Here is a 72,089-nt window from a genome sequence, read left to right on the forward strand (position 1 = left end):
TTTTTTTTAAAAAAAAAAATTGAATCAGATTTAATTGTTGTTTTGAATTTTCGAATAATAATTAATAGTGGTTTTGAATTTTCCAATCATCTATATCAACTAATTTTCAAATCTTGTTTTGAAATTTAAAATATCATATTATATTAATTATCCTCACCGAGATTTATTATTTTTATTATACTTTCTATTAATCTTAATCAATATTCACGTGTTTTAAATTTTCTTCATCCTTTGTATTCTTTCTTCTTATGTTCAATGATTAAGAGTTTTGTTCACTAGTAAGTGGGATGAAAATAACTACTATCATGACTTCCGATTTATTGAAGTTTCTATTACTCCGAACATATCTTTTTCAATTTTCATTTTTTTTACTGATTCTATTTTTTGTTCTCAACCGATGAAAAGTCTAATTTGGAGGCTTGACTTAATCGATCAAATCCATTGATAGAGGAAAGGTTTGACTTAATTGACCATCGACCAAGAGTTTAAGTTGAATCCATTTAAGTTGGGCCAGCCTTTTTCTGGGGTTCCATACTTTGGGGCTTTATATTCATAATGATGTCATGCTTGCTTTTGGTACTCCAGAAAAACAAATCTTAATCGAACCTTCCAAAGTGATTCCAATCGAGTCATTATAAAAAAGTAGCCCAAGCATATGGACAGTGTTGGTATTAACCAATTTGCCTTAGGGGTCTTAAATCCACCTTAATAGATTTGATCAAAGAAGGATGTACCAATCGAATATTGTTTATTCTCTTCTATTTATGAGATCTCCATAATTGACATCAACATCACATCATAATTGGTTAATAATTTCAATTGATGATTTTTAATTGGGATTTTCGTACTCCAATCTAAATCAGTTTCTCCTAATTCAATTATTTAGATAAAGTTTTTACCAGTCCAACTTTCACTTTTTAAACTGATATTTTGGGTATAGAACAAGAAAAAGCATTGTTACATAATTTTGGGTAAGTTCAAAAGCAATTTAGATGGTTTGGTTAATTGATTTTCAATTTTAGTGTATTTATTTTTAAGTTTAGTGTATGTGTTAGGTGTAGTATGGAGACAAAAACTTCCAAAAGACCTTTTATGACTACAAAACCAATTACAATGTAACCAATTTTTTCCTTTGTATGTGTTTTTATCATACATCTTTATCTTCTCCTAAAATATCTTTTCTATTTTAAATCATCAAATCATATTATTTTTTTTTCAAATATTAAAACTAAACCACTTTTTTTCAAATATCATTTTATTTATTTGTTTTAATTTTTTAAATCTTTTTTCAACTTATTTTATGTTTTTTATTTTTATTTTTTAATTAGTTTGAAAATTTTATACAATCAAATATCATTTTTTTTAATTAGTTTGAAAAATTTAGAGTGGAAAAAGACAAACCAATCACATATAATTAGTAGGATGAAAGAAATTATGACTATGATGATAGATTAAAAAACAGTGATTCTATTGACAACAACACCATTATTAGGAGTTGAGGTCGACGACGGAGCTTGTGTTGGAGGAGTTGACATAGAAGAAGATGGAATTGGAGTGATCACTAGTGGCTCCAAAGGAGCAATAAATGAAGCTAGTGGAGAAGGAACCAAAGTTGAAGCTGATGATGAAGTATTGGTCGAAGGAGAGGGAGCCACACCCAACGGAGCAAGGGAGGAAAACATAATTCAAGTCAAATGTGTTGCCACTATTGGTGGAGGAGTTGATTTCGAAGAGGAAAATAGTGACAACTTGGTTGGAGAAGAGGTCGGCGAGGTACTCAGAGCATGACCAATCGATAGACACTAGATGTTTGTTTTAACTACAATGTAAATACGAATGTTTCTTAATAAGTCAATTGCAATCTCATTTATATAGTTGAAAGTAGTTTAAATTTTTATAAATTTGTTTATTTTTATTTTTTATTCGTTTTTCCATTTTTATAAATAAAATATTGATTGCTATTTTTACAAATGAAAAGTTAAAATCTATCGTTCTTCTCGTTAGCACTTTTGAAAACAAGCATTCTGAAAAAATTTGGATTGTTTGACAACCACCCAAACAAATTTCCAAACACTTTCAAAGTATATGTTAAATAGTTTTTATCAAAAGAGTTTAAATAATAATTTTTTTAAAGAAAAAACACTTTTCATTCTAACCCTGCCCTAAATATTTACACTAAAATTTAGAACTAGATATTTAATATATAATTAATGAGATTTTTTAAACTTTTCTTCAAATAAACACAAAGAAATATATTTTCTCTAATTTAAGAGTAAAGACCTCTTTTAGCTCTCTAACTTTCTCATATATAAGTTAAAACTCATTAAAAAAAAAAAATAGAAAAGTAACAACACATAATATTCAAATTTACAGGATATAAAGTTAATGTATCTTGAAAAATTCAATGGAAAGAAACTATTTGAAATACATTCTAATTTAGGTATCTTACCATTTTTTCAAAATTATTGTAGAGGACAAAATTGTGTGATCTACCACAATTATAAATCTGTTTATTTCTTAAGAGTTATATTTTGATAATTCATCTCTCAAATAGTTTTTTAAAAAATATTTTTTTAATTAATTCAATTTTTTTAACTACTTTTTATTTATTATGATTTTTTTAAAACTAATTTTAGTCATCAAACTTATATAATAAGCTCTACTAAACACACTCAAATAATTTAGGTTTTTCTCAAAGATTTCTTATTGAAAATTCGATTTTATATATTAAAAAAAACATTTTTTTAAAGTTACTTCAGAAAAACCATGAGTAATTCTCTTTATGAATTACAATCTACTAAAGATTAGAGATTTGAAATTCTAAAATAAGTGAAATTAAAACTATAAATGAATGGATGACATCCAAATTTAACTTCACAATTAGAAGCTCTTAAGGACAAACTCAATGAAACAAGTGAGAAATTGACTTTTGGCAATCTTGTAGGGTCAAAAATCTAATAATCTTGGGATTTTTTTTTTTTTTTTTTAAATGGCAAATGGTTTGTGAGAAATTTATCATATTGGTGGCAAAGACAAGTGAATCAATGGTGGACCCATGATATATTGTTGATGAAGAAGATATTGAGATATCCCTCTACAATTTCAACCACTTTTTACACATGTATGATAGCTTTTTCCAACTTTTTTCTTTCCATTATAATTTTCATTTACCATTTTAGTCAAAGGTTTGAGATATAAGAAATAAATAATAATAAAAACAATGAAATTTGCTTGCCCTACCAATGTTTTATTTTATATATATTACATGATCTCATAAGATTTTGAAATTTTATATGAAACTCCTCTCCCACCTTGGCTTTTTGAAACTTTTGTAGGCTACATCTATACTTTTGGCTTATGAACTTGACTTTAAACAAGCATTTATGGCTTTTAAAGTATCTTCAATAAGATTGTCTCCAATTGTTAAGAATCCCTTTTTGTTCAAATAGTTCAAAAAAGTAGGTTAATAATTCATCATGTCTATTAGTTAAGGAGTGATGTGTGAAATTTATTGTGTTCTAGAAGAATGATGATTGAAATCAATTTAAAGTAATGTTTAAAATGAGACATGCATAACGTATATAACTTTTGTGTCAATTACGATCGTCTTTAAAAATTGTATATATTTTTAAAATCATTTTTTTCCTCACCGATTTGTTCATTGTTGTATCTAGGGAGACAAAATTCTATTAGCTATTTGTATTATAAGAACACAATAACATTGTAAGTTTAGGGTTCAATTTTTTAAGATGGAAGAAGGTTAAATATAAAACAGTAAGTTTAGTTGTAACTCAAAAATATAAAGAGTGAAGATATGGTAGATTCGCTCGATCGAGTAATTCTTTTCAAAGTTGTCACATGGTGCTTGATTTTTATTATAAATTATCTTTATCTTTTACTTAGCAATTGAGTTATGTACATGATGCTCATTCTAGAACTATGAAAGAAATATAAACAAATTTATTTAAAGAAGTTTGGACACATATGGAGGTCTAAAAACACTTAGAGGTTGTTTGAGGCACTGAGATGATATAGGATATGGGGAGTTCTGATGTCTAGGGAGTTATGATCGAGTATGTTCAAGCATTGAGATGATATACTATACACGGAAGGAAAATGACGGTGAGATACAAAATACGTTCCGAAAATGGACCTATAAATAATTAAAACCGGTGAGATAGGATAATGGGCCTCTAAAATGATATAGGATGTGGGGATATACCATCTCATATTGGGTCACCAAATAGCTATAACTAAGGTTTTGTTTGATAAGATAATTAAGATATTTTGTTGGTCAACAAAGTATAAAAAATATTTTTCTTTTCTTTTTGAGATAAAAAAAATGTGAAATTGAGATTCAAATACTAAATTTTAAGAAAAATATATAAATCTTAACAATTTGAGTTATATTTAGATTACAAAATCTTTTGAATAAAAACAAAACAAAAAACAAACAAATGCACATCAGGTTTTTGAATATATAAGCAAATATATATTTTGTAAAGGTATTCTATTAAGTCTAGAAATGCTCGTAGATATCAAGTTCTACACATGTTTGAGTATGAGAAAGACACTTCACTGAGACACGTTTCAAGTTAACATCAATTTTTAAAATGCAATTTTCAGGATCTTTCAGTTTTGATCAAACAAGAAGAAATTCTTTGAAGAAATGTTCTCTCAATAGTTATGGTGAAAAATAGAAATATACAAGGGAGAAGAAGATGTGTTTTATGTCCTAAAACTGGTAAATAGTAAATGTTATCAATTGACCATTATCAATAAAGAGTTATCGATTTTAATTCAATAAATGTTATTGATTGTGTTGTATTCTATTTTGTCTTAATAACCCTAAATACAATAAACTAACATCCAAGGTTGCCTTATGAGTCTTGAACTGTATGTGGAGACATATACGGATCAATGTTCAATAAACAACATAAAGGGTCTATAGTATAGAGATAATGTTGGGTATCTTATCTTGGTGACACTATGGATACGCCCCACTTTGTGTTAGATACAAACGCAATGGTCCAACACGTTCGTGTAGATGATACGCAAGTAGGGATATCCTAGAGTTTGCATAAGATCGAAATGCGAAATAATAACCACTAGATGTAACACCGTTAACTAGTTTGGTTCATATTTCAATTGGATAACCTAGGCAACTTAGTCTTAATCCTTAGTGTATTATGAACTCCTGTTCACAATGGATTGTCATTTGATTTGTGTGGGTGAGAGTGGTCAGTTTGCCGACTCAATAAGCCTATCATTTTGGGGACAAGACCTAGTGAGAAGCTAGGAACATAATAATACAAGATGAAATTCACTCCTTCTCAACTTCAAGGTAAGTAGATGAATGTTCCCTTAAGTAGATACAGAGGTCACCCAAGGGTAAAATAGTAATTTGACTCAGTTGTTGTTATGAACACTTGTGAAGGACTAATCTGCTATTATTTGTCTATATCCATGGACACGAAAATATATGTATAGTGATAAAAGTGCAGTTGTGGGTCTTTAATGAAGTGTACCACTGTTAATGAATATTGATTAATTTGCTTAATGAGTTTAACCAATTAATCTCATATCTTTGGAGCTTTTGATCTAAAAGTCTACCAGGTCCCCTTGTTAGCTCACTAAAGGATATTAAAGAGGAATGATTTGAATTGTTCAAATCAATTTAAGAAAATTGTATATTAATGTGATTAAAATGTAATTGATTATGGATGTGATCTATAATTTAAATTAAGTTGGAGAGAAATATTTGAATGAGATTCAAATATTTAATTCAAGTGAATTAGATTCATAAAGAATTAATTAACTAAATTAATATAGAGGTGATGGACATAAACATGCGATATTTAATTATGTTAATTATATATATGCGTGAAATTGAATTTAATGTATAGATGGCTATTTAACTAATGTGCTAATTAATTAAATAAACATTATTTATTTAATTAAGCACAAGGGTAAATAGGGAAAGACTTAGAGAAGAGGTTAACCCTTCTCCATATAAATTTACCTTATGGCCCTTTTAGGGCAAAAATTGATTTTGGTGAGATTTACCCTAGCCACCAAAACATAAATCCTCTATTTACTCTCTAACAGAAATCTCTCTACCTCTTCCTCTTCCAATTAGTTGGATGCCATCTATCCTTCTATGGAAATCCTTGAAAACCACAAGGTTATTCTCGTAGTCGTGTTCAAGTTTGATTTAAAAGAAGTTTGTGCCAAGATCGAGAGGATTTTTCGTAGAGAGCTTGAGAATCTTCAAAGGTAAGAATGGTTCTCTCTTAGTTTTCTTTCTCCAAAGCATATTATTTCATATGTTTATCCTTCATATGTTCTATTCTAGAACATTGTTTTTGTTTTTTCAAAATAAAAATTTTCGAGATACAAGGTATTCATACGCTTCCGCTCAGGATTCGGTTCCTACAATGGGTATCAGAGCCAATTTCTTGCATCTTTATTTTTCCTTTTTTTAAAACAAAAATTAGTTTAGAGGTGAGCTTTTTAAATCTGCATTTTGAATGGAGGTTTGCAAAATTGGATGTTTATAATTTTTGACACTGAGATTACCTTTTAATGTGATTAAAATATAAGGGTCCATTGTATTTTGGGCATTTTTTCCTTCGAGTTTGTAAGTCTATGTCGATCAAAAGGGCAACTGTTGCTAAAGAGATCGGGAAAAATGGAGGCGATAAATGCAAATTCAGAACAGAAAAAGGGGCATTCTGCCTTACAAGGCCGCAACGCTGCAATCGTAGTGTTGCAATGCTACAAGACAAGGCACAACGTGAGGGAGTCATAATGTCGCAATGCTGCCTTTCAACTTTGTGACGCTATGAGGGCATGACGGAACCTGCTTACGGGACACATGCGTTGTAATAACTGCGAAAGGAGTTACTTTTTTTTTTTTTACCTAATTTCCTATGTTAATTAATTTCAAGATTAATTAATTAAATTGATATAAAATTTATATTGGTTTAATTAATTAATTTACATCAAGGTGCTAAATTTTGTATGTTTAATTAATGATTGAATTCATATTACGTATTGTATGTCATATAGATTAAAAAATTTCCACCTTTCATGCATCATAATTAAATATAAAGGGTTATATTTTATGGATACATGATTAAATTAGCATGCTCATGCATCATAATATAAGTGTTATGTTCTAAGGATGTATGATCACATTAAACATGCCCATGCATCATGCTACGTTATAATTGTTATAATGAATGGTGGAATGATGTATGTGAATGCTTGATTTTCATGTATGATTAATATAAATGTTATATTTATCAAATGAAAATTGAATTTGCATTGAAATGAATTTCATTAAAAGATTAAATTTATAAAATAATTACCAATAAGGGACCTTTGTCAAAGGACGTTCTGTCTAGCGGGGATATTTAAGTTGACGAAAACGTAACCCCACCACCTGAGAACTAACCTAGAAGGTGAATTGGGCAAAAACATGCAATAAAGGATTGATTTTATCAAAGAATTTAATAAATGAAATCAAATATTGTTAAATCATTCAATATAAATGTTATATTGTTCAAATTAAAATGACTTAGATAAATTCATTAACTGGTTTTTAACTAAGCATAATGAAACCATAAAAGTTTTAAAATACTTTAGTGGGAGAAAATTGGTATATGAGATATATCAAATTTTAGCTCTCACGTCCCTAAGAATTTACACCGTAAGATCCTTACTTGGCTTCGTGTCGCCTTGGGCACAGCTTCCCTCCGAAACATGTTTGCATAAATCAATAGCAAGATGAATGAGGAAAGTGTTCATAGTAAGTGGGAGAAGGATACGTGTCAATGTATCCTATGGTCTCCTCCATTAGATTGCACCGTGAGATTCCTATGGTCCGCTTGTGTGTCGTCCTGAAGCGACCATCCCTTCGGAGGGCCTAATCAAAGAAGTCGGAACAATGAAAACTCTAGCAATGGATAGGGTTTCTTAGGTTAATCTTCAATAGTTGTCTTTCCTTTCGGTAGCCTGTTGAAGCATACCTTTGGGATGCGAAAATAGGAGGGTCACAATTACAGGATGAATTAAGCTAGTTAATGAATTTTTGATCGAAACAACGGTAGCTAAAAACTATAGGAATAAGAGTTATTCTAGTATCAGGGGAGGAGTAGCTGATGACCCTTCGGTGGTTGTTGTTCTAAACCTTTGAAGTATCGTTGCAAAAATGAAATCATTAGTTAATTAGGGTTCTACGATTACATGTGTCTTTGCTAAATTGATTGGATAATTATGTAATGGGTTAAGATAAATCTAACTAATACAATCAATTGTTTGTTATTCATTTCAGCATGTCTTCCACGATCATTTTCTTACTTAAAAATGAAAAATTAACTGGTGAAAATTATGCAACGTGGAAATCTAACCTGAATACGATTCTGGCAATTGATGATCTATGATTCATCTTGAAAGAGGAATGTCCTCTAGTCCCCGCTCCTAATGCATCCCAAGCATTGAAGGATGCTTATGATCATTGGACGAAGACCAATGACAAGGCCTGAGTCTACATCTTGGTAAGTTTGTCTAACGTTCTTACTTAGAAGCATGAGGTCATGATGTTTGTTGATGCGTTATTTTATATGGTGAAATTAATGAAATGAATTGCGGTGATCGGAATGTGTTGAGCAACAAGTTTTCTCAGCAGAATCCAAGTATAAATCCCATTTAGTTTCCTGGTAAGTCCAGGGTCGAACTCAGGGAATAGGAAAAACGGTATGCGGTGATAATTTTTAAGATGACTTTGCGATAACAAATAAATCAAAGAGTTGTTTTGGGTTGTTGTTTGTGGTATAAAAAGTATGCGTCGAATTTGAGAAAAGATTGATTATATGGTAGATACACTGAGTATGTGGAGGAACGGGTTGAGAAGGTTTTTAGCTAGCGTTTCCTGGGAATGCGTTCAAACTATGCGATCATGCTATACTCATGCCACAGCAAATCATTTTCCAATGCAAATGCGGTGCTCCTAGTTCTAGGATGCATGCGATGAATGTGATAATGTCCAAAGAGCTTATTCCTAAGTCTCTACTTTTTGCCTATGCGATGATGTAAGATGCTGTCACACCCCACCCCCAGACCACTTTCTTAGCCTGGGAGAGGGATGCGACTGTAGCAGTTATCAACCCTTGAGCTAACACTTACGGCCTAATGATTCTTGTGGAATAACTCTGATACCATACTATAACTTATACACAGCATAATGATTAAGTCAAGGAGATAAACTATAACGGATTAAGTAGGCCCATCTTTTATTACAACAATGATATAACGTTTATACAACTTAAGGACTTAACAAAAAAGTTTACAACGACAACCATCAAAACCCTCCAGAAGTGTAATTGAGGAACGTGGCATACCTTGACCTTAGCAGCATCCTGGAACTCCTCATCTTCCGCTACCTAGGGGGGATTAAGAAAATATTTTGAAGAGTGTGAGCTACTAAGCCTAGTGAGTGGTTCTTTTAAGACAGAAATCACTTTGAAAATCATCATTTTTAGGAAATCAATCACATAATAATAATCACAATGTACCCATGCATGATCATGGATTTATTCATGCAATGATTAACCTTTATTCCAAAATGCTATACGTGGCATGCATATCATATCATCAATCAATACAATCACCTATGGAAACCTTCCTATGACCCCAATTCCGCCAATGTGCACATCGACCATTTTATTTATCCCACTAGTCATGCTTAGGTACTTGACCATATTTCCTGCCGGTCATCACCGACATTATTCCCGCCGACCGAAACGACCATATTTTCCCACCGACGAAGTCGACCATATTTTCCCGCCAAGCACATTTGTTAAGCATGCTAACTATATCCCGGCATAATCTCAGTTTCCACAGTCACACACAATAATATCATGGCAATCATCTATCACCAAAAGCATGTATTGTATCTACAGATGCATATATTCCAATATCAGAGTATTAAGCTAAGTGAATACTCATAATATGCATTTACTATCAACATTTGTATAAACACACAATATTCTTTATTTATCAAAGCAACATAACACACTCACGATATATCAAAACATATAACGCTATAACACTTACACTATGTGTTAATTATCAAAGCTATAACACTCAGGATATATCGAAACTATAACGCCACTCACCTATGTGTTAATTATCAAAGCTATAACACTCACAAACATATGTTAACTATCAAAAACTATAACACTCACAGTAAGCTTTCCCTTTAGAAGGAAATTTGGGCAACACCTTCTTCGAGCTTCTCTCTTTTTAACTCACAGAACTACCTCACTTCTCCATTACGACTATTACTACTGGATTTTTTGAGAATGAGTTTAATCTTCAGCCAAAGCCAACCTATTTATAGTCGTTTTTCAACTCTTCTCTATGTGACAACACATTCTACAAGTGGCCTCTTTTAAATTACTAGGGTTAACTGAGCTTTTGAGTTGTCTAATTTTAAGTTTTGCCAACCCAAAATTACTCCTATGGCATGTAATCTTGGCTGTGCATTTTAATCCCTAAGTTTCTGCATGAAATCTCCTTTTGCCACCTAAATTGCTTAATTTTTGACTTAATTATCAAAATATCAAAATCGCATTACATTCCTTAAAACACAGCATTCTATCTAAATCTCGCTCTCTCGCTCTCGCCTCTCCAATTTTCTCGCTCATTTGGCTCTCGGCACGTGTCGCTCTCTCCATGTTTCTCGCTCACAATCTCGCTCTCTCCACTCTCGCTCTCTCTAACTTTCTCGCTCAAACTCTCGCTTTCTCACCTCTCGTTCTCTCCAACTTCCTCGCTCAAACTCTCGCTCTTCTCCAATCTCGCTCAAATCAATCTCGCTCTCTCCCATTCTTTCGCTGCCTTCACTCTCACTGGTGTCGCTCTCTCCACCTCTATTCTTTCCAATCTCGTTAGCTACGTTGAATATGGTTTATTCTCGTGCAACTTCCACACCGAATTTTCCCAAATAATTTTCTATATCTTCCTCAGTTCTTCAATCCTTTCTTCACTATTCAGGATTTTAAGTCTTCAAGGTTTTTCTTTTTTTTATCCTTTTAGGGTCCTCTCTACTCGTACTCCAGGATTCAAATATGGTTATCATAACTATTAATACCAACCCTATTATAGTTTACATTCACTCTACTAATTGTTGATCCACAAAAGGGCTGAACGATCTATTATAGTTATTATGACAATTGTAAAATTATTAGATTATTTACATAACATAGGATTTAACTTTCTCCTAATTAACCCCTTAATCACTTACTTAAGTAGGAAAATGGAGATCCGGGTTTCACAGATGCACACAAAGACAAGGTGACCGCATACAAACATAACCTATCTCTAGGATGCATGCGATACGTTAATAGCAAACAGTGTTTATTCCTAAGCTCACATCTCTTGATTATGCATTCTAATCTGACTCTCCTGAGCCTAGATTCTAACCTGACTTTTCTAAGCCTAGATTCTGTCCTTAGACTATCCTGCTAAGTATCTCTAATGGGCGAAGGATGCATACATAATACAAGACAATCGCATAGAATGAAGATCCCCAGTTATGTTAGCTAAGTGCTTCTCAATCCATTCGACAGATTTAGCTACTCATGCATAATAAACAGAGAGTGGACAGATATAAAGAAGTAAATTCCATTTCTATAGATAAGTTGAAGTACAAAATGACAATGGAAGATAAGGACAGAGAGCATGGTAGCAATCCCTTGCTTCCCAAGGCTTTTACATTGTTAACTCTATTCTGCAAAAGATATTCCTGCTTCCGCAGGAGTTGACCCTCTCTCTGATCTCAACGCTCCCGGCACTCTTCCAAGTTCACCAGAATGATCTCTCGGCACAATCTCACTTCTCTCTCTTCTGCCTTAAATAAAAGGAAAAATAAGAACAATGCTACTTCTAACTATGGAGAAAATTATCTAACTGTCGAACTAGACGACGAACCTCTTCTCTGAAGGTTGCCTTTGGTATTTATAGAGCTTCAGGTGAAAGGCTTCTTCTTTCTTATGATTGTACTGATGGGATGGCATTAATTCTCTGTCTGATGCACCGAATATTTGTCACCAAAAAGTTGAGTGTACTTGCTACAGTATTTCGTTAGCGGCTTGTCAACTTAATTCGGAATCGACTGTCATCAAATTTCTGTCCCATCGAGATTTATTATGCTTTTCACCCAGATGTGCCCACCAAGTTGCGGCGGCTCTATGCAGCAATCCTTTTTTAGCAGATATTTGCTAGCACAAATCACCGCAAAGCCTTGCAGTAACGCTGCGCTCGACCGTTGCTTTCTTGTGATCGTATTTTACGCCTTGCGTCAACGCATATTCTACATAAAAATACGAAAGTTAACTATTTTCATGTGATGAACACATGTGACCGAAATGTTATGAACTTAAAGCTTTTTGGATGCAATCTTATATATTTTATCAACGCAAACCTGCATTGTTTAATAACTTAGTATTGTAATAACGTGCATTTCTGTTCGTTATCATTTGTGCGTTAAATCATGGAGTCCCTCAAGAGATGTTTGGACAACTGTCTATTCAGATCCGACACGAGACTCTCAGATACGTTTATAATAAGCGCATGAAGGAAATCAGTGAGAGAACATGTTCTCGACCTAATGGTCTAGTTCAATGTCGTCGAAATGAACAGTACGGTCATCGATGAGCAGAGTCAGGTGTCCTTTATTTCAAAATCTCTTCCGAAGAGTTTCCTTCAATTCCGCATGTTATGAACAAAATACAATACACCATAACTACCATTCTTAATGAGTTACAAACTTATCAATCCCTTATGAAAGGTAAGGGATCGGTATACGAAGAGGCAAATGTTGCCCATTCCAAAAAGTTCCATTAGGGTTCATCCTTGAACCAAGTCTATTCCTTAATCCTCTAGTTCTAAGAAGATCTAAAAAAACAAAGGAGGGAAGGGGTGTTGGGATTGGTGTCCTAAGTCTCTTTTATTCTCATAGTTTGTAAACATTGTATAAACAAACTGTTATTGATAAAATAATTGTTATTTTATGAGCATACACTCAATCCAATAAACTAAGATCCTAGGTTTATGTAATTTAAATAAATATGTAGAGACATACATGTGGACCTTATTTAAATAATAACATAAACGGTCTGTAGTAGATGGATAAGATTGGGTACCTTATTCTAGTGACACTACGGATACAGCCCGCTTTGTAGATGTTACAAGTGTTGTAAAGTGCTACAAATAATCTGATCCTGATCATTCATGTAGAGACATATGAGCAGGGGTACCCTATACAAAGAGTTTGTATAAAATCGGACCACGAAATAATTAGTCTTATTATATAACACCATTAATAGTAGAGACTTACATTTCACCAGGCTGACCATAGGCGACATGCTCTATGAACTTCTACCTATGAAGGCGGTCCTTTGATTTGTATGGGTGAGAATGGCCAGATTTCCAATTCAATATGCCTACCATTTTGGGGATTCTTCTGATTGAGGAGTTGGGAACACAGCTCAACAAGACGAAATTCACTCCTTCCCCGATGCCGGGGTAAGTAGATAAATTGCTCCCTTAAGGGCTGATTCTGGGGCTTGAACAATGTGGTCACATCCTCTATAGCCCGAGAGAGACTTGGTCATAGTTAGACTATGACTTATTGTTCATTAGAGGGACTAGTGGTAGTTAAGAAGTTAGATGTAACTACAAAGGCAAAACGGTGATTTTGGCCCAATTGTACTTTTAAGCAATTTGTGAAGGGTCATCACACTATTGATTGGTTATATTCAATGGACACAAAAATATATCTGTAGTGCGAAGAGTACAACAGTCAGTCTTTAGTAGAGTGATCGAAAGTCAATGGATGTTGGGTAATTTAATTTAAGAGTTTAATTAATTATCCAAGTACCATTGGAGCTTCAATCTAGAAGTTCATAAGGTCCCCTCTGTAGCTCAATAGAATTTATTGAGAATTGAATTTTGGATTAATTTAAATTGTTCATTTTAATTGAGGGAATTAATTATATGTGATATAATTACTATAATGTATTTGATACATTATAATATAAAGTATTTTGAGAGGAATTAAATATTTGAATATGATTCAAATATTAGTTATATGGATGATATTCATATAATTGAATTTAGTATAAATATGATTTATATTAAATGTCATGTAATGTAGAGAGAAAATACAAACTATAGGTTATATTGTACTTGATACAATATAAAAGCTCTAGGTTATAAGTTATATTTGATATAACATATAGTTATATAAATTATTTAATTTAATTTTTGAATTAAATTAAATAGGAGAGTTATCAAAATAACTCACTCCCTACTTTTCCTCTCCTTCACGTGATGGGGTTGAGGGGTTATGTGAGAGTTGGTCTCACATTCGGTTTCTCTCTTCCAAGAAAATTACAAAGAAGAAAAATCTCTCCTTCTTCTTCCCCTCAATCCCTTTCCCTCTACCGAAAATCTCTCATTCTTCTTCCCCTTAATCCCTTTCCCTCTACCGAAAAGTAGCAGAGCCCACACCTCCTGCGAATTCTCATTCCTTAAAGGGAATACAAGAGGTTACTTTTTTGTGGTGGTGTCTTTGTTTGGAGAACAAAGTGTTCGTGATCCAGATCGAGGGAATTACATGAAGAATGTGTTCTTCAAGGGTAAGCTGGAATTTATTCCTAATTCTTCTCCCTCCCATAACATGTTGTAAATTTCTTGTGTTAATACATAATTTTTGTTTCTGTTCTGTAATTCAAAATTTTGTGAAAACAAAAATTGGGATCGGTCCCCACGTTTCCGCACAAAGACCTTCATCGGATCCATAATGCAAACCATTCAATCGGTTCCCTTCAATTAAATGCTTTGCATTATGGATGTTTCAAGGTTGGATCTTAAATTTACCGCTTTAGTTTTATGATTTGATATGTAAGGGCCTTTTTTTGGGCATTAATTAGTATCGAGTCTATATTATTAAAGATTTGAGTCGCTCGTAAGTATTTCGGCGTTGTACAGGTGAAAATGAAGCCCAAATCAGAGAAGAAACGAAGCAATTTGCGACTGTACAATGCAAACTGTACGGCAGCATTGCAACGTTGCAATTAGATGGAATGGAAAATTTTTTCGTAGCGTGGCAATGCTCCGAGACGGAACAATTTTTTTGGTTCGCGGGTGGTTCAGTTTGTCGCTCGCTTGGTTTGCCTCCAGTTTTCTTGGTTCGAGCGGTTCGAGTCTGATTCGAGTGTTGGGCGGTCCGATCGTACGGTTCAAGACCTCGTTCACTTGTTTCGAATAGGTTTAGCTATTAATTTGTAATAGTGATTCTTTTTTTTATTAATCAAATTAATATAAATGTTATATTAATTTAATTAATGGCTTTAGGTGTCCAATCTCGATCCATAATTGCTGTTTAAATTATGCATATGATGTATGGTTTAATAATTTTATATATGTCATAATGTATGTCATATAGTAAAATCCCATCATAGGTTATGCATTATTTATGCATCATCTATATTATAAATTTTATAATATATAGTTGCATGATTTAATTTTATAGCATGCTCATGCATCATATAATATAAATGTTATACTATATGGTTGCATGCATCATTTATATTATAAGAGTTATAATATATAGTATGGTGTATGTTATTAATTGTTTCATTACCTTATTGTATAAGTGTTATATATGGTTAGTAATGAAATGAAAATTGCATGATGCATGACACTACTTAGATAATCTTATAATTTTATAATTTTGTAAAGTATGTCATTCGATGCAATGTATGCTTTTAATTTATTTCATTTACTTTATAAAGTTATAATTAAATGAAATTAGAAATTAAAATCAATAATTCAGAATTGCATACAAACTTAGGTAAAATCATTTTTTAAATAGTTTTAAATTATGATTCACATAGACCTAAGATCACAAATTTCTAATGAGATTAGAAATTAGTTTAATCTTTTTAATCAGTTTAATAGGATTAAACAGGTTTTAATAAAAGATTAAATATGTAGCAAACGTATCTATAAGGGACCTTTTGTCTAAGGCTAGTTCTGTCTAGGTTGGGGTATTTAAGTTGACGGAAATGGAACACCCTTACCCGGGAACTAACCTGAAAAGGTGAATTAGATATATTTGCTACAAGCATGCAATTGTTGATTAAGGTTTGCTAAAGTGTTTAACAAACATTAATCAAAATTGTTGAACTATCCAAAGTAAATGTTACTTTTGGGTAAACTTAAACAATCACTTAGTAAAAATAATTAACCGTATTTTTCCTAAGTTAAAACCCTAGGTTATTAAAATACTCAGTGGGAGAAAAAAGATGTATATGATATGTCAATTTTTTCACTCACGTTTCTCCCTTAATATTCATATCATGAGACTCATGCACGGCCTCAAGGTGCCTTGTGAGCGTCCCCCTTCGAATGGTATTTGTATGGGTCAATATCAAGATAAATGGAGAAAGTATTTATAGTAAGTCGGAGAGGGGTGTGTGTTAACATGTCCTACGATCTCCTTCATTGGATTGCACCGTGAGATCTTATTGCATGGCCTCGAGGCTCCCTGGGAGCATCCCCCTACGAATGGTTTGTATAATAGGTCAATATCAAGGCGAACTCCAAAAATGGATAGGATCACTTTAGTTTTTGCCCCAATCAGTTTTTCCCTTCGGTTGGCTCATTGGGGAAAAACTCTAAGGTCTAAAATGAGGGTCATACTTACAAGAAATTATTAACCTAGTTAATGATTTCTTGACCAAATGAATGATGACTGATTGTTATAGGAATAAGAGTTATTCTGGTGTAATAATTGGTTGAGAGTGTCTCAGTTCAGTGAAGGGATAACTGACTACGCTTCAATGGCTTTTGTCCTAAATCGATTCAGCAATTGCAAAATTAGATGTTAAATGGGGTTCATTTAATTTTTGCTAAAATTGATTGGATATTTTAGAGTTATGCTAATATCTAATGTAGATCAATTTGTTTCTTTTCAACAAAATTTTCAAACTGTAATTTTTTGTTAGTTACCTCTAATAATTTGACCGTTTTTAATTATACGACGTGGAAAGATTCAATTAAAACCTTTTTCGTGGTTAACGATCTCAACATTGTCATGACTGAGGATTGTCCTCAAATCCCAACCCCTGATGCACCACGAAATGTTCGTATGCATATGAGGTGTGGATGAAGGCAAATTCGAGGGTCCAAGTTCACATTTTGGCAAGCATACCTAATGCATTGGCCAAAAGGTTTGAGAACATGGTCATTGCACATGAGATCATGGAATCAATGCGAGAATTATTTGAACGAAAGTTCTCACGATTCAAACAAAATAGGATTGGTTACAATGATACCAATAGTATCGATTCCCAAGATAATCTCTAGTCCATATTAAATGCCAAAGGACTAACAGAGAAAGCAATCGTTGCCAACTCTGATGAAGTTCATCGACGAAGATTGTCCTCTGAGATGAAACTTAGAGTTTATGACTTGGGTTTTGGAGCTGATCCTACTACTCTCCAGAAAAGGAAGAACTTTAAAGAAAATAAATCTGGTTTATTTGTCTTGGAGACGTGCTTAGTAAAGAATGATGATTCTGCCTGGATAGTTGATTCAGGAGCTACTAACCACGTGTATTCTTCCCATCAAGGATTTAATTCCTGAAAACGGTTGGAAGCCAGAGAGATGACTCTTATAGTCAGTACTGGTGAGGCCATTTCAACTGTTGCTATAGGCAGCCTTAAGTTATTTTTGTCCCCACTCGCATCTCTAATACATGAATGATCAGGATCAGCTCATTTGTAGTACTTTACAAAAATTGTAATACCTACAAATTGGGTCATACTCATAGTGTCACCAGAATAAGGTAACCAACCTTATCCATATACTACAAACCATTTAGGTTATCACTTAAACATGATCCACCTATATGTTTCCACATACATGTTTAAGTTACAATGATAACCTTGGATGTTAGTTTATTGGTTTGTTGTTAATGCAACTAAAATATCATATACGTAGACAGAAGTGAATAAAATATCATATATTATTAATCACATAAATGTTTATTCATACAAATGTTTACAAACTATAGGACCCTACGAGATTTAGGGCATCAACCCTAACAATCTCCCAGTTGTCCTAAAGCTAGTGGGGTGTACAAGATAATCAAATTATAAGTACACAAAAAAATAAACTAAGGCACAACGGCCAGTACAAGATCTACCACTTGCCCTAGTCCAACCGTGATCTATCCCATAACCCATACTCTACAGGTGACCCTCAAACACTGTAGCCATAAGGCCCTTCATAAATGGATCAGCAACGTTATGCTCTAAAGCTATCTTCGTGATAATCACGTCCCCTCGATGCACAATCTCTCAGATGATATGGTATTTCCACTCAATGTGCTTGTCCCGCTTAGGACTCCTAGGCTCAGAGAATTCGCCACAGCACCACTATTATCACAATAAAGTGTGATGGGCTTCGACATGTCTAGAACAACTTTCAGATCAGTTAGAAATTTCTTGAGCCAAATGTCCTCCTTAGCAGCTTCATAAGTCGTTACATACTCGATCTCTATGGTGGAGTCTGTGATGCACCCCTGCTTGGTGCTTTTCCATACTAAAGTTTCTCCGTTAAGAGTGAACAATGATCCTGAAATGGATTTTCAAGAATGCCTATCAGTCTGAAAATCAGAGTCAGTGTATCCTGTAAGGACCAAATTCTTAGAACCATACACAAGAATGTAGTCCCCCGTTCTCCGTAGATACTTAAGGATATTTTTAACGGTTATCCAATGATCATATCCTAGATTGGACTGATATCTACTAACTATTTCCAATGCGTAGCAGACAATATATAACATCACATACATTAAACTGCCCACTGCAAATGCATAGGGGACTCGTCTCATTTTCTTAACCTCTTGTGGTGTCTTAGGACATTCTTCTTTAGACAATGTAACTCCATGCCTGAAAGGCAATAAGCCCCTATTGAAGTTCTGCATCGAATAGTTGATCAACATCTTGTCAATATACGATGCCTGAGACAGTGCTATCATTTTGTTCTTTCGATCCTAAAAAATCTAAATATCAAGAACGAACTGAGACTCTCTCAAATCTTTTATTTGGAATTGGATTGCTAGATAGTTCTTAACTGTAGTCAGTAAGCCTACGCCATTCTTAATGAGTAGGATATCATCTACATATAACAGTAGGAAAACTACTGAATCGTTGATTATCTTCTTGTAAACACAAGGCTCATCAACATTCTAATCAAAGCCATAAGATTTAAACGCAGTATCAAACCTTATATTCCAAGATCGAGTTGTCTGTTTCAATTCATAAATTGACCGATTTAGCTTGTACACCTTTTGCTCTTAACCTTGAACTATGAATCCCTCAGGCTGCACCATATAAATGGTCTCCTCAAGATTGCCATTTAGAAAAGAAGTCTTAACATCCATTTACCATATCTCATAATCATAATATGAGGTAATGGATAGGAGGATGCGAATAGACTTCAGCATCGTAACAAGTGGAAAAGTCTCCTCATAGTCGACTCCCTCTACTTGGGTATAACTCTTTGCCATCAGTCTAGCCTTGAAGGTTTGCATCGTGCCATCAGCATCACGTTTTCTCTTGTAGATCCATTTACAACCTATAGGTTTAACCCCATCAGGTTGATCTATAAGATCCCAAACTGAATTAAAGTAAATAGACTCCATTTCTAGATCCATGGCTTTGACCCATTCATCTCTATCAACATCCTCCATTGCCTTCTTGTAAGACAACGGATCCTCAACCTCGCCATCAGCTACCATAGCTAGGATTTCAGTTAAACCCATATAGCGAATAGGTGGGTTCGCAACCCTCCCACTACGTCAAGGTTCTCTTAACACTTGAGGTGGATTTGACCTACTAGATGAATCTACTTCAACAACTCTTGTTGAGGCAATTAGCTCTTCAACAACTCTTGTAGAAGATTCAGTAGTTTATTTGGAAAGCTCATTCAACATTATTTTGCTTCTAGGTCTGTGCTCTCTTATATGATCATCCTCAAGAAAAGTAGCATTTGTCGATATAAACACTTTGTTTTCTTTAAGATCATAAAAATAACCTCCTCTCGTTCTCTTGGGGTAGCCTACAAATAGGCATAACCTTGAACGTGGTAACAGTTTCTAAGGATTAGCCTCAAGCACATGTGCTGGGAAACCCCAGATCTGGAAATGACATAAACTAGCTTTACGACCATTCCATAACTCCAAAAGTTTTCTAGAGACACTCTTGGCGGGAATACAGTTTAGGATATAAACTGCAATCTCTACTGCATAACCCCAAAACGAGACAGGTAAGGAAGCGTAACTCATCATAAACCGAACAATGTCCAACAGGGTTTGATTTCTCCCCTTTGATACACCATTCTGCTGAGGTGTATGAGGTGCTGAGAGTTGGGAAACTATTCCATGTTCTATCATATAGTTCCAAAAATCAGAATCCAAAAACTCTCCACCTCGATCAGATCAAAGTGTTTCAATCGTTTTATTTAATATGTTTTCAACTTCAGCCTTGAACTCTTTGAACTTTTCGAAGGACTTAGACTTATGTTGCATTAAATAAACATACCCATACCTTGAATAATCATTACTGAAAGTGATGAAATATTCATAACCTCCCCTGGCTCGTACATTCATCGGACCACAAAGGTCTGAATGCACTAGCTCTAGAGGCTCTTTGCCCTTATAACCTTTTCCAATAAAAGGCCTTTCAGTCCTTTTGCCTTCAAGGCATGACTCGCACACAGGTAAAGAATTTTCTTCTAACTCACTTAGAAGTTCATTTTTCATCAATCTCTCAATTCTATTGAGATTAATGTGCCCTAATCTTAGGTGCCAAAGTTGGGCATTTTCTTTAGGAGAAATTTTAAATCATTTATTTTAAGATACGACAGTTTTAAACATCTCTATGTTATGGAGGAAATTTGTTGCTAACGTCTTTAGCACATACAAGTTATTTTCCAGTTGAGCTGAACATACATTAACACCATTTTTCGAAATAAACACTTTATTAACAGAAAAATGTATTTGATAATTACTTTCAAGCAAAGACTTTACAGAAATTAAGTTCCTCTTTAACTCGAGAACTACATATACATCATTCATAATGATAAATCTATTCTGTAAAGTCAACCGGAGACCTCCCACTGCCACAGTTGAGAAGACGTGTCCGGTTCCAACTCGCATCATCATCTCACCAGCACCAAGCTGCCGCCAGGAACTAATTCTCTGAAATGAGGAACAAACATGGTTAGTAACCCCAGAGTTAATAATCCAGGCAGAATCATCATTCTCCACTAAACAAGTTTCCAAAATCAGTAAATCACATTTACCTTGTTTGGCCTTTTTCTTCTCAGCCAAATATCTTGGGCAGTTCCACTTCTTGTGCCCGTTCTGGTTGCAATGGAAAGACTTTAATTTGTCAACCCTCATTAGTTGCCTACCCCTTGGAGCAGCAGGTTGTGGGTTAGCAGGCGCCTTCTCCTTACCACCTTTCTTCTTCTTCCACTTTTTTAGAGATGTCCAATTTCCCCACGGGGATGGGGCCCAGCCCCGAACAGGGCGAGGATTCCCCGATTAGACGGGGAATGGGGGAAGGAGTGAGGGAAAAATTCCTCGTGGGCTAAATGAGGACGGGGACGAGGAATGCATTCCCCGTCCCCGCTCCGATTAGCTTTTACATATTTATTTAGTATAGTTATCTAATGTTATGTTATTATTATTATATAAATTTACATTTAAAATTCAAATTTCATTATTTCTTGGAAAACATAATGAATATGTTTAAATTGAATGTTTAAATTTATATTATATATGTGAATAATTTGATTTATATTTATTTCTTTCTACTAAAAAAATTAGTTAGCTTTTTTAGGCCAAAATTTGAGTAATTTATATTTAAATTCAAATTGTCATATAGAACTAATCACAATAAACAATTTAGTAATAAAGTTAATTATTTAATTAAAATTTTCCTACATTAGTGATTTAAATTAATTAGCTTTTTATTTTAAAAAAATAACGGGAAAAAATTCTCCGTGGGGAACCCGATCCCCATGGGGAATTTCACGGGGATGGGGAATGTAATCAGATCCCTTATGAATACATTTGTTACATATTTTAATCTTTTATTAGAATCAATTTAATCCTATTAAACCGATTTAAAAGATACTAAGATTTTTAATCTTATTAGAAATGTGATCTTAGGTCTATCTCAATCGAATTTTAAAACTCTTTTAAAAGATGATTAAAGCCTAAGGTTTACATGCAACTCTTTATTATGGATTTTAATTCTAATTTCATTAATTATAACTATTATAAAAAATGAAAATAAATTAAAACCATTCAACATCACTAGCTAGACATACATAAGTTATTTATAACATTTATAAATAAACCTAAGGTGTCATGCTTCATGCAATATTTATTCATTCCATGCTAACATACAACTTTATATTATAACATTTATAATATAAATGATGCATGGAGATGCTATAATGCATGCATATATTATAACTCTTATATTATATGATGCATGAGCATGCTTTATGTAATTTAACATGCATACTAATATATTATAACATTTATAATATAAAATAATGTATGAAAAATGCCTAACCTATGGTGAGTTTTAAAACTATACGACATACATTATGGCATATAATATAAACATACATCACATGCATATTTAATAAAAGTTGATGGACCGGGATACTTTAACTCAAAACCAAAAAAGAAATGCTAATCTATTATAAAAGTTTGAGTCAAGCGGTTTGAACAGGTGAACCGGGTCTTGAACCGCTCGCCTTGAAGCCTCGTCACTTGATCATGTAGCAATCCTTCTGATCGTCGAGCAGTGCGCGTCGAGTATAAAAGATCGTGTAGCAACCATCGTGTAGCTTTGGACTATGTGACGAGCATGGAAGTCCACGCGATCGTGTAGCTAACGACTATGCGATGAGCATGATAGTCTACGCGATCAAGTAGCAAGCGCCGAGTATCATATACTATGTGATTGTGAAGCTAATAATTATGCGATGAGCATGATAATCTACACAATCTTTTAGCGCGCATGTCTTATGTCGAGTATCAAATACAGCGCAATCGTTTACTCCCGAGCACCTACGCGATCATGCAGCCAAGGCAACACGATCGAGTAAACTCTTTACACGATCGCGTAGCATTAGTTATGCGATCGTTTAGCAAATTCTACACGATCATGCAGAATAATTCTACACGAACACAGAGCCAAATCTAAACGATCGTCTAGCTTAAGCTACACGTTGCGACCATCATTTTGTCTTCTCCATCGAAGCAAACTGTAACTCTTGCATCTGCTACTTCACGAACGACTCAAAATTCTAAACGAATACAAACTCTATTGCAAGAAATTATGCTAAAAAAATGCAAAGGCCCTTACAAATTCACTTTTGTAAACTAAAAAGAAAGCCATAAAAGAGACAGTTATCCCGAAACATCCATCAACAACATCCACATACATTTAACAGTTAAACACATTGCAGAAACTTAAAACCTACCAAACTATAAACAAAATTAAATACAACAAATGGAATTTGGAAATCAGAACACAACCTGGATCTGATACCGATTGAAAGAACTCTTTTGACAGAGAACCTTTGAGCGAAAGCGGATCGTCCAAATCCTATTTCGATAGAAAACAACATTTACAGTCAAGAGAACAGATTATGCATCATAAACATAAATTACAACATGCTTTCTAAATAATAAACAAGAGTTTAAAGATTATGCCTTTGAAGAATAGTTCTTCAAGTTAATCCCTCGATCTAACTCGTTCACAAATGCGTCGAACAAGTCACGAACACTCTCGAACAGCAGCAAGCAACAACGCAAACTCGAACCAAAAGGAACACTACCACTTAGTGACCTTGGTATTCTCGATGTGAGAATCCAAGAGTAGTGAGCTCTGTCTAATTTTGGTTAGAGGGGAGTTTGGAGTTGGAGGAGGAAGACGATCGAGGAAGACAAAAGCTATCTTGTAAGCGATCAAGTCTATCACATAGACTTTCTTACTCGATCGTATAGTCTCAAGAGAAAATCATGTAGTCACTCAAATTGTGTAACACTTAACCCTCAGAATAATACAAATCATATTTTTATTTATCCCATTTTGCCATAAAACCACTTTCCACTAAGGGTGGTTAGAGAGAAAAAGGGAATTAATTATCAAATAATCAATAGTTATAAATAAATATGATAACCAATTTATCATATTATATTTATAACCTATAGTTTCGATATTGCATCATATAAAATATATAAACCATAGTTCTTTTTTTCTATTTTATGGCATTTAATATAAATCATATTTATATTAAATTTAACAAATATGAATCTTATTCATAGAAAATATATTTGAATCATATTCAAATATTTGTTCCTCCAATTAAACAATAATGTATCAAATACATTATATCAATTATATCATATATAATTGAATTAATTAAATTATATCATATATAACTAAATTCCCTCTTATTAATTTGAACATTTCAAATTAACCCAAAAACTGATTCTCAACTAAATTCATTGAGCTACCAAAGGGACCTTATGGACCTGTATCTTGAAGCTCCAATGATACATGAATAACTGATTAAACTTTTTAATCACATTATCCACCATCCATTAACTGTCGGGTACTCTAATAAAGACTGACAGCTGCACTCTTCGCACTACGAATACATTTTTGTGTCCATCGGATAAAACCAATCAATGGTTCGATGACCCTTCACAAACCGTTTGAAATACAACTGGGCCAAATTACCGTTTTGTCCCTATAATTACATCTAATACCTTAAGTACCACCAATCTCTCTAATGAACAATAGATCATAGTCCCACTATGACTAAACCCCTCTCGAGTGAAGAGAGGGTGTGGTGCCACATTGTTTAAGACCTGCAATTGGCCTTTAAGGGAGTAATTTATCTACTTACCCCTGCTTCGGAGAAGAAGTGAATTCCATCTTATGTAGTTGAGTTCCCAGCTCCCCAATCAGACGAATCCCCAAAATGGTAGACTTGTTGAGTCGGCGATCTGGTCACTCTCACCCATGGCAAATCAAAGGACCGTTCTTATAGGCAGGAGTTCACAACTCACTCAAGATTAAGATCATGTTACCTATAGTCATCCAAGTGAAATGAAAGTCTCAATTATGAAAGGCGTTATATAACAAGACTAAACATTTCGCGGTCCGGTCTTATACAAACTCTGTTGTATAGAATATCCTCGCTAGCATGTCTAATACATGAATGATCAGGATCAGATCATTTGTAGTACTTTACAACAATTGTAACACCTACAAAATGGGTCATACTCGTAGTGTCACCAGGATAAGGTACCCAGCCTTATCCATATACTACAGATCATTTAGGTTATCACTTAAACATGATCCACGTGTATTTCTCCACATACATATTTAAGTTACAACGATAACCTTGGATATCAGTTTATTGGTTTGTGGTTAATGCAACTAAAATATCATATATTTCATAGACAGAAATGAATAAAATATCATATATTATTAACCACAGTAATGTTTGTTCATACAAGTGTTTACAAACTATAGAACCTTACGAGATTTAGGGCATCAACCTCAAAGATCTCCCATGTGTCCTAAAGCTAGTGGGGTGTACAAGATAATCAAATTACAAGTACACAAAATAATAAACTAGGGCACAACGGCTAGTATAAGATCTCTTACTTACCCTAGTTCAGTCGTGGTCTGTTCCATAGACCCATACTCTGCAGGTGACCCTCAAACACTGTAGCCGTGAGGGCCTTCGTAAACGGATCATCAACGTTGTGCTTCGAAGCTATCTTAATGCCAATCACGTCCCCTCGATGCACAATCTCTCAGATGAGATAGATATTTCCACTTAATGTGCTTATCGTGCTTATTTTTCCTAGGCTCACAGGAATTCGCCAAAGCACCACTGTTATCACAATAAAGTGTGATGGGCTTCGACATGTCTGGAACAACTTTCAGATCAGTCAAAAATTTCCAGAGCTAAACGACCTCTTAACAGCTTCACAAGTCGCTACATACTCGGCATTCATGGTGGAGTCTGTGATGCACCCCTGCTTCGTGCTTCGCCATACTGAAGTGGATTTCTGAGAATCCCTATCATTTTGAAAATCAGAGTCAGTGTATCTTGTAAGGATCAAATCCTTAGAACCATACACAAGCATATAATCCCTCGTTCTCCATAGATACTTGAGGATGTTTTTTACGGCTGTCCAGTGATCATTTCCAGGATTAGACCTATATCTACTGACTATCCCTACTGCATAGCAGATGTCATGTCTAGTACATAATATCGAATACATTAAACTGCCCACAACAGATGCATAGGGGACTCGTCTCATTTCTTCAACCTCTTGAGTGTCTTAGGACACTGTTCCTTAAACAATGTAACTTCATGCCTGAAAGGCAATAGGCCCCTCTTGAAGTTCTACATTGAATACTTGATCAATATACGAGGCCTGAGATAGTACTAGCATTTTATTCTTTCAATCTCGAAAGATCTGAATATCAAGAACAAACTGAGCCTCTCTGATAACTTGTAGAAATACAAGTTATTTATGCCACCTTATCTAGATATTGCGGCCAAAAGTTAGTAATTATGCACCAATTGTATGAAAATTAGCCTAGTATTGCAATAATTATAAATGTTTGCGATTACACCCACTAACACCAAAAAGATGGAAGATAAGCCAAACTTTACTCTATTTTACAGGAGACCAAGTCACCGCTTGCGCTCAAGGCTCACGAGAGACTAATCAACGCATCTCTGTCACATTGCGCCTGTCAATCAACAATGAACAGACGATTACAGCAATTACGGCGCAATGCGACAGTCGATCCAAGAGCTGTGCTTCAACCGCATGAGGTAATAAAAACAAACACCACATGCGAACCTATGATCGAAAGATACAGCTGAGCAACGCAAGAGCGGAGGATTGAGACATGTGTACAACTAACGGTTGTGCAGAATTGACGGTCTGATTACATAACAAAAAGAATAATATCCCTCTATCTTCGGAATTACCATAACCATGAGTGGGGACCACAAGGCCGGAGTCAAAGATCTGCACCTATAAATACCCCATTGATTTCAGAGAAAAGATATGCTACTTGATACGGGGCTAAGTGTTGCTAGATTGTAGAGAAAAGGTTGAGCTGAGTGCTTAAGAGAAGAAATCCGGGAAGAAGACGAGATAAAGCCGAGAGGTGAATCTTAGATTCAACCTGCCATACACCCGATCGGAAGCTCTGTGCAAAGATCCCTGCTACCGATAGAGCAAGCCTGAGAGGGAAGCTCTTCCTACCATCAAATCCATCCTATCCGGCAAGCAGATCTCCATCGAATTACTGCCAAGACATTGGTACTTGTTTGTATCTATTCTATGTCTTTTTCATTGTGTATTTCATGTGTTCTTTATCTCTTCATTCACATACCATGTATCAAATGCTTAGTAGAAATATTAAATGTTTCGATAAATTCCATTTACCATTTTCTATCTATTTCCATTCACCGATCCAACTTCATGATGTCTCTTAACCCCCTGATGAGCAATATGAATCACTAAGAACTTTATCTGTATTAAAGATATAAAATATGTTTAGCTAAAGCATGCTAGACGACATCTTCACCTGTGAGAGCAGAAGTGAAGGTGTCATTCTGATCTATCGAGAGAAGGTCAGAAGAATGCGTTAACTAAAGCCAGTAGTACTTCCAGACATGGAATCAACCTTGCGTTCATTACATTAGTCTCTATTTCACCACGGACATGTGGGAGCGCGGCCGATCACTGAGAGGTGTACGCCAAGAGAAGAGCGGAACAGTATTTGTACCTTCAATCCAATTAAGAACTTGGGTTGTTTGTATTATTTGTCTCTGTTCATAAGACTTGTCGCCGCATCCCATGTATTTGCATAACTTTCACAACCAGTCTTAATCCCAGCATCTCGTACGAAGTCTATATCTTGTATCATCTAACTTAGGTTTACTGTATTTTTATGTTTTTATCGCATCTTTACTGCTTTCCTTTATTTTATTGCAATTTATATACTTATACAAACTCATTTTTTTAAAAGATTGAAAACCTTGTCGCATATATCATGAACGTACCGCAATAACCTAAACCATTTCCCATCTTCGACCTCGGATCACACCGAGAAACTTACGATGTAATTACACTTGGTTCCATTGTAAGGAAACTTGTGACAATGCATGGCATACTACATGAGCATCCATAATTAACGCATAATTAGAAGTAGTATCGCATCATTGTGAGCAATTTATGTCATCAATCCAAACGCGTTACAATTTTATGGCGCCATTGCCGGAAAATGGTTAACGGTTTATTGTTTGAGTGTGTTTTGGTATTTTGCGGGACAGATCTCATTGTACTAGCTGTTCAACGTGCAGAGCAGTCTGACGATTTATGAGTACTGGTGCTGAACCGAAATTCGTAGCTGACCTTGAGATCGAGCGAACTTTCCGCGCAAGGGTACATCAGAACAGCATTCGACGAAAGAAGACAGCTAGCATGGCGGACAATAACAATAACACGGTGCCAATGGTAAACCAAGGGGCTGTTCGACCGGCTCAGGATCCTATCTTCCTAGCGGCCGATCGCAACATCCCAATGCGTAATTATGAAACACCCAACCTGTATGATTTTTTTCTTAGAATCTCGAGGCCGACTGTGGAGGAGAATGCACGCTTTGAGATCAAGCCGGTCATATTGCAGATGATTCAAAACGTCGGGTAGTTTGGGGGTCTGAAAGGTGAAGACCTACATGCCCACCTTATCAGTTTTGTCGAGATGTGCGGCAATTTCTCCCTACTTGGCGTCACCCCAGAAAATATAAGATTATATCTGTTAACTTACACCTTGAGGGACGAGGCTAAGAGGTGGGTTGAGCGATTCATGAAGAAGTTCTTCCCACCTGCTGTCAACACAAGAAAATGAAAGGATGAGTTGAGCTTTGAACAGAAGGAGAATGAGACCCTGAGCACCGTCTAGGTGCGATTCAGAAGATTGGTGAAAAACTGCCCGCATATCGGGATTCCCGATTGCGTCTTGATGGAAACATTCTTCAATGGCCTGAACAGAGCAACGCAGGCTGTTGCTGATGCCTCCGCGACAGGAGGTTTTATGTACAAGACATACACAGAGGCCAAAGTCATCCTCGACTACATCTCGCGGAATATGGATGACTAGATAGATGATGGATATGGAGGTCGAGGTGCCGATAGAAGGAAAACTGAAAAAACCATTGTCCTTGTAGAGACAATGACCACGTTGGCCGCCCAGATGGCCACGGTGACCTCAATTCTCCAATCAATGGCAATTAATTAAGGAAAAATTGCTCCATAATCTGCTCAACCTGCTGCGCCGGCTCAAGTGGCTGCAATCAGTTGCGTCAGCTGTGGAGGGGCTCACGGAGCTGATGGATGCCCGTTGAATTTTCAGCAAGTGTGTGTTATCCAGAACAACCTTTTCAGCAACACCTACAATCCGAGCTGGAGGAACCATCCTAACTTCGTTTGGGGTGGCAATCCCAACCTAGGGGGGCCAATGAACCATCAAGGGGGCAGTAGAGGAAATCCTCCGTTTCACCGCAATCAGGGGCAATCAAGATCGCATAACCAGTAACCATCATCATCATCTAACACCTCGGGAGGCTCGCTAGAGACGCTGCTAAAGCAATATATGGATAAAAATGATGTCGTGATGCAAGCACAAGCGTCCTCTATAAGGAATCTGGAGATCCAAGTGGGCTAGCTGGCCTCTGAGCTAAGAAGTTGAACACCTGGACCACTGCCCAGCAATTCAGAAGCCCTGGGATCTACAGGGNCCAAGTGGGCTAGCTGGCCTCTGAGCTAAGAAGTTGAACACCTGGACCACTGCCCAGCAATTCAGAAGCCCTGGGATCTACAGGGAAGGAGCAATGTCCTTAAAGACATTGAGTAGGCAAGCCTAACCGCCTGCGGAGATGTGGATTGCGATCACCAAAGACAACGTAATTTTCGGTCCATATCTCGATACTATGTTTAAAACTGCTTTATTGAATTCTTGTCTCTTTAAATTCTGAATTTTGTCTTAAATGATTCATTTAATTCAAATTTTGAATTCTATCTTAAATGCTTCATTTAATTCAAATTTTGACTTTATGAATTTATTTCTCCATTTACTTCTGTGCATTTAATTGGGTCCTGTCTGTAATTCTTTGACTTTTTGTAATTAGTGCGTGTGTTTTAAATTGTGAATGATTGAGTAATAAAGGAAAATGTATCGCCGCAAGTCTCAGCACTTGCGCTGATGAAAAATGTAAAATAAAAAGAATAAAACAATTAACAACAAGAAAGCAAGACGACAATGGACATATCCCAAACCAACTAGGAATGCCTTGCGTTCACCTAACTCAACTGTATTGAGTTGAGGGGTGTGTTGCGCTCGCATACGTCCTTTGCCCGTCCTTAGCCAAATGCACTATGTTGAGGTATCCTCCAGAAATACATTGGCTAAGGGGTGTGTTACGGGGATATATGCGCTGTTTTCCGTCCTCTGCAAAGATACAGTTGCGTTAGTGAACACAATGTGTTATGCTTTATCATGCGTCCATTCAAATAAAATATCAAAGAAAAAGTCATTTGGCAATGTGGGAAGAAGTCCAATCGATTCGTATCCCCAAGAAATTATGACTTGGCAGACGAAAGGACGCTTTATCTAAAAATCCATAAATGAGTGAGGTGGAACGACATGCCTGTTGAGCTGCTTGACGCCAGTCGCTGTGAAAATTACATGGGCTCCACCACGGCCCAACCTATAAATGCAGCCTCTCATTTTGTTGGAAATCGTTCTTTCTCCCTATAAACTCGAATTCTCATCAAACCTTTCCAAGCTCGATTCCATGGCTAACCAAACCCCAAACCAATCCACTTCACCTTCCACCCCTGACCAAGCAGCCATGCGAGAGGCAGCATTCCTGGCTACCAGTCATCGGCTTGCTGCCCAAGCCCCCACTGTATCCAAACTCACCGGAAGAACCCGGAGAAACCCTTTGGCCGTTAGGCCTCCTGTGTTCAAGAGAGAAGGAAGTACAGAGAGCATGCCTACACCTTCCGTCTCCACTAAAAGCGAAAGGAAGAGACAAGATGATACGGAGGTGTTTGGTAACATCCTCAGTACTTTGGAGCAAGAAGGTGGACTGCCCGAGGCAGGGGTTGTAAACCAACCACTACCTACGGAGGAGGAGGCGGTCGTAATGGCAAATGAAACAGTAAAGGATGGAGTAGTGGTGGTTAAAGAAGAAGAAAAGGAAAATGATGTTCTGGTCCCAAAGACTCAAGAGGCGACTTTCATCGCAGAAAATTATGAAGAGCCTCCAAGAAGAGAAGACGAGGAAATTTAGATCAAGCAAAGAGAAAAAGAAGATATCGTAGTCGAGAAGGCCAGGGAAGCAGAGCTCGCATTAGTAACCCCTGACATTGCGATGAAGGAGGTTGCAGGGGGTACACTGCCAAAAGAGGCCGAAAAGAAAGATATGAAGAAGGTAGAAGAGGCCGAGAAGGAAGATTTAAAGAAGGCAGCAGAGGCTGAGAAGGAAGAGAAGAAAAAGAAAAAGAGCAAGGGAAAGAAGGCTGGAGAGACGAAATCTTCACGACATCGCAAGGCAGGAAAGAACAAAGAGCAAAAGGATGATAACGAAGATGAAGAGGCCAAGAAGAAGAGGAAGAAGAAGGAGAAAAGATTGCGCCGACGTGAAAAGAGGCGCCTAAGAGAAGAAGAAGAAGTAAGACAGACCGCTGCGAGGAATCTCCCTTCGTAAGGGAGGATAGGGGAGAAACAGCGTAACTGATGAAACCGCCGCAACCGATAGCAACATAATTGGTTGCAACGGATGAAAGAGAAGAAACAGAGGGAACCCCCTAATGCGGCGTCGCAGGGAGAATGCGCCGTAAGGGTCCAACATCGACCCTCAAAGTTTTATTTTAGCTTTGGAAGAGGAGGAGAGAAAAAGAAAAGAAAAAAGAAAAGAAGCAAGAAAAGATGGAGAGGGGCAAGCCCATCATCACAGAGGGGAATAGAAAAAGAAGATTGGAGTTTGAGAAGATACAAAGCAACAATGAGTTTGCCAGACTCGAAGAGATCCGGATGTGCGAGGAGGAACAGCTTCTATTCTGGCATCTGAGCAGTTTGATGAGAGTTTGAGAGAGAAGAGAGAGAAGAGAAAGAAGAAGAAGAATAATAAAAGAGGAGGAAGAAGGAAGAAGATGAGAGACTGTTTTTGGAGGAAAAGAGGAGGAAGCATGAAGTTAACAAGAAGTGCTTATGTAAGAGCAAGGGCAAGGAACTCGCTGAACACGAGAAAGAAGAACAGCGCATGGAGTGGAAAAAGAGACAAAGGCAAGCAGCCCGCCTTACGCAGGCAAAAGGCATGGACATAGCAGAAAGCATCGAGCCCGCATCGGCCAAGAAGCGGTCATCAAAAAGAAAAGAAAACGATGACATATTGATCGAGATGGGCTTCTACACTGCGCCGACCCCACTACCTGACCTCATCACAAGCGTCATTGTGGAGCATGGGTGGGACACTTCTGTCAGTGCCCATCCATCATCGTGCCTCAGGTAGTGCGGAACTTTTATCGCGGGCGTCTGCACGGAAATTGGGATGTGGTGACTTTTAAGGGAGAGACAGTACACTTCAGCGCAAAGGACATCAATGAGCTATATCAGATGAAGGATAACCCTGATGCACCAGGGAACAAGATTATTGATGATTCTATAGAAGAACTGATGGAAGACGAGTTGAGGGTACTAGCGCAACCGGGCACACGATGGTCGGCCTCACTTAAAGGCATCCGCACCTTGGAGTCCAAGTCTTTGCTACCGGAGGGAAGGCTCTGGGTTTATCTGGTCAAGAAGCGGTTGATCTCAACAACGCACGACAGAACTGTATCAAGGGATCGGGTAATGGCCGTATACTATATTGCTTGTGGCATTCCTATCGACGTAGGGCAGTTGATTGTAGGGCAAATCAGAGCATTAGTGGGGCATATACGGGGGCAGTACTTCTTCCCGTGGATCGTCTCAAGTTTATGCCTACCTGTGGGTGTAGGCATTGATGAGGAGCCCATGCCAGAAGTCCATGGCCTCATCAACATCAAAATTTTGAGGATGCTCCTTAAGGATTCCCCGCATTGCCCCGAGCTGCCAGCAAAGAGACCTACGATCGATATGAATGCTCCGCATGAACCCAGACCAAAAAAAAGACAAAGAGAAGATAAGAGAAAAGAAAAGGTTCATGAGTCACCAGTGTAAGATCCAGAGCCTACAAACCTTCTTCCTTTAGTTATCCGATCTCCAAGCCCTCGGAGCCTGCCAGCGCAACCCTCTTCCGCTTTACACGAACCTTTTACAAACCTTCCTCTTGTCCGAAACTCTCCTGTTATTAACCCAGCGTCCCCACCTTCACCAACAACTTCATCACCACAACCCACCATCCCACCGCCATAAGTTGATGACCCACACGATTTGGGTGAAGGCACATCTGCCCAACCCCAAAACGATGCTAGCGAGACATCGCAGGTACAACCATCCTCCACCTCCTTGGCTGCTGAGTTAGTTGAAATGAGAACCCTCTTCTCCCAATAGCAAGAGCTCGTATCCCAATAGCATCACTTCTTTAATCAACGATTTGAGGTAGCAATGGAGCGCATTGATGAGATTCAACGCAATTTTGCGACTTCAAGGGGAGCACTCATCAATATCCAGCGCAGTGTGCATAGAATCTTCCTAAACCAAAGACAGATAGCGGAGCACAATCAATAGTATTTCAACTTTTTTATCACCTATCTGCATGGTTCGATGGTGCCTCCGCATCTGAGGTAGCACTTACTATTTGATGACGCTTCTGTTGCGCCACCTCAACATCCCCCACCGGATCCCCCTGCTTCTCAGCCTTAATGTTTACTCTTTCTTCCCATTTGAGTTTTTTTTATGCGGCCATTCATTATTTGTATTCAATTTTTTTATTATTTGTAAGTTAATCAAATTCTTTAACTCTTGTACAGGCAATAGAAAATTTTTTGTAATGTGTTCATTTGTAATATATTTGTATACTTTGTTAATAATCAATACAATAAGAGAATATATTCACTCTACTTTTTGCCTGTGCCTCATTCTTTATCTTCCTTTGTTAATTTTTGTGACATTCTTAATCTCTTATTTTTACGATCTTCATTGCGTTGCTATGATGTATTATATGTTTATACTTAGAAACATTTCCCAAACTTAGTAAATTCTGACAATCACTTAGTTAACTCTTAGTTTAGCAATACTTTACCTTTTATCTTTCAAAGTTCTGCTCAAACCTTCTTTTTGAAATTTTCTTTTAAGTGTTTGTCTAGTCTACCCAAACAACGCAATGGGGACCTTGCTCATCTTTAAATTTGGGGGTGAGGAAGGTCTGAGCAGATAATATTAAGAATATGCAGTATTTAAGAAAATGTGTCCATTTACCATTTAAAATAAATAAATAAATATTATATATATACTATATATACTATATATATATATATGTTATGCAAAAACTCCAATGTCAGCGCAAAGGAAAATTTCAAAAACTGTTTCAAACCTGATAAGAGTTTAGTTGTGAAAGGAGCCTGCTCGTAGTTGGATGTTGTATGACACCCGTTAAGAGCAAGCCCAAAACGAAGGTTGGTTTCCAAGAACAACGTAGTATAAACAAAAAGAGAAAAATAAAAAGAGTGCAAGGGACAACTCCTTTAATTATCATGAGTTAAAGTTGAAACTAGCACACAACCGTAGTTGGAATTTCACATGATACCCGTGGGGACAAGCCAAAATGAAGAGTGTAACCATGATCAACTGTCTCTAAGTGAATAAATGACGCAAATTTTGCTCACTGCATATAGATAATCAAGTTGTTTTTGATAAAGAAGAGATAAACATTCTTATTTTGAAAACTAAAAAAGTGTCTTTGAGCAGAATTTTGTGTACATAGAAGAATAAAGTAGGGCTTGCTAAGAATTAGCAAGGATAGGAAGGAAAGTGCGATGTCAAGTAATGTGCCTAAGTGTAACATTTTGAAGCAACAATCATCACAGAAATATAGGATAGGAATGGGAGCATGATTGCCTTAGTAGAAGATATGTTTGAGGACAAGCATATATCTAAATTTGGGGGTGGGTATAGCTTGTAGAAATACAAGTTATTTATGCACCTTATCTAGATATTGCGGCCAAAAGTTACTTATTATGCACCAATTGTATGAAAAATTAGCCTAGTATTGCAATAATTATAAATGTTTGCGATTACACCCATTAGTTGTGCTACAACCGCATGCGGTAATAAAAAAAAACACCGCATGCGAACCTCTATGATCGAAAGATGCAGCTGAGTAACACAAGAGCGGAGGATTGAACACATGTACAACTAACGGTTGTGCAGAATTGACAGTCTGATTGCATAACAAAAGGAATAATATCCCTCCATCTTCGAAATTACCATAACCATGAGTGTGGATCACAAGGCCGGTGTCAAAGATCTGCACCTATAAATACCCCATTGATTTCAGAGAAAAGATATGCTACTTGATACGGGGATAAGTGCTGCTAGATTGTAGAGAAAAGGCTGAGCTGAGTGCTTAAAAGAATAAATCTGGGAAGAAGATGAGATAAGGCCGAGAGGTGAATCTCAGATCCAACCTGCCATACACTCGATCGGAAGCTCTGTGCAAAGATCCTTACTACCGGTAAAGCAAGCTTGAGAGGGAAGCTATTCCTACCATCAAATCCATCCTATCCGGCAAGCAGATCTCCATCGAATCAGTGCCAAGACATTGGCACTTGTTTGTATCTATTCTATATCTTTTTCATTGTGTATTTCATGTGTTCTTTATCTCTTCATTCACACACCATGTATCAAACGCTTAGTAGAAATATTAAATGTTTCGATAAATTCCATTTACCATTTTCTATCTATTTGCATTCACCCATCCAACTTTATGATGTCTCTTAACCCCCTGATGAGCAATATTAATCACTAAGAACTTAATATGTATTAAAGATATAAAATACGTTTAGCTAAAGCATGCTAGACGACATCTTCACCTGTGAGAGCAGAAGTGAAGGTGTCATTCTGATCTATCGAGAGAAGGTCAGAAGAATGCGTTAACTAAAGCCAGTAGTACTTCCAGACATGGAAGCAACCTTGCGTTCATTACGTTAGTCTCTATTTCACCATGGACATGTGGGAGCGCGGCCGATCACTGAGAGGTGTACGCCAAGAGAAGAGCGGAACAGTATTTGTACCTTCAATCCAATTAAGAACTTGGGTTGTTTGTATTATTTGTCTCTGTTCATAAGACTTGTCGCCGCATCCCATGTATTTGCATAACTTTCACAACCAGTCTTAATCCTAGCATCTCGTACGAAGTCTATATCTTGTATCATCTAACTTAGGTTTACTGTATTTTTATGTTTTTATCGCATCTTTACTGCTTTTCTTTATTTTATTGCAATTTATATACTTATAAAAACTCATTTTTTAAAAAGATTGAAAACCTTGTTGCATATATCATGAACGTACCGCAATAACCTAAACTATTCCCCGTGTTCGACCTCGGATCACACCGAGAAACTAGCGGTGTAATTACACTTAGTTCCATCGTAAGGAAACTTGTGACAACGCATGGCATACTACATGAGCATCCATAATTAATGCATAAATAGAAGTAGAATCACATCATTGTGAGCAATTTATGTCATCAATCCAAACGCGTTACACTCTCCCAAATCTTTCATTTGGAATTGGGTTACTAGCCAGTTCTTAACTATAGTCAGTAAGTCTACGTCATTCCCAATTAGTAGGATATCATCTATATATAACATTAGGAAAACTACTGAACCGTTGATGATCTTCTTGTAGACACGCGACTCATCAACGTTCTGATCAAAGCCATAAGATTTGATCGCAGTATCAAACTTTATATTCCAAGATAGAGATGCCTGTTTCAGTCCATAAATGGACCGATTCAGCTTGCAAACCTTTTGGTCTTGACCTTGGATTATGAATCCCTCAGCCTGCACCATATAAATGGTCTCCTTAAGATTGCCATTCAGAAAAGCAGTCTTGACATCCATTTGTCATCTCATGTTCATAATACGAGGCACTGGATAGGAGGATGCAGGTAGACTTCAGCATGGCAACGGGCGAAAAAGTCTCCTCATTCACAACTCACTAAGGATTCAAGTCATGTTACTTATGGTCATCCTAGTGAAATGTAGGTCTCTATTATGAATGACGTTATATAATGAGACTAAACATTTTGTGGTCTGGTCTTATACAAACTCATTTATATAGAATATCCCCGCTCACACGCCCCGCATGAATGACCAGGATCAGATCATTTATAGCACTTTACAACAATTGTAACACCTACAAAATGGGCCATACTCGCAGTGTCACCAGGATAAGGTATCCAGTCTTATCCATCTACTACAAATCATTTAGGTTATCACTTAAACGTGATCCACCTATATATCTCTATACACATGTTTAAGCTACAGAATAACCCTGGATGTTAGTTTATTCATTTGTGGTTATTGCAACTAATTTTGAAATAAAACATCAAATATTTTATTACATAAATAAATAGTTTGTAATTACAATTACAAACTATAGGACCCTACGAGATTTAAGGAATCAACCCCAACAATCTCCAACTTGACCTAAAGCTAGTGGGGTGTACAATGTAAAAGTCAAACTATAATACAAAGTACACAAAACAATAAACGAGGGCAAAAACCGCCTAGTACAAAATCTCCCACTTGCCTTAGTCAAAACGTGTTGTCCCATAGACCCATACTCTGCAGGTGACCCTCAAACACCTTAGCCGTGAGGGTTCTGTAAACGAATCAGCAACATTGTGCTCTGAAGCTATCTGCATGACGATCACGTCTCCTCGATGCATAATCTCTCGGATGAGATTATACTTCCACTCAATGTGTTTGTCGCGCTTATGACTACTAGGCTCTCGAGAATTAGCCACAGCACCACTATTATCACAAAAAAGTGTGATGGGCTTTGACATGTCTGAAACGACTTCTAGATCCGTCAAGAATTTCTTGAGCCAAACAATTTCCTTAGCAGCTTTACAAGCCTCTACATACTCGGCCTCCATAATGGAGTTAGCAATGCACCCTTGCTTGGTTCTCCTCCAAACTACTGCTCCTTCGTTAAGAGTAAACACTGATCCTGATGTGGATTTCCTAGAATCCTTATCAGTCTAAAAATTAGAGTCTGTGTGTATCCAATAAGGATCAGATCCTTAGAACCATACATGAGCATGTAGTCCCTCATACTCCGTAGATACTTGAGGATTATTTTTAATGGCGGTCCAATGATCAAATCCCGAATTAGAATGATATCTATTGAATATCCCCACTGCATAGAAGATGTCAGGTCTCATACATAACATCGCATACATCAGGCTGCCAACAGCCGATGCATAGGGGATCCGTCTCATTTCCTCAACCTCTTTAGGTGTCTTAGGACACTGTTCCTTAGATGATATCACTCCATGCCTGAAATGTAATAAGCCTCTCTTGGAGTTCTAAATCGAATACTTGACTAGCATCTTGTCAATATACGATGCTTGAGATAGAGCTAATGTTTTGTTCTTTCGATCTCGAAATATCTGAATTTCCAGAATAAACTGAACCTCTCCCAAATCTTTCATTTGGAATTGGGTCGCTAGCCAGTTCTTAACTTCAGTCAGTAGACCTACATCATTCCCAATAAGTAGGATATCATCTACATATAACACGAAGAAAGCTACTGAACTGTTGTTGATCCTCTTGTATACACAAGACTCATCAACATTTTGATCAAAGCCATAAGATTTTATTGCAGTATCAAATATTATGTTCCAAGATCGAGAAGCTTGTTTCAGTCCATAAATGGACTGACTAAGCCTGCAAACCCTTTGCTCTTGACCTTGGGTTATGAATCCCTCGAGCTACTTTATATAAATGGTCTCTTCAAGATTGACATTCAGAAAGGCAGTCTTGACATCCACTTGCCAAATCTCATAGTCATAATATGAGGCAATGGACAGGAGGATTCTGATAGACTTCAGCACGACAACAGTTGAGAAAGTCTCCTCATAGTCAACTCCCTCAACTTGGGTATAACTCTTTACCACCAGTCTAGTCTTAAAGGTTTGCACCTTTCCATCAGCATTCCATTTTCTCTTCTAGATCCATTTCCAACCTATAAGTTTTGCCCCATCATGTTGATCTACAAGATCTCATACTGAATTGAAGTATTTGACTCCATTTCGAGATCCATAGCTTTCATCCACTCATCTTTGTCAATATCCTCCATTTCTTTCTTGTAAGACAATGGATCCTCAACATATTTGTCAGCTATTATAGCAGGGATTTCAGTTAAACCCATGTAACGGACAAGTGGGTTCGCAACCCTCTCACTGCATCGAGGTTGCCTTAACACTTGAGGTGGATTTGACCTACTAGTTGATCCAACTTCAACAACTCTTGTTGAGGTGTTGGGTTATTCAACATCTTTTTTTGAAGATTCAGTAGTTTCTTTGGAAAGTTCGTTCAACACAATTTTACTACGGAGCTTGTGTTCTCTTATGTGGTCTTCTTCAAGAAAAGTAGCATTTGTCGATACAAACACTTTTTTTTTATTTTGAGTCAAAGAAGTAACCACCTCTCGTTCCTTTGGGGTAGCCTACAAATAGCACAATTTTGAACGAGATTGCAATTTCTTAGGATTAGCTTCAAGTACATATGTTGGGTAATCCCAAATTCTGAAATGATGTAAACTAGCTTTACGACCATTCCATAATTCCAAAGGTGTTTGAGTAACACTCTTGGATGGAACACAATTCAAAATAGATGTTGTTGTCTCTATTGCATAACCCCAAAACGAGTTAGGTAAGAAAGCATAACTCATCACATACCGAACCATGTCCAACAAGGTTCGATTTCTCCTTTCTAATACATAGTTCTACTGAGATGTACCAGGTGCTTAGAGTTAGGATACAATTCCATGTTCTATCATATAGTTTTGGAATTTCAAATCCATAAACTCTCCACCTCGATCAGATCAAAATGTCTTTATTGTTTGATTTAATGCATTTTCTACTTCAGCCTTGAATTCTTTGAACTTTTCAAAAGATTCAGACTTATGTTGCATTTAATAAATGTACTCATATCTTGAATAATCATCAGTAAAAGTGATAAAATACTCATAACCTTCTTTAGCTTTTATATTCATCAGACCACATAGGTCTGAATGTACTAGCTCTAAAGGTTCTTTGGCACTGCGACCTTTTCCAATAAAGGTTCTTTTAGTCATTTTGCCTTCAAGGCATGACTCATACACAAGTAAAGAATTTTCTTCTAACTCGCTTAGAAGTCCATTCTTCACCCATCTCTCAATTCTATTGAGATTAATGTGTCCTAGTTTTAGGTGCCAAAGCTGGGCATTTTCTTTAGGAGAAGTTTTAAGTATTTTATGTTAAGTTACCATAGTTGTAAACATCTTAGTATTATGGAGAGCTTTAGTAGCTAACGGTCATAACACATATAAATTATTTTCCAGATCAGCTGAACAAATATTGACACCATTCTTAGAAATAAGCACTTTATTTACAAGAAAATTAATACAATATGATTGCTCTAGCAAACACTTTACAAAAATTAAGTTCCTTTTCAAAGCAGGAACCACATATACATTTTTTAGTAAAATGAATTTATTTTGTAAAGTCAATTGGAGACCTCTCACTGCCACAGTCGAGATGACATGCCCAGTTCCAACCCGCATCGTCATCTCACCAGCATCAAATTACCACCATGAACTAATTTCTTGAAATGAAGAACAAACGTGGGTAGTGGTGCCAGAATCTATAATTCAGGCAGAATCATCATTCTCCACTAAACATGTTTCCGATACAAGCAAATCAAATTTACCTTGCTTGGGCTTCTTCTTTTCTGCTAAGTATTTGCGACATTTCCTCTTCCAATGCCCATCTTGGTTGCAATGGAAACATATTTCCTTTGCAGCCTTGGCTTTCTTTTGAGCAATGGTCTGTGGGTTAGCTTTCATCTTTCCACCTTTCTTCTTCTTGCAATTTTTATTGCCGGAGGAAGAAGGTATAGACTTTCTCCCAAAGGTCGAACCTCTATGGAACTTCTTAGAGGATGAAGCAACATTTGCTTCACCCTTCTGTCCCTTGCTTTTCATCAAGGATTAGAAGGTCTGTAGTTCGTTAAGGAGGGTGGTTAGGTTGTAGTCAATCTTGTTCAAAACAGCATTGATCTAGAAATGAAGGAAACTTTCAGGTAAAGATTCCAAAATGAAGCTAACCTGGCTGGCTTCATCGATGATGGACCCATTCATCTTCACCACGTTGAAGTGGACCATCATGTTAAGAACATGTTCTCAAACAAATGCCCCTTCTTGCATACAGGCATTGAAGATGTGTTTGAGAGCATCATGTCTGAGCTATGCAGACGGTTGTCCGAACATTCCCTTCAGGGACTCCATGATCTCATGGGTTGTGAGCATAGGCTCATGCTTCTTGCCCAAGACTTTAGAAAGACTATCCAAGATGTATGCTCGAGGACTTTTGTTTGCCTATGTCTATCGTTCGTATGCTTTTTAAACAATTCAAGCAGCACTAGGAGCTGGAATGGGAGGACAGTCCTCCATCAGAACAAAACAAAGGACATCGATTATTAAAATTGTGTTGATCGTGTTTTTCCACGTTATGTAGTTTTTGCCAATTAATTTATCAGCAGCGAGCAAATTTAAAGTAGCGGTAGCCATTGAAAAAAATTTGCTGAAACATACAAATTATTTATAATTAGTTTATATGCATTAAACCACTAAGACAACAAATTAGTTTTTAGCAAAATAGTCTAATGTACCATAAGTGAAATCTATTTTGTAATGATGTTTCAGTGACTCAGGATAAAAGTCACCTTAGGGTGATCAAGTGGCCCTTTAATAAAATGAGACATTCGTAACCATTAGACAGAAATAACACTTTGTCACTATAACTAACAGGCACTATTGTTCGGTCAGAATTTTTAACTTGCTTAACAATTCTTGTAAGTGTAACCCCTCCTTTTAGGTTCTAAAGTAAGAGTGACTTATTTCTTGTTTGTTCTTATGAAAACTCATTGCACAGGACACCCCATCTCCTCATGTCACCACATGAACGAATCAGGATCACTTCGTTTGTAGCACTTTACAACTCCTTGTGACAGCTACAGAGTGAGCCACATCTGGTAGCGTTACCAGAAGACACCCAATCTTATTCGTATACTATAGATCATTTTGACTATTTACTCGAATCTGATCCACTTTTATGTCTCCACATAAAGTTCAAATACTCATTTAATAGGCATGGATCTTTTAGTTTATTGGATTTATTTCTAATACGAAATAAACAATTCATAAACTCAATAACAACTTTATTGAATCAAACTTCAATAATAACTTTATTGAATTTCAGAATAAGTTTATTGTTTTACAAACCACGAGTTTTAGGACATAAAACCCAACAAACTCCCACTTGGACTAAAACTCCAATGGTAATATACATATGAATACATAATATTAAACTAGGGCATCACATACCCATGTACCTATAGGTATCACATACCCATTCTTAGGTATCACATACCCATGGGTGTCTGTTTCTCCCACTTGCCCTAGGTTATATAACTCGTAGTCCTAGTCTCATTAAGTGATCCTCAAACACTTTAGCCGAGAGGATGTCTGAAAATACATTAATATACAATGGACTTCCATTCAAAATATAGGGAATGCATCTTATTTCCACAACTTCTTGTTTCTCGATCCTGTCACCCAGACTGGATGACTTGAGTTTCTACTAAACCCAATTTTGGCTAGGTTGTCATACATTCCTCCCACTACATCGAGGTACCCTCAACTCTTTGTGTAAGATGCATCTGACCTGTCCAAACAACTTTTGTTATAGTTTCAGCTTTAATCAATAACTCTTTATTAATATACACTTTGCTTTTTATGGAAACTAAATAATACATGGTGATCTCGTATACTTTTCTGAAAAATTTTACATTTTTCAACACAAACATTTGATTTACTCTTACTCGAAAAGTATACTACTTTTGGGTTGACTATAGATATGTCATCTGAACGATATTCTAATATTTAAGGGTTCGACACTAACACATGTGTCGATCTATTCCAGATTTTGAACTATGTAAACATCTTTTACATATCATAAATAGTTTTCATGAGTTCTCCATATCTCATATGGAATTTCAGAAGCACATTAAAATTGGAATATTGTTCAAAACAATTAAGACAACTAGGTATAGAGTATTGCCACTTGATTTCATGTTCTATCAAAATAGCCCTAGAAATCTCAGACTCTCTGTATTCTTTACCTAACAAGTTTTATACACCTTGAACCTTTCAAGTGTTCTAAACTTATTACTTAGGAAAACATAACCATTTGCGTTATTGTTTTCCAACCGTTAAATATCTAAATATTTGAAATGGCCTTGAACTTTAGTTGATTTTAATAGAACTTGATTTATAGTAGAACAAATATAAAAATATTTTTTGCTAACGAACATTTCATTTATAACAAAAGGATTTTATACAACTTGTCCTTTACAAAAGATAAAATAACTTTTATTAAATTAACAAAAGTAAAATGATTTATCTTCTGTCAACAACTCCAAAATCTCCAACTGGTCTTTCTGAGATATTCATGTCCAATACGTGGACCATTATCTCATTGTGAGCAATCCTTAGGAACTAGTTTCCTTGTTTTCCTTTCTCTATTCTTTCCTCTGCAAGGTATTGTGGGTAGTTTCTCTTCCAGTGCCCGTCCTCACTATAGTAGAAACATTTTCCTTTGAGGGTAAGTCTTTCTCTTACTCACTCCCAAGTTCCTCTCGACCTCAGGTTCATGGTCGGTAGGGTCAAGTTCCCATCAACCATTTGTTTGCTTCGTCTGCCACCTCTTCTCGACATCTTTACCTAATTGATAGTACACATATTAGGGACTCATACCACTGGGACCTAGACATAAGCATGAACTCTCTCTCATTCCAAAAACCTTATGTTTTGATACTAATTTATCACACCCCCTCCCGGTTTACCCTCTAAAACTGAAAAAGGATATGAGGGTAGTAGTTACCGACCGATTTTCCAGACTTACTGCCTAACTTAAGTGAAACCTTCTTAAAACCTCAATATGCAAAATGACTTGGCAATAAAACAACCATGACATAATCCAGCGTAAGACTTAATTACAGTTCCAAAAACAAACATATGTCCAACGAATTAAAATGATAAGAATAAACATGGGTCCCAAAGAAAATAAGTTTCACAAGTCCCAGATTCCTCTCCAAATATGTGTACATCAAAACAAGCTTAACCTAAGCTTCTTCCTTTGATATCTGAACTTTAGGTGGCAAGCTACAGTGGATTCAACCGCGAGGAAACTGACCGCTACCTGGGAAAAGGAAAATATTTGAAAACAGTGAGCTAGTTGCCCAGTGAGTGACTCATAGAAATACATCTTTTCTCAAGCCTTTCATATGCATTAATGTAAATGAACAAACATGCTGGAAATAATCTCAAGCAACTTACATAGTATCATACATTAATCATAGCATTCTAATCAATCATACTGTCAAACCTTATTTGAGAACGAGCATTCATAGCTCAAGCTCCCAACGTCCATTCATGGTCGTGAGACCCATACTTTGATCCGTTATGAAGACTGTAGCCAAAAGACCCATACTTCGGCCTCTCATAAAGAACTACCTACGTGCACGTGGAGTATACTAAGTACCATCAACACCTTAGGTACTTTCTTGGATACCTTCTATACCTTCGGTACCCAGTATATTAGAAACGTAACTTCATAGGAAATTCAATCATCATAAGCTTTAGGCTTAGCACTTACCTAGCTTTCGCCATAAATGCATTATTACCATTCAACATGCATGCTTCACAATTATAAACATGTAGTTGCAATACTCTTTCATACATTCTTAACATACGCGGGGATTATTAAAACTCATTTAAATAACTTTAAAAATCATGCTTAGGAAATGCCATGAACTCTTTAAAATATAAGTATAAACTTTAGTTGCTTGAAAAACCCATGAACGTTAGCATGAAATTCATTTGGAACGCATGTCCCTTTTTGTGTACATATTTGAAAACATTTAGTCACGCACGGATCTTTAGGCTTGGTTATTCCTAAGCTTTGTAGGTCTTCTTAATGGACGTAGCTCATACACGTAAAAGAATAAGAGTTTAGTTTCCATTTTGGCCTCCCTTTTGAGACTACTCTTTTAACTAAGCTCATACTTAGCAAGGGGTTTCCTATTCGTCCAACATTTCCATATTCAACTTCTAACGTAAATAACACGAAAACTAGAACTCATTTTAAGAAAGTTCCTTCTCCAAACATGTTAAAAATTTTGTTAACAATGTTATGTCAAAGTTTCAGCATGAAAATCCTTGGGATTTAACCTGGGCCTTCAAATGTTTCCAGAAATCCCTAACCGCAACTACCTGCTTGAGCAAAGATTCTAGGTTTAACTTCCAAAATATGTAACTTAAACCCTAGACCTTTTCTTGCCAAAGTTTCTTCTACAAACTTACTTGAAATGGTGTTCACAATAATAACTTGAAGTTTAGCTTGAAAATCCAAATGGTTTGGTCTAGATCTATGTTTCTTCGTCGAGTGCCCAAAAACACCCAAAAATGAACCTTCGACTCTTCCTTCCTTTTCCGACCCTCTTTTCTGCAAGAACTCCCTTCTAAAGCTCTATTTCAAACACTAGACTCATAGATCTTTCCAACGACACCAAGTTCGTCTGGTTTGCTTGAGCAAATTTTCCAAAACGAGCCCTTGAAGTTCTCTTCCCTTTTTATACTACTGTCCAGCCCTTTGCATGAAATCTCCTAAAGTTATCTCACCCACTAGTGGAGATTAAGGGTCAAGATTAAGCCATCTGTCTGGGTAACTAAAAGAGAAGTTTAAAACTGAGCATTTCGAGTAATTTGATCCTCGCTGGGAAAACTCAATGGAAAATTCCATGGCTCTCTGTTGAATACTCGATAGGAAGGACTCGATACTCGATGGGAAACTCGGTGCTGAAAGCTTGCTCGATGCACGTTCCTTACTTGATCGCTCATACTCGATGTGCGACCCTTCCTCGTTTACATTCGACGCTCGACCTCTTCCTCGATCACTTATACTCGACACTCAATCCTTCCTCGATCACTTATACTTCACCCTCGACAATCGCCTCCTTCCTCGCTCACATATACTCGAGACTTGGCAGCATATACTCGATGCTCGCTCTTCCTCGATCACTTATACTCGACACTCAATCCTTCCTCGATCACTTATACTTGACACTCGACCCTTCCTCGATCACTTATACTCGACGCTCGGCAACATTTACTCGATGCTTGCCTTGCGCTCACTCAATGCTCAATTACCCCTCGACACAACCAACACTTAGCCAGAAATTCTCTTTGTAAGGCTAGATTAATAAGTAATCGAGAGTTAAGTTTCCATACTTAAACATTTTCCTTCTTCAAACTTATCATTTACCTCAAAACGCACAAATCCAATCTAACTTAAATATTTAACCCAAAATTTTGTTTAACTTAAACAATAAACATAATTAAAAAGGGAAAGTAAGGTGTGGGTTTTACATTTTCTCTTTCCCTTTGTTCTTCTTCACGAGAATACTTTTATTCTTAGAAGAAGAAGCAACATTAGACTTTTTAGAGGACAATCCTCTTTTCTCAATAGAGGCAATATTTACCTCCACTTCGTGTCCTTTTGTTTTTCAAAATGGACTGAGAAGCCTGCAACTCATTGAGAAGTGTAGTCGGGTTGTATTCTATCTTGTTCATTAACGCATTAGTGCGAAGTTGCAAAAAGCTCTTCGGAAGAGACTCTAGAATAAAACTGGCTTGACTCCTCTTGTCTATGAAAGCTCTATTTACCTCTGCCACATTGAAGTGGACCATCATGTCCATGACATGTTCTCTAACAGAGGCCCATTCTTTCATTCGACAGTTGTAAACGTATTTGATAGCATCATGCCTTAGGAGAAGGACAGTTGTCCAAACATCCCATGTAGAGATTCAATCTCTTTGGTAGTACTCATGCTTTCATGTTTCTTAGCCAAGACATCAGATATGCTAGCAAGAATGTAGGCACGGGCTTTCTCATTCGCCATCGTCCATTTTTCGTATGCTTCTCGAACAGTTCGGTTTTCATTTGAGCTAGGGATGGGAGGACACTCCTTTGTTAAAACGAACCTTAAATCGTCTATCACTAGTAATGTATTCAAATTTGATTTCCATGTAGCATAATTGTCCCCAGTTAATTTATCAAAAGCCAACAATTGTATCAATAAACTAATCAATCTGAAAAATATAAACAAATTCTCTATTAATGATCGCTTTTAAACCCAATCATGTTTTATCAAAGTAATAATGTACCCAAAATGCATTATTTTTGCAACGATACTATAGTAAGTCAGAATAAGTGCTACCGAGGGATAATCAACTACTCTTTCACTAAAGTAAGACATTCTTGACTAAAACTATTTCTAGAGTAACTCTTATTCCTATAGCCATTTAGTTACCGTTTTTGGTCAAAACTTACTAACACTTAGTAATTCTATAAGTGTAATCCTCCATTTTTAGATCTCAGAGATTAGCGGCCCCAAAGATGCTACTGAATTGGAGAGTTAAAGTTGGGAAACAACCTAAGAAATCCTATCCATTCCTGGAGTTTGAGTTATTCCGAATCCCATGTTACAACCCTCCGGAGGGATAGCCGTCGTTAAACGACTAGCAAGGACCGCTTAAAGCTAACCAGCAGGCGCAACATAAGAATCTCACGGTCCAAACCAATAGAAGAGACCGCAGGACACGTTGACACATATCCTTCACCCACTTACTATGAACTACTTCCCCCATTCACCTTGATCTTGATCCATACGAACACTTTCCGAATGAAGGTTACTTCCAGGGTGACACGATACATCGTATATATCTCACGGTGTGAACTTTCTTGGGACGTGAGAGTTGAAATCAATATATCACATATTTGATTTTCTAATGAACAACTTCCCCTTATTCACCTTAATCTTGATTCATGCAAACACTTTCTGAATCGAGGTCATTTCTAGGGTGACAGGAAGCGTCGTATGAATCTCACGGTGTGAACTCTTTTAGGGACGTGAGAATTAAAATCAAAACATTGTGTATTTGATTTTAATATAAACAACTTCCCATATTCATCTTAATCTCGATTCATGCAAACACTTTTTGTCGTATGAATCTCGATGTGAACTCTTAGGGACGCGAGAGCTAAAAACAACATATCATATATGTTATTAATCTCCAACTGAATCGTTCTAACAACATATCATATACGTTTATTAAATTCCCACTGAAGCGTTCTAACAACATATCATATATGTTATTTAAACTTCCACTAAAGTGTTCTACTAATTGCTAGATATATTTATACTTAGGTTTGTTCTGGCTAATTAAACAACATAAGTCTAGGTGTTTATCCAAGTATAACGTTTATATTTAGATTTAACCTACGATGTCTAGGTGATAAACCAGTTTAAAAATCTCACACCACTCACGTATTGCTCATAAAACTGGTTAACAACACTCAATTATTCGATCATAATCCCCAGGTAGGAGGTGTTCCTAAACCATCAACTTAAATACACCTAGCCTTAGATAAGATTATATATCGATTGAGTTTGTAACTGAAGTTTTATAAGCTAACGACCTATTTCAACTATTTAAACAAGTAGTTAGCCTACATGAGCATGGAACTTATCTTTGTTATGGATTTTTATTATCTAATCTAATTTTATAGCAACTTATAAAACTTTAGACATGTTGTACATCCATAACATATATCAGATATCTCATGATTTAATATAACACTTATATTAAAACATCTAAAACCCTAAACATGCATACTATATATTAGAACACCTTATAACATACTTTCAATGCATGTAACATGTTTCCTGTGGTGGGATTTTAAATCTACATGGCATATTATATGCACATACAAGTTTTATTTAATTATAACATACAACACATACATAAATAATTAAACACAAACTGATACGGTTTTAGTTTTACTATTTTCAAGTAAAAAAAAAGGCTAAATTATTGCAATAATAACCAAAACTGGCTCCAAAACACTTCTGGATCGCTCGAACCGCCCTGAACGGGACCCGAACCTCTCTAACTGAACTTCCAATGTTCAAAATTGGGCTGAACCTGGCTTAATGCCATCGAGTACCATCGAGTATTCTATATTTTTTTAATGCCATCGACCATTGAGTAATCGAGTAATCGAGTACAATCGAGTAAATGCCATCGAATACCATTAAGCATCAAGTAATTACCAAAATACCATCGAGTAAATGCCATCGAGTACCATCGAGCATCGAGTAATTACTAAAATACCATCGAGTACCATCATGTAGGAATGTATCAACAACAAGGATCAATAAGCACTCTAATTCATTAGTTTTGGCAATAACTAAAGTATGCTCAAGCTAGAACAAAAGGGTTTCAAGCCATACCTTTGTAGATACTTCTTCAACTCTTGATTCTCAGCTGCAAACTTCTCCAAATCTTGCTGTAGACCACCTCAAGATCTTCCCCACTATTCTCTTGGAGCTTTAGATTGAGTTATAGGACTCAAAATAAGCTTGAATGAAGGGAATGTAAAGAAAAGCTCATTGTCACCACCACTTGAAGAACAACTTCTTCAATACGATTTTTCTAGCAAAACTCTATATTTGCATGCCCCAATTCCACTTCATTCTTCTCAATATATTTCAGGTTATCATGCAAAGAAGATGGCTACATGAGATGCAGCTCATGCTTGGAGTTATTGAAGCCAAAGAAAGTGGATTTCATGTGAACAAGTTGAAGGCTTTAATGGAAAAACCCATTTTTCCATTTTGTGTTTTTATCTTTTTCAATTTTTTATTTAAAATTCAATTTGATTTCAAAAGTCAAAATATTATTAATTTTACAAAATTAATTTCATAAATTAATTTTTCTAATAAAATAAATAAATAAATATTTAAACAATTTAAATAATTCTAATTAATTTAATATCAAATATTAAATTAATTTTTTACACAAATCTACCTTCATATATTTAAATCATATTTAAATATTAATTCTTCTATTCCGTTTAACTCTTAAAATTAAACATGTAATTATATCTCATATAATTACTGATTCCCTTAATTCTAATTTGAATGTTTCAAATTAACTTATCACGCAATTCTAAAGCTAATCCATTTACGAGCTAGTAGGGGGACCTTGCGGACCTACAGATCATGGGCTCCAACAATCCGAGATTAATTGGCTAAACTCATTATACCAGATTAACCCCTATTCGTTAACTAATGGGTCACTCCACTAAAGCTCATAATTGCACTCTCCTCACTGTATATATATTATTTCCACATGATTTAACCATAATTAGTAAGTCGACCCTTCACAGGTTGTTCGTAATAATGGCTGGGTCAAATGTCTGTTTTACCCCCGAGATTACGTCTTGTTTCTCAAGTTCCTACTGATCCTCTAATGTACAACTGGTTTGTGATCTAGTCACTAAACCAAAACTCTCTCAGCCTAGTGAGAGAGTATGACCCCTTGTTCAAGACTTAGATTCAGTACTTGAGAGAACAACCTTTCTCTTATCCCTAAATCGGGCAGGCGTGAATTCCGTCATGCATATGTCCCAGTCTATCTATTCGATCTTACCCTTGAAATGGGAGGCATATTGAGCCAACGTTGTTGAGCCAACCCTCACCTATGCAAATCTAAGGATAATCCCGAATAAACAAGAGTTCATAGTTAGTTCAGGATTAAGATTGAGTTACCTAGGTCATCTAAGTGAAATAGTCAGTCCGATACAGTAAACAGTATTATAAAGTAAAAGTGACTTATTTCTTGGTCCGATCTTATGCAAATTCATTACATAGGACGCCCCCACTCCTCATGTCATAACATGTACGAATTAGGACCACTTTATTTGTAGCACTTTACAACTCTTTGTAACAACTACATAGTAGGTCGCATCCTATAATGTTACCAGAATAAGGCACTCAATCTTATTCATATACTATAGATCATTTTGACTATTTACTCGAACCTGATCCATTTTTATGTCTCCACATAAAGTTCAAGCACTTATGTAATAGTCATGGGTCTTAGTTTATTGAATTTAGACTTTTATGTATACAATTTATAAAATCAATAATAAGTTTATTGACCATAGAAAATGTTTATCTTTTTACAAACTGCAAGTTTTTAGGACATAAAATCCCACACATCGAGCATTGTGTAATTGTTGGGGTTGATGTCCTAAATCTCGTAGGGTTCTTTAGTTTGTAAACATGTGTATGAATAAATATTTTTGATGTAATAATATGAGATATTTTCTTTGCTATTGTCTATGAAATATGAGATATTTTCTTTGCTATTGTCTATGAAATATGAGATATTTTAGTTGCATTAACCACAAACCAAGAAACTAAGATCCCTGGTTACCATTGTAACTTAAGTATGTATGTGGAGACATATAAATAGATCATGTCTTAAGTGATGAACTAAATGGTCTGTAGTATATGAATAAAGGAGGGAAACCTTATCCTAGTGACACTGCAGATACAGCCCGCTTTGTAGATGTTACAAGTGTTGTAAAGTGCTATAGATGGTCTGATCCTAATCATTCATGTGAAGACATGCGAGGGGGGGTATCCTATACAAAGAAGTTTGTATAAGATCGGACCACGAAATGTTTAGTCTCGTTATATAACATCGTTCATGACAGAGACTTTCATTTCACTAGAATGATTGTATGTAACATGACCTTAATCTTGAGTGAGTTGGGAACTCCTGCTATGAGGGCGGTCTTTTGATTTGCATGGGTGCGAATGGCCAGATCGTCGACTCAAACCTACCACTTTGGGGATTCTACTGATTGGGGAGTTGGGAACTCAGCTACACAAGATGGAATTCACTCCTTCCTCGAAGTAGAGGTAAGTAGATAGATTGCTCCCTTAAGAGCTGATTCCGGGGCTTGAACAATGTAGCGCCACACACTTTCTCATGGCCTAAGAAGTGTTCACTCATAGTAGGACTATGATGTATTGTTCATTAAAGAATTCAGTGGTACTTAAGGAGTTTGATGTAACTACAGGGGCAAAACGGTAAATTGGCCCAACTGTACTTACGAGCGATCTGTGAAGGGTTATCGTACTATTGATTGGTTATATTCAATGGACACATAAATATATTTGTAGTGCGAAGAGTGTAGCTATCGGTCTTTAGTGAAATGCCCAGCAGTTAACGGATGGTGGATATCGTGATTAAAGTGTTTAGTCGGTTATTCACATACCGTTGGAACTTCAAACTACAAGTTCATAAGGTCCCCTTGGTAGCTCAATGGATTCAAGTTGAAAATCAGTTTTTGGTTAGTTTGAAGTGTTCAAATTAATAAGGGGAAATTTTATTATATATGATATAATTAAATTGATTCGATTATATGTGATATAATTGATTTGATGTATTAGATACATTAATTGGAGGAATTAATATAAATATGATTTATATTAAATAAAGGAGAAAAGAACTATGGTTTAAATATTACATATGATGTGATATTAAAACTATAAGTTATAAATATAATATGATAAATTAGTTATTATATTTATTTATAATAAAAAAAATTATGAGATAATTGTTAGTTGGTTATTTTCTTTTATCCATTAACTGTGCAAGTTAGAGGTTATTTTCAGTTTTAATAATTGAAGTATAAAATGAAAAGAGTTTTCATTTTTTGGATAATCGCAGCATTATTGCATATCAATCTATCGAGTGAAAGAAAGCTATACGATAGTCCTTTCGAGAGAGTAAACGACCAAGCGAGTTTGCTAGACGATTGTTCCTTGTTACTAGACGATCGAGTATCCAGTGTCTATACGATAAACTAACACTTTCTTCCACTTACTCGATCGTTTAACTCGATCATATACATCCTCCTTCCCTCTACCAAATTCACACAGAGCCCACACCTTCTGGATTCTCACTTCGAGAATACCAAGATAATCGAGTGGTAGTGTCGAGTGTTGTCGTTCGAGGATCAGACAGTTCGTGATTACACTGGTTGTTCGTTGCGTTCATGATCGTTTAGACTTTTTTGGGACGTCTGATCAGTGTAGATCGAGGGAATACGTGAAGAAGAGTTCTTCAAAGGTATGTCACTTGATTCCCTTTGTATTTAAGTTAAGAGAGCATGTTGTAATTTTCTCTATAATGCATAATTATGGTTGTATGTTTGTAAATGCTTTATTCTTTCACAATGGGCTTGGAAAGATCTTGTTTCCGCTCATTTTTTCTCTTGAATAAGAGATCCTTCAGTAATTACCATAATACCATCGAGTACTATCGAGCATCGAGTAATGCCATCGAGCATCAAGTAATGCCATCGAGCATCAAATATGAAGAACAGGGCAGTGACTGAAAAAACAATTTCTGCTGCTCGACTTTCTTCATTTCTTTCTTCAACTACAACCTAATTTCAACTCTAATAACTCCAGTCGAATTATAGACACTTAAGCACACATTAAGGCCCATCAATCAAGAGCCAATTACTAGAATTACAACATAATTGAAGAGAAATCATTGCCAAAACTCAAAAAAACCATATCAGTTCATCATTTTCATACAACTTATGAAAAGTACCCACCAAGCCAAAATTAACTCGAATTGAATGCTTAAATGATGCTCTGATATCAATTGTTGGTTTACAGAAACACACAGCGGAAGAAAACAGGATCATTAAGCATTCTAATTCCTCAATTTTTATTTCAAATTAAGCATGTTCATAGGGTATCAAGAGGGTTTCATTACATACTTTTGAAGATCCTCTTTTTCAACGAAATACAGCTGCAGTATTCTCTTATTCAGGCCATGGACCACCACTAGAGCTTTTATTCAACCTAAAGAACATCGCAAATACCACTTATTTGCCTCGTCTTTTCTACTCAGTCAAGATTAGTTTTATTCAGGCAATTCATGCAATCAGAATGCATGCATGGATTCCAGCTCCTCCTTCAAAATTGAGCCGAAAAATATGGTGCAAAAATGACTAAGGTGTAAGCTTGAAAATGGGAAAATCTCACCATGAGATTTTTCTCAATTTCTTTTTTATTTTGAATTTTTATTTTCAAAATCAAACTTTTTTTCAATTTTAATTCTTTAATTAAAATTGAAATTTTATTAATTTTACAAAAAAATAATTCAATAAACAAATTTTCTAATAAAACTAATAATTAATAATTAATTAAATAATTTTTCAATGAGAAGGGAATTCATGTATGTGTGTGTTTCGACTATTCAATACATACACAAATTGATATGTGCATGACCAATTTAGGATTAAAGAGAAACCAATTAATTAAATTAAGTTATCCAATTGATTAATCGTTATGCAAATGTTTAGAACTGCATGGAATGTCATTTTGCTCAATAGGGTGATATTCAGTTTAATTAGGGCACTTAGTCTTACTTAATAATTAGGGCTCTTGCTTGGCTTGGATGACAAGTTGGCTTTCTGAATGCATTGGTCAAGCCTAGTAATTTGACCGTGTGTTTGCTTTTCAAATTGCATTATTGTGAGTTTCTATGATCAAGTTGTATCAGAGTGATCGGCCTGGTCTGACTGGTTTTACTACTCAATTTTTAGTAGTTATTAATAGGTAGTTAATCGACTAGCGTTTGTCGCCAACTCTGGATCAAATAATTTCATTCCTACCAAAAAGTTTAGTAGTGGTAGTACGAGTCGAATCCACAAGGAATCAACATGTTTCTCTAATAAAACTATTCACAACCCGAGGTAACTAGGGGCTTGGAGATTGAGTTGGTTACAAGGAAAATAAAGTATAGAAAAGTAAATTAAGTGATGAAATTTGTATGATTTAAATATCTAGCCTAGACTCTTAAGTTATTCCCCAAATTGTAGCTTGATCATAGATATATCAGATAATTCCTATGTTATCTAGTTTAGGCAACTCACCTAGAAAAGTTAGGTGAGAGTCTATATAATCTAATTGACCAATTTAATTAGATGAGATGTATCCTAATAAGTTGAACTAACTACATTACGATCAAGAGAATTACTAAGGTGAATATCTAATAGGAAAAGTCTAATTAAACATTCAACATGATTCTTTCCTAGATTGATAGAACAATGTTTTTCATCATAAAAACAAATCAAAGTCTATCTAACATTTTCCTAATTATGGACCAAAATAAAATTATATGTCACTTATTGCAAGTTAATTCCTAGTTATTGATTATATAATCTCAACAAGTTTGTCACACATTCATAAGAAAATATAATCACAAACATTCATAACAAGAAAAAGAATCCAAAGACAATGTGAAAAAATATAATTAAAATGATCAAACCTCCCAAATCTATAATAATGGGGAAAATTACTCAACAACTAAGCTAGAATTACCTCCTTAGCCCATAATCATCATTAGGATCGAGGAGGAATTGTTTGAGTGCATTCAAATATCAAAAAGCAAAAGAGAATAGAGAGGAAAGTAGTAGAGAATCGGCTTGTGGCCAAATGGTTTAACCTTAATCTGCATCCCATTATTTATAGGAATCGACGTGGCGCCTCGGGTTGAAGCGCCCTACCGTAGCGCTATGGGGCCTGCGCGCATTTGCTCTACCTTAATACTTCGTTGCTCTATGACGCTACAAGATAGCATTGTAGCATTTTCCTATTGATTTGAATCTTTGCATTCTGTCCTTGCCACCGAGTTAGCGCTGCAACGCTCCACCCTATGGACTTCTTGGTCTTCTTGTGTCTCGGTTAATGTTTTAACCTATGTTTTGGTCCATTTAAGTTCTATTTCAACACTAACATCCGGATCTACCTCTAAGGTACTCGATACCTGTAAAATCATTAAATAAACACATAAAACCTAAAAATGATCTCGAATTAAGCGAAGCAAGATAGCACATTTTCGATGTTATCAGTAGTTAATAAATTTCATTTACTTAGTTGGAAAAAATTTCGACAAGTCTTTTTTTTGCCCATCAAATTAGCGTTGTTGCCAAGGAAATCAATTTGTTTCGCTCAGTTAAGTATCTAGTTAAAGTTTTCTTTTACTTTGATTTGTTTTTCTTTGTATCAGTTCTAGTGTGGCAAGACATTTTCAACAACGTTGGGATTAATTTAATGGAGCAGCTCAGCCTGATGGTGAGGTAAGTGAACTTAGAAGTTTAATTTCTGAGCTAACTTTTGTAGTTATTACTTTGGCTATAAGCAAGTTTCAAAGAGTGCAAACATGCAGAATCTGCTCGTTCATGGATCATTCCACAGAAGCATGCTCTCGTTTGCAATGGAGCAAGAGGGCAATAGCCAACACCATGAGAAGTTACCCTAGCAAAAAAAAATGTGATATCTTGTGTCGCTTAGTTTGAGATTATTCTTAGATTTTATGTGTTTATTTCATGATTCAGTAAGTATCGGACACCTAAGAGATGGAGTCAAGGGTTAGAGTCAGCCTGGAGTTAAAACAGGCCAAAACAGAGTTCAATTGCATCAACCGAAAAAAAAGAGCTAAAATTATGATTTTGCTACTAAGGGCATGGCACACCTTCGCCGCTAGGCGCCACACTCAGTGTTGTTTCCTGAGAGCAAGTGTGTTGCCACAATAGAGATGCACAATAGCGCTACCTTGACGCTGTCACATTTCGTTGCCGCCCGAGGGCCTTCTTTTATGCAGCATTGGTGCTAGTTTGATTTTTATAAATACTTTGTTAGTCGCCTAATATTTTTTTAGATCTGATCCCAACCAATTTTCTACTTCTCCTCTCTGTTTTTTATTGTTCTTTGATCTTTGAATGTATCCAAATTATTCCTCCTTAATCATCATGATATTATAGGATAAGGAGCTAATTCTAGCTTAGGCGTTGAGTAATTGGTAAACTTGTGAGATTTTGATCCCTTAATTATAATTTTATATTGTCTTTTGTTTTTAGGTTATTATTATCATAATTATTATTCCTTGTAATTATATCTTTACATCTATTTTTTTTATTTAAATTGAAATGATTTAGATTCTCTCTCATGCACCTCTCTTAAGTTGTCCCTGATGGAGTAAATTATACTCTTTTATGATTAAAAATAGGTATGATTGCATAAAAAGATATATATATATATCATCCAAGATGTCCACGCATCAATCTTAAATCTTAATATCTCCTCAGGGAAAAAAAAAAACACTAAAAATAGGTAAGGACTAAATAAATAAATATGTTGAAAATTTAGAGACTTATTAAACGCTTCTTAGAGCTTTAGTGATGAAGGGTTCGTTTCGATTGATTTAAGAAAAAAATGTTTTTCAAAAAACTCATTTTTATTTAAACATTTTTTTTATAAAAATTGATTAAAATACACTTGAAAAATTATTTTGAGTAGTTATCAAACACTTCATTTTTTTAAAATGACTTATTTTTTAAATTAAATACTTGAAAATGTAATCCAAACACATCCGAAATAGACAAAAATTTAAAAATTTAACAACTAAACCTAAAATCATATGCGGAGAATTGTCTCATCTTTATATTTTACTTTAAACCTTAGGCTTACCTTGGAATTGTGAAGGTTGTTACAGTCATGGCATCAAACTTAAAGAATTATTATGATCAGAATTACAATAGTAAAATGATAGATATTTTGTAAATTTAGAATAAGAATTACTCAATTTATGTCCCATAAACCGTATGTTTTTTAATTATTCGATGTTCAAAAACCGTATGTTTTTTAATTTAAATAAATTTTTTTGAATGTTCTTGTTTTTATAATGTTTTAAAAAAAAAAATCATTAACATCCACATTTTATCGATATTTCTATTATATTGAAAATTCGATATTTTTTTATCAATATCTACATTTTAAACTTTGATTATTATTCTATTATTATTATTATTAGTTAAATACTGTTAAAAAAAAAGTTGATAAGAATCACTCTCTCATGTGTCTCCCAACTACATTTGGCTCCTGCTTTTCATGCCCCTTCCTCTTTTATGTGCTATTTCCATAAAATAAATTTTAAAATATATATACATATATATATATATAATAAATTAAATTAAACTGACCGGTCAGTCACTCACCAACCCAATAAAAAACAATCAGTGCAATTCTGACCAGTGTTTTGGGAGTTTGCGAGTCTCTTAATACTTCATCCCAGCTGTTGATTCTTCAAGTACGTTGACAATCAACCGTCAAGATTTCACCTTCAGTTTTCACTTTTCACCTGCATGCCGATTTTAAACTTAAATAAATAAACAATGCTGCGTTGGCAAAGGGGATTTTTTGGGCATTGGGTAATTCTTTACAAAGTAAAATCTGAACATATACGGAAAAAAATTAGGGTTAATATTTCGAGACAGTCTTTTTTTAATTAATTAATTCATTCACATATTTTTAAGGTATAAATGAGGTAATTAAGAATTTAAAGATATTGTAATTAAAGGAATTAATTAAAAATTAGGGAATATTAAAATTCGTAAAAAAATTAAAAGGGAGACAGAGTACTGACAATGTCAGTTTACAGTCCAGAATCATTCCACGTATAATAATATTATTTGGATTTTAAAATATAATTGAAAAATGTTAAAATAATTATTGTCTTTTACCCATTAGATTCACAAACCGGAGTTATTTGTTTGTTTTCATTCAACTAATTTTATGAAATTCTCATTCATCGTACAACATTCTTTTTTTTAATATATGTTTCAATATTTATTTACCTAATTTATTTTTATTCGACTATTTAGCCCCATTTAGTAATCATTTGTTTTTCGTTTTTCATTTTTTAAAATTAAGTCTATCTCCTTTCAATTTCTTACGATGATTTGCATTTTTCTTGAGTACAATGGTTAAATTCTTGGTTAAATTTCAAATACAAAAATAAGTTTTTAAAAGCTACAACCACATTTGGTAACTATTTTGTTTTTTGTTTTTGTCTCTGAAAATTAAGCCTATAGATAATACTTTCACCTCCAAATTTCTTCATATGTCATCTACCTTTTACCATTGGTTTAAAAAACCAAGACAAAATTTGAAAACTAAAAGTAACTCTTGATTTATCTAATTTTTTTTATATAAATTTGATTAAGAATTTAACCATTAGATTTAGAAAAATGCAAATTGTGGTAAGAAATGGGGAAGAAATAGACTTAATTTTAAAAAAACAAAAACAAAAAAACGAAATGATTATCAAACAGGACCTACTTTTTTAATTTTAAAATTTGACTTGATTTTTTAAATCATTGATAAGAGATAGATAACAAATAAAAAAACTTGAAAGTAGAGGTTAGTTCATAGATTTAATTTTCAAAAACAAAATACTAAAACTCAAAGGATTATTAAATGGAATCTTAATTATCTAAGATCTGAAGTTAAAATATAATGAATAGAATTAAAGAACACTAAACCATCAATGCTATAACAATTATTTAGTAAAGAAAAAAAATCAAAATAATGGCAATGTCTTGACTAGTGTTCTAAATTTTATTTGGACGTAGTAATTTGGTTTTGTTTTCCTTCACTAAATAGTTAAATATGTCCATTCAAATGATTTGATAAGAATTTAATCAAAGTCAAATCAAATTACACCATTGATTGAGCTAAGTTAAATGAGTTTTTACTCAAAAGAAGAAAGAATGAGTGAAAATAAATAGGCACAACATATTTGATAAGATGGGATCATCGACTTAGCTTTTAAGATAAATGGTTCTAATTAGTTTTATTATTCTTGAATAATTTTGGATCAAATATTCATTTGATCTGAGTTCAAATATTTAAATAAATAAGCTATTTTAAAATCATATTCTCAATTTAAAATAAGTACTTTGAAAGATATAGTTATTATTGGTCAATTAAACTATATCATCATGTTTTATATATAGATACATTTTATCAATATATAATGACTAATTTTTAATTCCATCTTCTACGAAACTTTCTCCAAACAATAAGGACCAAATTTATGATTTAATTTTAAAAAAAAAATGTTTTTTTTTTTTTTGAGGTAGCAACCCGTTTATTTAATTTTAGGAATTTTTAGAAAATAATTGAAAATTCAAAGTTGATATTGACACGTGGAGACAAATACAATTAAAAGAAAGTATTTATATATATATTTTTAAAAAAAGTGAAATAAATAAGAATTGAAAATGAAATAATAAAACAATGAGTTCACGAAATTGAATGGCTATGAGCCATGAGATACCCTCCCACTATTTTTTAAGAAAAATATTGGGTTCTTATCGTAATAAGAAATTGGTAATTTCGAAATAAAAAATGATTGTGACCTAAAAAAAAAAGTACAAAGGAAGGTAATATAATATATGTTTGTGAAAATATAAAATATGAAAAGAAGGGATAGCTAAGGTTAGGTTAAAAAAATAGGTGCAACATGCACATACTTGATTACAGTCTAGCTAGGGACAGTTTTTTTTTTTTTAATATATATAGAGAGAAAGAGAAGAATCCAAATTGTTTTAGGCCACAACCAAAGATTTCTTTATTAAAATATCTTTCTTTTTTCTTGTTTGGTTATGCTTATTTTATTTGTTTCTCTTTAAATTGTGTGTGTGTGTTTTTTTTTTTTAAACATAAAAGTTATTTGATTGGTTGTTAGTTTATAAGAAATCTAATGTTTTGGTTAGGTTAAATTACCGTTTGGTCTTTTGAAATTTTTATTATGGAGGTAAAGACGTCTAAACTTTAAAAAGTATATAATAAATTATTAATATTTGGTTTTGTAACTATTTTATTTTTAGTTTTTATTTTTTAAAATCAAGTCTGGATACTGTTTCCACTCCTAAATTTCTTTTTTTGTTATCTACTTTTTACCAATGATTTAAAAACCAAGCCAAATTTTAGAAACTAAAAAAAAAAAAAAAATTTTAAAAAAACTTGTTTTTGTTTTTTGAATTTGACTAATAATTCAACCATTATATATAAGAAAGAATAAAGATCATTGTAAAAATGGGAAGAAAATAGGCTTAATTTTCAAAAACAAAAAAGACAAAAAACGAAATGGTTACCAAACAAGGCTCAAATTTTCAATTTTGAGTCTAATAAATTCACAAGAATTTTTAAAAATAATTGAGTATGTCAATGACTTATTAAACATAAATTTAAAACAAAAACTATGGACTTGGCAAAAACTTAATTGACAGAAATTGAAAGTTCATGAATCTATTATAATCATTTATAATATTCAGAATCCTATTTAACATAAACGTCATAAAAGTTGGGGACAAGTATCTAGAGTAAGAAGTAGAGTTGTGAAGTCTTGAAATTTAGCGTATATAAAATTTGTAAAATATAAAATTGATGTAGATTTGTATCAACATATATGCATACCTATTGGGGACTAGGTGTTTGAAGTCATATGTGTAATAAGTTAGCTCAAGTGTTTGAATGAATATAACCTTTGTGGAATGGCAATTAATTAAAAGGTTTTTCAACAAAAAACATAAAATAAAATAAAATAAAGATTAATTAATGAATAGTTATTGTTAAACATTTTGCTATACAAAGTTTGGAGGATAAAAAATAAAGGGAAAAACACTTGTATGGTCCCAACCATTTGGGCTAAATTTTTATTTGATATTTAGATTTTAAAATGTTATATATTTAGGTTCCGTTTAGGATTGTTATAGTTTCTAAAATAATTACTAGCAGTTGTGCTTTTAGAAAAATTAGCTGTGAAGAGAAGTAAAATAGCGTTTGGTAAATTTTAACTTAAACTTTAAGTTAGAATGTTTGGTAAATAAATACAAAACATCTTATTTTAGATATAATAACTAAAATAGAATTATAATAAACTTTTTTTAAAAAAAATTGTTATGAAATTTTAAATAATTATTTATTATGATAAATTTTGTTTATTATAGATTAATTTTTAAATATTAAGAAAATTAGCTTTATTTAAAAAAATGAATATGGTAATTTTTTTTAAAAATGATGCATTTAATTCATGAAAAATGGAAAATAGATTTGATTAGGTGATAAATAGATAAACATATAAAATAAATATTATTTTTAAAGTATAAAATTGAAAACAAAATATTAATTAAAAATTCTACCTGATTTTAGGAGAATCTAAAAGTTAGAGGCATACTGCATTTAAAATCAACGTAAAATTAACGTGTTTTTAGAAGTGATTTTAATAGATTCAATTTAAATTGTTTTACCAAACGCAAAAAACGATTAATAAGATATTTTCCAAATGGCTTTCTAACACAACTAACACAATGCCAAATGTAGTCTTAGTTCTTAAATTTTAAGTTCGATTTCAATTGAGTCCCTAAATTTTAAAATGTTACAATTATACCTTTGAAATTCGAGTTTTGTTTCTATTTAAATCCCTAAGATTCAAAATTTATACTTTCAACTTTAATTTTTCTTTAAGTACTTACTTTACTTCTTTAATGATAATATCTATTAGTTGATTTAAAAGAATTACAATTAATTAAAATTTACTATTTTTCATGACTATTGAAATTAAATTTAAATTTTCACTTCATAATTATTTTAAATTAATTAATAGTCATTAACGTTAAAGAGTGAAAATGAGTATTTAGAGAAACACAGGTTAAAAGTGCAAATCTTTAACATGAGACCAAATTGAAACAAAACTCATATCTCAAACATAAAACATAGCATTTTAAAAAGTGCAAATCTTTAACCTGAGACCAAATTGAAACAAAACTCATATCTCAAACATAAAACATAGCATTTTGAAACTTGAACTAAACGTATAACATATTGAAATCTAAAAACTAAATAGAAATTAGACAAAAAACTTAAGGACCGAAAAGATATTTTTTAAAAAAATAAATTATCTATACAAACGACTAAGAGATATTTTCAGTCTACATATTTTAAATCCCATACTAATTTGATACTTATATTTTTTTAAAAAACATTATTATAAGCAAATAACTACAAATGTGACATACTTGATCAATGTTTTGATATGTAATACATAGCTTGACATATCATAATTAGTTGAAAATCTAGATACATCGAATTTCTTCTTCTTCCTCTTTTAATACAAAAAATAAGAAGACTTTAATCGAACCTCAAATTTTTAAGGATGAAGGTTATGATAATTATTGTTGAGTTAATCGAGTTTTTTTTATTCAAGAATATGTTACATCATAAATGTGGATGAGATGATTTAACCATATAAAATCTTCAAAATGAAGTATAAGTTATTTGTCCGCTGCTATTGGTCAAAGTAGTAAGCTCTACCAAGTGGATAGGGACATAATCATGAGAATGTTAAAATTTTCAGTAGTAAATTAAACTAACCAACAAAGTAATATTTTTTTTTAAATACAATTTAACTTTTTTGTTAGGTAAATCTAATTATTCTTTGTTAAGAAGCCCAAAAAAAATGAAAAAAAAAAACATTCATTCTTTTCATGGGGAGAGGAGTATGATTTATGGGCTCAAAACAAAGGTATGCCTATATTTGCTTAGATAGTTTATAGTCATTAAAAAAATGTTTAGATTCTTATTTCCTATTTCAACTGTTTAATTAATTTTTCACTATATTTTTCTTAATGGCTAAAATGAATTTTTTGGGTTATTTTCAAATAAATGAAAATAAATCAACTTATTTATAAATATAATAAAATGTCACCGTCTATTATTCAAATATTAATATAAATCTATTGCGGTCTATCATCGATAGAAAATGACATTTTGCTAAATTTGAAAATATTTTTTAGTAATTTTACCATTTAAAATAATTACATGTTGTTTAATGATATTTAAAATGAGTTTTTGTTTAGGATGATTTTAGAACATTTTAAAATGAAGAAATTATGTACAAAAGAAACGAAAACAAATAGTAATTGAACAACCTTGGGTTTTAAAAAGGAAAAGTAAGAAATTGAATGATTAATATCAAATGATCCTTTCTAGGTTCTTGTTTTCATTTCTCAAGAAATATATTATTTACTAATTAGAAAATTTTGAACTATTGATTATATATATATAATTTTAAATTGTAAAAAAAAAATGTTAATAGTCAGGGACCTTTCTCTATTAGTTTGAGTATGTTCATAACATCTAAATTCACCCCTAACAAACACAATGTTAATAAAAGACCATATACTAGGTCAAAAAGCAAATCAACTCTTCCAAAGATTAATAAATAGGAAATAAAATTGTGTTTAAATCATATTTAGTCCCCAGAATAAGACTTTTTAAAAAATAGTTATTTATATCCTCCAACTTTTATGATGGTTTTAGTCATTGTAACTTTAGAAAACCAATTAATCAAATTTTTTCTACCCAATATTTGGTTTTAACTTATGTGCTGTAAATATATGTTTATGTTAACATCTTATAATAAATATACTTGAAAGTTTAAACTCTGTAATTGATTCATTAAAATGAAATTGAGGGTCAAAACCAAAACAATAATTTTGTAAACCATTTTGAAAGTTTAGGCATTGTTTGCTAACCATTTCATTTTGTTTTTTATTTTCGAAAATTAAGTATATTTTCTTTTCCTTTCTTATAATAATTTGCATATTTATCAAATACAATGATTGAATTCTTAACCAAATTTGCAAGATAAAATAACTTTTTTAAAGTTACTTTTTTTTTTTTTAGTTTTCAAATTTTTATTTGATTTTAAAAATCATTGTTAAAAAGTAGATAATTAAGAAAGAAATCTGGAGATAAAAATAATATCTATAGATTTAAACATCTCCAATTTCTTTTAATTTTATGTATAGATTTAAACATTTTATAATAATATGTATAGACTTAATTTTAAAAAACAAAATAAAAATCAAATAATTATTAAGCAAGGCTCAGAAATTAAAATAGAAAAAAAAATCCAAGAAAAACAAAACAACACATTCTTTAAAGTCTAGAGAGCAAAATGAAGTTTAAACCATAAAATTATTATTATTATTCTTATGAATTATGAAGGTATAGAAATAAGAGATTTTCTTTTAATTTTATTAATATTAATGAGCTAATTAAATGGAGTTATTTTTAAACATAATTAGAAAAAAAGTTATAATACGGAAAAGGTACAAACATCAAACAAGTATCGAGAAAGTGAATGTACTTTGAACTTGCCAGAATATACCCTCACCATTATTGCTAAAAAGTCCTTTTAGTATTATTATTTTTTCTTTTTCTAAACAAAAGTTAGGTATTTACTTTTTAATATTTGTTTAATGATTTATCGTGCTTCATGTTATAAACGAAAATTTTGAAGAAAATAATTGGTTTTGTGTGAACTTGAATATTAAAATAAATTAAATATAATATATAAATAAATTAGTAAAATATAAAATAAGAAATTTTTCTTAATCTCCAATTTTTATGGAATTTGTCCAATGCATGTCTTAATCTCCAATTTTTTATAGAATTTGTCTATTTATAGGCAATTTAGCAAGTAGGAGGTGGATTCATGTACACTAATAATGTGTGTCATTAAGACACATGGACAACACTTTGGGAAATGGGACATGACGCATGTTAATGGACACTAAGTATGAGCATCTAATGAGCATCTATTATCATAATATTTATAGCACTTTTTCTTAGATGTCATTATGTATATGAAATATGTCTCGTTAAAACCTTACTAGGAAAAAACCCAATGGAAAAAAAAAAATCTCAGTGAAGAGAAAATAGTACATGTTTCATATAATTTATACTCCTAAAAAGTATATTTACTCCCCCTAATGAAAATATCACTTGAGATCTCTGAGTCGCCGCATTCAAATGTTGTGCACCAGTTTTTCAAAGGTTGCAGTAGGTAATGTCTTTGTAAACAAGTCTGTCAGATTATCTTTCGAACAAATTTGTTGTACAGTGATGTCGTCATTTTCTTCAAGCTCATGATTGTAAAAAAAAAAGGTTTGATGAAATATGTTTTGTTCCATCTTCTTTAACATATCCTCCTTTAATTTGGGATATACATGTTGTGTTGTCTTCTAGTCTTCGTATAATATCGTTGCAAGATTTTTACTAGAAGACAAACCACATGTTCCACGAATGTGTTGAGTCATTGATCTTAGTCATACACATTTTCGACTAGCCTCGTGAATTGCAAGAATTTTAGCATGATTTGAGGAAGTGCTTATTATGGTTTGTTTCACCGATCGCCATGATATAGTAGTTTTTCCACGTGTGAATAGATAACTTGTTTAAGATCTAGCTTTATGTAGATCAGATAAATATCTAGAATCTGCATAACCAACTAAATCAAAATTTGATTTATTTGAATAAAACAAGCCCATATCAATCGTTTCTCGAAGATAATGGAGTATATGCTTAACTCCATTCCAATGTCTTTTTGTTGGAGGAGAAATATATCTTGCTATAAATTTACTGGAAATGCAATATTTTGTCTTGTATTATTAGCAAGATACATAAGTGCACCAATTGCACTAAGATGTGGTACTTCAGGACCAAGAAGTTCATGATCATCTCGAGGTCGAAATATATCTTTCTTCATATCTAATGAACGAACTTCAATTGGAATGTTCAATGGAGTTGACTGATGAACAAATATCTTATCTGCTAAATATTCAATTTGTAGACCAAGGAAAATTTTGTTTTTCCGAGATTTTTCATCTCAAGTTCTTTCTTAAGATATTCTATTTCCTTTTAAAGCTTTTCAAGAGTTCCAATTATATTTAAATCATCAACATATATAGTTACAATAGCAAATCTTGACTGTGATCTCTTTATAAAACTACACGGACACATTGGATTGATTTGATATTCTTCTTTCAACAAATATCCACTCAGGCGATTGTACCACATTCTTCCTAATTGTTTCACTCCATATAATGATCTCTGTAACTTTATTAAATACAATTTTTGGAAATTTGATTTATATGTCTCAGGTACCTTAAATTCTTTTGAGATTCTCATATAAATATCATTATCAAGAGATCCTTATAAATATGTTATGATTACATCCCTAAGATGCATGTCCAGATTTTCATACACAGTTAGACCAATTAAATATCTTAGTGATTGCATCCACCACTGAAAAATATGTCACCTCGTAATCAATACCAAGTTTTTATGAAAAACCTTATGCAACTAATCTTGCTTTATATTTTGTGATCTCATTATTTTCATTTTTTTTCCTCGCAGATACACATTTGTATCCCACAGGTTTAACACCTTCTGGTGTTCGGACTATTGGTCCAAAAACCTGACGTTTTAAAAGTAAGTTTAATTCTGCCTCGATTGCTTCTTTCCACTAAAGCCAATTTTTTTTATGTCGACATTCTTCAATAGATTTTTGTTCAAAATCCTCATTTTCAAATATAATATCAAGAGCAACATTATATGCAAAAATGTTATCAATAACTACATGAGTTCGGTTCCATTTTTTTCGACATAGTTTATTGAAATCTCATCATTATCTTTAGATATTTCACATTCCTCACTAGTAATGTCATGAATTTCTGAATGGGTATTTACATCCTCAACCAAGTCTTCTTGACTATTAATTATTTTTTTTTGAGGATTTTTATCTTTGGAACTCATTGGTCTACTACACTTCCGGTGTGTTCCAGACTCATTAGTGACAACTTTCTATGTTGGGATATCAATTTTCGATGGAACATTTGCAGTTGGTATATGTGACTTAATTACTTCCTTTGCATCTATAAATGCATTTAGTAATTGATTTGCTATATTTTGCAAATGAATTATCCTACACTTCAAGTTCACATTGATCTATACGGGGATCTAAATGAGACAATAATGATGCATTCTATATCATTTATTTTTTCAACTTCTTAATTTCTCCTCCTAATATTGGAAAATTTGGAACATATACTGCACATCCAAAAATTCTAAAATGAGAAATATTTGGCTCATGACCATAAACTAATTGTAATGGCGGGTACTTATGGTAAGATATTGGCCTAATGCGTACAAGTGATGTTGCATGCAAAATAACATGTCCTCATATAGATGTAGGAAAAATATAACTCTCATAAGCAATGGTCTAGCAATTAATTGCAAATATTTTATGAATGATTCTACCAAACCATTTGGTATCTGAAAAATGAGCTACAAAATGTTCAACATTTATCCCAATTGACATACAATAATTATCAAAAGCTCAAGATGTAAATTTACCAGTATTATCCAGATGTATGACCTTAATTGTATAATCAGGAAATTGTGCTCTTAACTTAATTATTTGAGCAAGTAATCTTGCAAATGCAAGATTTCGACTTGATAATAAGCACATGTGTGACCATCTGCTGGATGAGTTTATTAATACCATAAAATATCTAAATGATTCACCTGATGGGTTAATAAGTCCACACATATCACCATGAATTCATTCTAAAAATGTAGGTGATTCAGTCCACACTTTGACTGGTGATGATCTATTTATCAATTTTTCTTAAGAGCAAACATCACATGACAATTCATTAGATTGAAGAATCTTCTGGCTCTTCAATGGATGTCCATTTGAATTCTCAATAATTCTTCTCATCATTATAGATCCTGGATGACTTAATTGGTCATACCAAATTGTAAATGTTTGGATTTATGAACTTCAGGTTCATTGTTTTATATGTTTCAATCACTTGTATATGAGTATAATATAATCCAGAAAATAAAGCAAACAACTCTTCCAGTATATCTTTTTCACATGAGACAGTAGATATGATATAAAGATACTCCATATTATTCTTTCTACTCATCTCAATATGAAAACTATTGTAGTATATCTTTAAAACTAAGTGGATTTCTCTTTGACTAACTAAAGAACAATGCATTGTCAATTGTAAATTTTGTTCATATAGAAAAAATAATATTTACTTTTCCAAATCATTCAATTAGGTTTGCAGAACCTATTATTGTATTGATTTTCACTTACAGCATTGTTAGTTTGGAAAAATATTTTTTACTTGTAAGTATTGTATGTGTAGTTGCACTGTCTACCAGACATAGATCTTCTTTACTCATTTTTTAGTCACTCAGCATATGAAAATAATCCAGATTTCTTCATTAAAAGAAAATAATTACAATAAGAAAAAACAACATTTGGAATATACAAAGGTTAACATCTACTAAAAGGGAAAAAACAGGGAGATGAATAAAAAAACATTAAATCAAGATATTTTCAAAGTCAAAGGTAACACTTGATGTTCCATCAATTCTGTGGATTTTCTCTTCAAAAGATTCAAATAAGTCCGCCACATCCAAATTTGTTATATGGGATGGGTCAAATATGTCGTTATCCTGTTATGCAAATTTTTCTTCCATATTTTTCTATTTTTCCTTCAGGGATGTTTGATAGAGATCAACTAAGTGTTTTGACGTACGATAGATGACTAATGCCCAGTCATTCCGCATTAGAAACATTTATTTTCAACACTTTTTGAACTCTTATCTTGTGGAGCTTTTCCTTTGTGATTATCATTTGTGTGGTTCTTTTGAAATTTGAATGATTAAAACGACTACCATGAAAATAATAATTATTTCTTCCTCTGCCACTCGACCACAACCACGACCTCGACCATGATTATTATTAAAATTCACAACATTTACTTCAGAGAATGTTGTTGTTCCAGTTGGTCGAGATTCATGATTTTTCATCCACAATTGTTAAAATTTACAACATTCACTTGTTGTTGCTCTAGTTGGTTGAGATTCATATTTTTTTTAATCAATAACTCGTTATCTCATTCAACCACGATAAGATATCATATGAGTGCAGAATACTTTTAAAATATTTCTCTCGATATTGCTACTGCAGGAGCATATCCAAAATGTAGAAAAATGTCATCTCTAACATATTGATTCAAAATTTTGGAGCCTCAAGTTCATCCATTTATGATGAGCTTTAGGAAGAAAATTTATTTTTTGATGATCACATTTTTATGGCATCCAGGTGTATTTTGGCAACAAACACTAATGACAAATAATTATTACCTTTAATATCAAATACTACAAATTCTAATTTTATAATATTTTTCATAGTAACACTATTACAAAATATTATATTTATATTAAAAATTTAATGTATATCAAATATGTAAAACAACATTTAATTTATTAATTATAACGAAGAGGGAAAAACCGACATACCTTTAGGATCTACCTTCAGTGGGAGAAATAAAAGAAGCTCGTGCTCAAAACGTGTTGTGAACTTGAGAAGCATAACGGGAACATGGATACCAATAAAATATAATATTAAAATAAATAAATATTAAAATAAATTAAACATAATATATAAATAAACAAAATAAAATAAATCAGTAAAATATAAATTAAGAAAATTCTCTAAATTCTCTGGTTTTCCATTTTTCATGGAATTTGCCTAATGCGTGTTTCCCAAAATTCACCAAATACCACTATTTATAGGTAATTTAGTAAGTATGAGGTGGATTACATGAACATTGATAATGTGTAATGTTGAGACATGTGACAATACTTTAAACAAGAGAGACATGACACATGATCAATAAATATTAAACATGTCCATCTAATAGGCATCTATTATCATAATATTTATAATAGGTTTCTCATCATTTTCTCCTTCACTTTCTTGTTTAGTATTTGATTTTCTAATAATTTCTAAGTTACGTCTAAATCTCATTTTATTTCGTCAAACTTTCAATTATAATTTAATAGTTTGTATTTTGTAATATCATTTTAGTTCGTCAACTTTTTAATCATAGCTTAATAGTTTTTTAAATTTCTTTTTCGAATTTCTAACTTTTTAATTTAGTGTCGATACTTTATCATAATAAAATCATTTTGGAATTTTTATTATTCTCCTATACGTCTTTCTGTTTAATTTTTATTTAAACATATTTATATAAGCACATAATAATGCACAAACTCAAAGACAATAATTACTCTCATATTAATCTTTTAAAAATAAAAATAAATAAATATAGAAGCTCAAGTACAAATATTTAAAAGCTAAAGTACATAGTTTTGCTTTAAAAAAATAATTAAATTTAGGACTGTTTTCAAATATTGAAAAAATAAACTAAAATATTTACAATTACAACCAATTTTACGATCTATTGTCAATAAACTACTATACGTGTTTATTAGTAGTTAATTTATTTATTCAACATCTCTCTTTCCTTTGATAAAACTCCTACAAAACGTTTACAGGAGAGTTGGTTTTATTGTACCTTTTTATGAGAATACATAATAGTTCTGTATAATCTTGACTCTTTAAAAGATTCTTCATATTTTTTCCAATTCAATTTATTCCCATCAAACCAAACACCTCAAGTTTCTTAGGGGATAGGGTGATAGCTTCTTGGTGGTGTTAATTTCGATCCAAAGGAGTTTTACAATTTGGTTCTACAAAGGTAAGGTTTCTTCTTCCTTCCTCCTTAGAATTAATTTATGCATACTTAACCTAGGACAATTTTACAATAGCCTTCTTTTGATTCGTCTTTGTATTTTTTCTGGAATTGCCCAATATATAGGTATTTCAGAAAATCCAAATTAATAATGAGTTTAGTATCTATATTTTTCGTTGCAATTAGGGCTTTCATCCTTACAATTGATATATAGACACAGATAGTAGTTTATCGCGATCTGTCGCAGATAGATGGTGATATTTTGCTAGTATTTATAAATATTTTCAGCAGTTT

The 72,089-nt window shown here is 33.9% G+C and overlaps 1 protein-coding gene across 1 annotated transcript; it reads left to right on the plus strand.

The window, feature by feature from the left end:
* The first annotated feature begins 31,658 nt into the window (after positions 1-31,658).
* LOC120072072 (nucleolar protein 58-like) lies at positions 31,659-31,994 on the plus strand. Its single transcript, XM_039024493.1, has one exon. It carries the CDS (start codon positions 31,659-31,661, stop codon positions 31,992-31,994), a length of 336 nt encoding a protein of 111 aa, XP_038880421.1.
* The last annotated feature ends 40,095 nt before the right edge of the window (positions 31,995-72,089 follow it).

Source organism: Benincasa hispida, chromosome 2 (assembly GCF_009727055.1).
Source record: "Benincasa hispida cultivar B227 chromosome 2, ASM972705v1, whole genome shotgun sequence".
NCBI classification, from domain to species: Eukaryota; Viridiplantae; Streptophyta; class Magnoliopsida; order Cucurbitales; family Cucurbitaceae; genus Benincasa; species Benincasa hispida.

Excerpts from the sequence above, each read along its gene's own strand:
- LOC120072072 (XM_039024493.1), top strand. The coding sequence starts at position 31,659 with ATGAAGGAGGTTGCAGGGGGTACACTGCCAAAAGAGGCCGAAAAGAAA.